The sequence below is a fragment of the Nyctereutes procyonoides genome, unplaced genomic scaffold (assembly GCF_905146905.1).
Source record: "Nyctereutes procyonoides isolate TBG_1078 unplaced genomic scaffold, NYPRO_anot_genome, whole genome shotgun sequence".
In the NCBI taxonomy this organism is placed as follows: domain Eukaryota; kingdom Metazoa; phylum Chordata; class Mammalia; order Carnivora; family Canidae; genus Nyctereutes; species Nyctereutes procyonoides.
Window position 1 is genome coordinate 35379455 of NW_026575126.1, and position 66341 is coordinate 35445795.

Genomic DNA, 66341 nt, shown 5'->3' on the forward strand with positions numbered 1-66341 from the left:
ATTGATTTTTACTCTCAAATATGTATTTTCCCTTAAACTATTTTCTTCTGAGGCATGGATGAAGATTAAGAGGTTTTTGATATTAGGCCTTTACAAGTTGTTTATAAATACCAATCCAACAGAATTAGGATTCCAGATAGTAAAAGTAATTTTACCAAAATCTCAAGAATTTTTGTTTGTTTGTTTAAGATTTTATTTATCCATCTGAAAGAGAGCAAGAGTGGCTTCATGAGGGGAAGGGGCAGAGGGAGAGGGGCAAGCAGACTTCCTGCTGAGCAGGAAGCCTGACCTGGGGCTCAATCTCAGTACCCCGAGGTCATGACCTGAGCCAAAGTCAGATACTTAACTGACTGAGCCACCCAGGTGCACCGCAAAATCCAAGAATTTTTTAGTGCTTCCTAAGATTATCTAAAACAAACAAACACACAAGCAAAAAACTATTAGAACAGGGATTCAGCAACCTGTCAATCTCCTTTTGTAGGGTGGCTCTACTCCTAACAGGCAGAATTTTCAAAATATGAAATATCTGGGGATCCCTGGGTGGCTCAGCGGTTTGGCGCCTGCCTTTGGCTCAGGCCGTGATCCTGGAGACCAGGGATCGAGTCCCACATCGGGCTCCCTGCATGGAGCCTGCTTCTCCCTCTGCCTGTGTCTCTGCCTCTGTGTGTGTGTGTGTCTCTCATGAATAAATAAATAAAATCTTAAAAAAAAAAACAAAGAAAAGTTGGACTTCATTAAAATTATAAACATCTGGGGCACCTGGGTGGCTTAGTCCGTTAAGCATCTGCCTTCGGCTCAGGTCATGGTCCCAGTGTTCCAGGATTGAGACTCAGTGGAGTGTCTGCTTCTCCCTCTCCCTCTATCCCTCTCCTTGCTCGTGCTCTCTCTCCAAAAAATAAATAAAATCTTTTTAAAAACCCACAAAAATAAAATCATAAACTTCTGCTAGGTGAAAGACACTGTCAAGAGAATAAGTTGACAAGCCAAGGCTAGGAGAAAATATTTGCAAAATACGTATCTATCTGATAAAGGACTGTTACCCAAAGTACACAAAGAATTCTTTTAAATCTCAAAAAGAAAATGAACAACCAAAAAAGAAAAAAAAGAAAGAAAGAAAAAAAAAAAGAAAGAAAATGAACAACCCAATTAAAATAGAGAAAGGATCTGAACAGACACTTCACCAAAGATTTACAGATGGCAAATAAGCATATGAAAAGATGCTCAACATCATATTTCATTAAGAAATTGCAAATTAAAACAATGAGATATCACTACCTATTAGAATGGCTAAGATCCAAAACACTGACAACAAATGCTGGCAAGGATGTGGAGCAATACAAGCTCTCATTCATTGTTGATGGAAATGCAAAATGGTGCAGCCACTTTCAGATATAGTTTGGCAGTTTCTTACAAAATTAAACATACTCTTACCATACAATACAGCAATCACGCTCCTTGGTATTTACTCAAATGAGTTGAAAACATTTGTCTATACAAAAACCCGCACAAGGATATTTATAGCAGCTTTATTCATAATTGCTAAAACTTGGAAGCAATCAAGATGTCCCACAGTAGGTGAGTAGATACATAAACTGTGGTACATCCATGCAAGGGAATATCATTCATTACTAAAAAGTAATGAGCTATTAAGCCATGAAAAGACACAAAGGAAACTTAAAGGTATATTACTAAGTGAAGAAGGCATTCTGAAGAGGCTACAAACGGAATGATTCCAACTACATGGTGTTCTGGATAACACAAGACTGTGAAAGCAGTAAGATTAGTGGTTGGGGCGTCTGGGTGGCTCAGTTGGTTAAGGGCCTGCTTCAGCTCAGGTCATGATCCCATGGTCCTGGGATAGAGCCCCACATCGTGCTCCCTGCTCAGTGGAAGCTTCTCCCTTTCCCTCTGCTACTCTCCCTGCTTGTGCTCTCTCTCTCAAATAAATAAAATATTAAAAAAAGAAGAAGATTAGTGGTTGCCAGAGGGTTGGGGGAGTGAGAGATGAATAGGTAAAACATAAGGGATCTTCAAGGCAGTGAAATTATCCTTTATGATACTATATGTGTGAATATATGTCAGTATACATTTGTCAAAACCCACAGAATATATAACATAAAGAGTAAACCCTAATATAAACTATGGTCTTTGGCTGATAATGATGTGTCAGTATTGAATCACTGACTGTGACAAATAAATGTACTATACCCAGCAATTGCACTGCTGGGGATTTACCCCAAAGATGTGAAACGGCGGGATATCTGCACCCCAATGTTCACAGCAGCAATGTCCACAATAGCCAAACTGTGGAAGGAGCCTCGGTGTCCATCGAAAGATGAATGGATAAAGAAGATGTGGTCTATGTATACAATGGAATATTACTCAACCATTAGAAACGACGAGTACCCACCATTTGCTTTGACGTAGATGGAACTGGAGGGTATTATGCTGAGTGAAGTAAGTCAATCGGCGAAGGACAATCATTATATGGTTTCACTCATCAGGGAATACAAGAAATAGTGAAAGGGATTATAGGGGAAAGGAGAGAAAATGAGTGGGAAAAATCAGAGAGGGTGACAAACCATAAGAGACTCTAACTCTGGGGAAAGAACAAAGGGTAGTGGAAGGGGAGGTGAGCAGGGGGATGGCGTGACTGGGGGGACTGGTGCTGAGGGGGGCACTTGATGAGATGAGCACTGGGTGTTATACCATATGTTGGCAAATCGAACTCCAATAAAACAAATAAATAAATAAATAAATAAATGAACCATACTGATTCAGGATGTTGATGATGGGAGAGGTTATGTGTGGAGAGGGGGAGGCGAAGTAGGAATTTTCTATACTTTCTGCCCAGTTTTGCTGTGTATTTAAAACTGCTCTAAAAAAAAAGTATAGTTATATATACATATAGACAAGCCAATGACTGGGAGAAATATGTATCTTTAAATATTATGTACTTTATATTATTATTATAGCATATTATTTTATTATAATATGAATCTTTAAATATTATAAACACATCAATTTAATCTACTATATTAATACTCTAAAGAAGAAAAAAGTGCATGATCATTATTGATACAAAAAATTTTTGACAAAATTCAACATCCACTCATGATAAAAAACTGTCAGGAAACTGGGAATAGAGGGGAATATCTTTAACCTGATAAGAGGAGTCTATGAAACACCTAGAGCTAACATCATACTAAATGGTGAAAAACTAAACAGTTTCTCTTAAGAAGAATGAGGCAAGGATGTCCACTCTCACTATGCACTTCAACATTGTGATGGAAGTCCTAGCAAGTGCACTAAGGCAAGGAAGATAAATAAAAGGCATTCGATTGTAAAGAGAGAAAGAAAACTGTCCCAATTTGCAAACAACATAATTGTCTATACAGAAAACCCAAAAGAATCTACAAAAAACTCATAGAACTAAAATATGAGCCTTGAAAGGTCATGGGATAATGGATCAATAGAAAAACATCAGTTTCTAGCAATTGTCAAATGGAAACTTGAGTGGCTCCAAAAAAATTAAATAATCCAATATAAATCTACCAAACATGTACATGAGTGCTGTATGCCTAAAACTGCAAATGCTGATACAGAAATCAAAGAAGACTTAAATAAATGGAGAGGCATTCAGTGTTCATGGATTGGAAAATGCAACATAGTAATGATGTCAATTTTGTCTAAATTGGTCTATAGATTTAATGCAATTTTAATCACTATCCCAGAAGAATTTTTTGTAGATATAGACAAGCTGATTCTAAAATTTATTTTGAAAGTCAAAGGAATTAGATAACTAAAACAATTTTGAAAAAGACCAAAGTTGGAGGACTCATTTTAGCCTATTTTAAGATTTACTAGAAAACTACAGTATCTGAGCCAATGTGGTATTGGCAAAGGTACAGATATATAGATGGAATAGAAAGTCCACAAATAGACTCGCACAAATATGGCCAATTGATTTTTTTTACAAAAGTGCAAAAGCAATTAAATGGACAAAGAATAATATTTTCAAAAACTGGTGTTAGAAAAATTGGGTATCCACATGCTAAAAATAATAATAATAACCCTAACTTAAATCCCATACCTTATATAAAAAATAACTCAAAAATAAAACTATAAAACATTTAGAATAAAACATATGAGAAAGGGGATCCCTGGGTGGCTCAGCGGTTTAGCGCCTGCCTTTGGCCCAGGGCGCGATCCTGGAGTCCCGGGATCGAGTCCTGTGTGGGGCTCCCGGCATGGAGCTTGCTTCTCCCTCCTCCTGTGTCTCTGCCTCTCTCTCTTTCTCTATGTCTATCATATACAAATAAATAAATCTTTAAAAAAAAACATATGAGAAAATATTTGTGACCTAAGGTTAGGCAAAGAGTGATTAAACATGGTGCCAAAAGCATGATCCATATACAAAACAGTGAAATAGATTTCACCAAAATGTAAAAATTTTCTCTACAAAAGACAATTAAAAGAATTAAAAGAAAAACTACAGACTGGGAGAAAATGTTTGCAAATCACATATCCCCCAATGTATAAAATAGAATATATAAAAAATTCTCAAAACTCAATTGTAAAAAACCCAATTTAAAAATGGGCAAAAGACTTGAACAGACACTTCACTGAAGATACATAGATGACAAACACTTTAAAAGATGCTCTACATCATTAGCCATTGGGGAAATGCAAATTAAAGCCACAAAAAGATACCACTACCTACCTTTCAGAATGGCTAAAACAAACAAAAACAAAAACAACTGCCCTATAAAACAACCCAAACAAAAAACAAAAGAAATACTAATACCAAGTGCTGGAGAAGATGCAAAGTTAACTGGAATACATTCTCCATGAGAAAGCAAAATGATCCAGCCACTCTTGAAAACAGTTTGGTAGGTTTGGGTTTTTTTTTTTTTTTAAGATTTTATTTATTTATTAGAGAGAGAGAGTGAAAGAGAGAGTACAAGCAGGGGGAGCAGGAGAGGAGGGAGAGGCAGGCTTCCTGCTGAGCAGGGAACCCAACTCAGGCAGAAATCCCAGGACCCTGGGACCATGACCTGAACCAAAGGCAGATGCTTAACCGACTGACCCACCCAGGCTCCCAGTTTGGTAATTTTTATAATTATAATTATATAATTATATATATTATAAAAAATTTATAATTTTTATAAAGTCAAATACATGTGGGAGGTGGGCGGGGGGTTGGGGTGAGTGGGTGACGGGCACTGAGGGGGGATGAGCACTGGGTGATATGCTATATGTTGGCAAATTGAACTCCAATTAAAAAAAAAAGTTAAACACATGTATTTACATTTAACCTAGAAATCTCACTTCTGGGTATTTACCCTAGAAATAAATACTTATATTCACTCAAAGATTTGTACAAGAATGTTTATGTCAGGTCTAGTCATAATAGCAAAAAAAGAAAAAGAAAAAAAAAGGAACAACCCAAATGTACTTTGGCAGTTGAATAGATAAACGGTGATGGATCATATTTCATAATATGTTGGAATACTACTTAGCAACAAAAAGAAGGAAACCACTGATGAGTGCAACAATATAGATGAATCTTAAAAACTAGACTAGGCGAAAAAAGGCAGACACAAAAGAGTACATACTGGATAATTCCATTTATTCACAATTCTAGAAAGAAGCAAACCTAAATTACAATGACAGCAGATCAGTAGTTGCTGGGGGGTTGAGTATAAAAGGGCAAGAGGGAGCTTCTTGGAAAGATGGAAATATTCTGTATCTCAATCGTGGTGATGGTTACATGGTTTCATATATTTATCAAAACTCAAAGTTGAAATATTCACATCTTATGACCTAGCCTGCTCACTTTTAGGTATAGAGTGATGTTTATCAAACTGCTGTTAGAGAACCATTATTAGGAACCATTAAAGCAATTTAGCGTGTCTCCTCTATGGGGCAGTTACCCTGAAACTAATTATGGTTAATCTTCGGGCTCCCTTACTTGCAAAACCTTCTTTCAAGGCCAGGTTACTAGTTCTGTATTCATAATTTTGTATTCTTTTTCTACAGGAGGGCCCCAAATTTTATAAATTTTAGACAAAACCTAGATTGGCTCTGGATGGCCAGATTTTTTTTAATGAAATTGAATAGAAAATAATGAGAATGTTTTATGAAATGTTTGTTTCAATTCATACAATGGGCAATGACTTAAAATTTTGTCTTTTACCAGGGATTGTGTCTAAGGGGAAAAAGAAGAAAGTTGGAAGTTCAGGGCTATGTGGCGACGTATAGATGTATGTATACATTCAATGCAACACTTTGTAAAAGTAAATATTTGGAAAGGACCTAAATGTCCATAGATGTGAGAATAATTCAGTGGTTTATATATATGCTGTGGAATTCTATATAATTAAAATGAAGGGACTAAAGGCACATATATCAGGCTACATGACTCTAATAAACCCACCGTTAAGTATTAAAAAAAAACCCACAAGTTAAAGCCCAATATTTAAGTTAAGTTAAAAATCATGTGAGAGGGGATCCCTGGGTGGCTCAGCGGTTTGGCACCTGCCTTTGGCCCAGGGTGAGTCCGGCATTGGGCTTCCTGTGTGGAGCCTGCTTCTCTCTCTGCCTGTGTCTCTGCCTCTCTCTCTATGTCTATCATGAATAAATAAATAAATCTTTTTTAAAAATCATGTGAGAAACAATAGAATAAGTCTGGTGAATTTTGATGTATTGTTCATAGTTACAGTCATTCTACAGTACAAGTTTTAAAATACTTTAGTACAGAGCTAATAAAAAAATTCAGGATGGGACAGTGGTTACTTCTGGGGAGGAAGAAGAGGGGAGGGACTGGTATCAGGGTACACACAGGGCTTCGTTTTTATATACAATTTTTATTTTGTTAAAGAATGGATTTGAGGCAAGCAAGGAAGTGTTAAAATTTAGTTAAGAATACTTGGTAGATGTGTGGGATTTTTGCTGTATTATTCTGAATCTTATGGTTGTGTTATATTCTGTATGCATATCGTTGTAAACATTGGTAATAAGTATTTCAGATTTGTGTAGTGTGAGCATTTACACACATCACAGCACTTAATCCTCTTGACGCCCCTTTGGGGTAAGTAGGGCAGACATTATTATTCCTATTCTATGGTTAAGGAACCTAAAACTGTAGAATAGTTTATTAAGAATTGGATTGGGGGAAGCCTGGGTGGCTCAGTGGTTGAGCCTCTGCCCCTGAGAGCGTAATCCCCGTAATCCCCGGGTCCTGGGACCGAGTCCCATATCAGACTCCCCATAGGAAGCCTGCTTCTCCCTCTGTCTATGTCGCTGCCTCTTTTTGTGTCTCTCAGGAATAAATAAAATCCTTTTAAAAATTGGGACTCTCTTGTTTCTTATTTCGTCTAGATTTGCATGGAAATATGTTGGAGAAGTTTCCTTCAAGTGCAGCCATTCCCTCCTACCCGAACCTTGGTAACGCACTTTACCCAATGCGGGTATGAATTGTATTAATAACAGCTAAAGGGCAGCCGGGTGGCTCAGCGGTTTAGCGCCGCCTTCAGCGCAGGGCGTGATCCCGGAGACTCGGGGTCGAGTCCCACGTCGGGCTCCCTGCGTGGAGCCTGCTTCTCCCTCTGCCTTTGTCCCCGCCTCTCTCTCTCTCTGTCTCAAATAAATAAAATCTTAAAAAAAAAAAAACCCAGCTAAATGTTTGTTTAAAAAGTAGTCATTCTAAAGCCCTCCAGTAATGACTTTGTGACGGGGTGGGAGGGATACATACCGCGGGCCAGTTCTTCAGAGGCACAGGCGGGTGTCACCTCCTGGCCGCAGCCCCCTGGCTCACTCGGTGACCTTGGACAAATCCCTTAACCTTCCACTACTTACACTTACAATCCAGGAGGCCGAACGTGTCACATTCATAACTGCTCCCTCGGGCCTCCTGCCAAACACTGCTTTGAAAACTCGGGACCGATGTAAGGCCGATCAGAACGCAACAATGCCAACCCCCCAGTGCAAATACTCTGCGAGCCCCCTATTCCTCAAAGACTTTCGCTCTCATTTAAATAGTGTTGCGTATTTTAAGGGAGAATGAGTTTATACTTTGCAAAGGTTAATAACTTGTCAGTCACTAACATACGAACGCCTTTTGTTGTTGAAAGATTAAGCGGATGCCCAGCTAGACGGAATAAAAACTGAGCGACTTCCCTGGTTTTGCCCTTCCCCTCTGTAGTGGCCCCCGGAGATTCTTGGGAGCAAGCAGTTTGTTAACTCAAGTGGGGTCTAGAGCCTTATTTCGACACGGATCATGCTTTATGCAAGTCCTGTGGATTCTGAGCACCGCGGCGCCGAAGGCACACGGGGCGGGATGGGCTGGGGACCGTGCGTGCGGCCCAGCGCCGGCCTCGGCCGGGCCCGGCTGCGGGTGCGCCTGGGGACCGCGGCTCCCCCGGCTCCCCGCCCCGAAGCCGAGCCCGTCGCCGCCCAGGCGCCCGCGGAGGCCACGGGTCCCTTTAAGGCGCCCCGCGAGCCGGCCCGGAGCCCGGGGGCGGGAGGAGGGTGCGCGGGCGCTCGCCACGTGACTCGGCGGCCAAGTGCGCTCGCCAGTTTGACAGAAGTTTGAATCGGCCCCGGCGGCTCCGTGCAGCCGGAGCGGCAGCGCGCGGTCCCCGCGTCGGCCGCCCCCGCCGCGCCCCCGAGCCCCGCCGCCCGCCGAGCCCCGCCGCCCGCCGAGCCCCGCCGCCCGCCGAGCCCCGCCGGTCCCCGCTCGCCCCGCCGCCCCCGCCGCCCCCGCCGCCCCCGCCGCGCCGGCATGTCTGCGACCGAGGGCTCGAGTCGCGCGGCGGACAAGTCGCCGCGCCAGCAGGTACTCCCCGCCCCGGGCTGTCGCCCCCTCCCCGGGGAGTCGGCGGGACCCTCCCTGAGCGCCGCCCGTCTCCGCAGGTGGACCGCCTGCTGGTGGGGCTGCGCTGGCAGCGGCTGGAGGAGCCGCTGGGCTTCATCAAAGTTCTCCAGTGGGTGAGTCGGCTCCGGCCGCGGGCTATTTCGGGAGCTTGGGCCGTGACGCCGGCCTGAAGCAATGTGGCCGGAGCGGGGGGCGGCGACAGGTGGGCGGGGGAGGGGCGGGCCGGGGCTGCTCCTCCAGCGCCGGGGCAGGGGGGTGCGAGCGGGGCCCGCGGAGCCCGGGATTCGGTCCTTCTATGTGCAAGGAGCCCTTGCCCAGGGCGCTCACATTTCACCCAGGCGACAGGACCCGGGTGTAACCTTTCCAGAACTCTGATCCTGCACATACCACTCCTCGGTGGCGGAGGGGGGAGGAGGACAAGAAGGACGAGGAAAGCCACGGAGGGCAGAGGAGGGAAGGAGGCGGGCGATGGAAACCATCCTGCCCCCAAACCCACTAGGACCTGGCTGATCTTGAAAATGGGCTCCGGGGGACAGGGTCCTGGCTGGGGGTTGTCCTGTCCAGGTCACCAGAATAATCTGGATTCAAGTGACTGAGTGAAAGGGGGAATGAATGAATGAATGAATGAATGGATGGATGAATGAATGAATGAAGTCTATGGGTCTAGGATTAAATAAAAAATATGAAGACAATAAAAATCACACTGTGGCCAAATGTGCTTGTAAAATAAGGTAAAACATTGAGTTGGGAAGCTGGAGCTCTGGGTTTCAGACCTGGACCTACCTGCCTTTTCCAGCTATGTGACCTTGGGCAAGTCACTTCCCTGGACCTCAGTTTCTCACATTAGTTAACTGTTGGTCACACAATCCCTAGGGTCCCCTTCTGTTCTAAACGGGTTGGTATGCTAGAATATTGCCCTCCATTAGACTCACCCTGTGACCTTGAAGAAATCACTTGCCTGTGGCCTCAGTTTCCCTCTGTAATGGTCCAGGGGAAATACCATCTCCTTGCCTGACTGGTACTTTGAGATATAGGTATGTTCTCTGTCCTTACCAGTGCCCAAGGCATCCTGAGTGTAAGTCAGGAATGTGGACAGGTCAGTCTTTCAAATCATGACAACTTGTTGGAAGCATTTAGTGCACTATAACAGAAGAGATTTAAGTTAGACAATCCACACACCATTTGTGCTTTCACTTAATTTATGTGCTTTCAGCACAGAATTCAGCTAGGCAATAAGTTACGGTTAATACGGAAGAGGATGGAGTTCTAAAGGGCTTTTAACTCACTGGAGATAGGAGCGCTGTGTCACCGATTCCTGAATCATCATTTGGATGGGAATCATCAGATCTGGAATTCAGTGGCAATAATGCATGTGGGGTTATCTCCAGATATCTGAGACCTTGACTGGGGCTACAGGCCAGGCAAGGCGCTCCCAAGTGCAAACTCTGGGACCTAGTGGGGACTTTCCATTCTCCCTACTGCCTCAAGAGCAGTTGGATGGACTGCTGACTGAGCTCTTTTGTACTCCCACCCCCACTTCCCTTCAGGACTAGAGTGGTGGCCATATAAGAATGATATTAAGGTCTCAGTACCAGTGGTGGCCATATAAGAATGATGTTAAGGCTCCATGTGACTGCCATCCAGAACAAGGGAGCAGAACCTGAAATATAAGAGTACAATTTTATCATTAAACTAGACAAATGGATCTAAGGGGAATTTGACAAAGACTGTCAAGGGGTGAGGGAAACAATGAGGATCATTATTAGACCATGGAATCCTCGTTGGTGTGGGGGGGGATTCCGAAAAGCTTCCCTCTTCAGTCCTTCTATCCTTTTCTCAATGCCCCCCACCCCAATACCCACATTTCTGTAAAGGCTGTGCAAAGCAATGCCTAGGAAAATGATCCAGTCTCCTCCCAGGGCCAGCACTGATGCCTAGGTCAAGACCCATTTGACTTTTATGATCCTCACCTTCTCAGAGAGGGGGTGATGCCTTTCTCTCAGTGCTAAATCCGGGGGCTCAGGCTAGACTCTGAACTCAGCCTTCATTCGAAGGACAGCGTCAAAGGGAGACATGATTTGCTTTTGCTGCCGTGCTAGCAGAGCTTGAGTTTCACTTGCCCTGAGTCTCTCCAGGATGAGCTAATGTGAAAGTACACAGGAACCAGCACCAGAAATGACAGTAAAATATCCTTTGGGATTTTCACTCATCTCCTGCTTGGGGGATCCAATGTTCCTGGACTGGAAAAGGAAAAAGAGAAAACACAAATCTTGCATTTATCGTAATGATGCTTGAAAACTTGTGTTTTTATTGTTCTCCAAAAGCAGTTTGCTGATACCCTGGTAAAAAGAAAGCAGTGTTAGTCTTTTATTCATTAGGAGTGTGGCTTAGAGTGTCTTTTTTTTAAGATTTTATTTATTAAAAAAAAGATTTTATTTATTTATTCATGAGAAACACAGAGAGAGGCAGAGACACAGGCAGAGGGAGAAGAAGGCTCCATGCAGGGAGCCCGACGTGGGACTCCTGGGACTCGATTCCCGGTCTCCAGGATCACACCCTGGGCTGAAGGCGGCGCTAAACCGCCAAGCCACACCTCATTTCTAATTCTGATGTCTCACTACGTCTTCACAAAGCTAGCGAAATGACATGGGTATAGACCAATTATTAAAGAATTGGTTTCTTAAAAAAAGAAAAAGGCAGATTGTGAGGTCAATGGGCTTTGGTTTACATTAAGTCTCCTCTGCTTTCTAGTCATGGAATCTAGGGTACCTGGGGTAAGTAAAATCTTTGTGGGCCGTGGTTTCTTATCTGTAAATGAGGGGAGATCTATTATAGGAGGTGACTTCTATAAAGCATCCAAGCATTCAATCCAAGAAATCCAGGAGATATTCAATGAGTGTTGGCTCCCCTTCCTTTTGTTTCTAGACCTCCCCTTTCCCCTAAATTTCCTCTTTATACAGACTGTCAGCTAGATTTGTCCTTTGATTAGATTACTCAAATGTCACCACCAGATCCTCACTTTGAGGGTAAGGCATCAAGGAATCTCCTGGATTACTCAGTCACTGTTTTCATAGTAAGTCATATTATCATTAACTGGGTGTGCCCCTAATCAATAATTCACCTTTGAGGTGCCAAAGCCACTTACTTGGCTCCAGGATCTCTATAATGAAAATAAGCTATTTCAGTTGGTGTAGGGGAATGCGAAAGAATACCACCAGAGTCCATAAAACCACTGAGATGACTGTAGGGGCAAGAGCAGGGAGAGAACTCATCTTCCTTGTGCCCTGCACTAACTGGGGTTCTCAAAGGATCATCACCATCCAGCAAGTCAGCACCAAACTGGCAAGGTGATTCTGGCCACCTGTCACCTGTATCAGAGATACAGAGACGAGCAGGAGGGCAGTGTATGACCATCACTGTCCCCAGCAATACAGTTCCAAGAGAAAGAAGGCTGGTTGGCATTAGAGACTTAGAGATTCCCTCCCCACCTCTCCCCTCTCAGGGACTCCTTGGCTACTGCTCTTTTTGAGCAGTCTGCTGAACTCAGGCCCTTGTGTTCAGTGATATGGATGGTTTCAGTTCTTTCCTGCTCCTCTCTGTGCCTCAGTCACCTGGCACATTCTGGTTCCAAAAGGTGGAGGAGGCTGGGTCAGGGTGTCTTTCTCTGCCACCTGCATCCCAGGTGCAGAGCTCCTCCCTGCCTCCTTATAATCTTCACTGAACATAGGAAAGATTCTCTCTCTCTCTGTCTCTCTCTCTCTCTCTCTCCCCCTCTCCCTCTCTCACTCTTTCTGTCTCTGTTGCTTGCTCTCGCTCTCATTTGGCCTTAATAACTTTGTGATGCAGAATTTTAGTTTGTTTATTTGAACATTACACTTTTTTTCTCCTTGACATAAATTGTCAAGAGAAGGTACTGGGTCTTATTCATTCATCTTTATGTCACCAGCACTTGGCACATAGCAGATGGTTCATAACTGTTTGTTGATGAATGAATGAAGTAGAGAGCACTGGACAGGGAATGAGGAGATGTGAATTCTAAGGCTAGCTCTCACAATCACTAAATGTGAGCTTGGGAGAGTTACTTGATCTTTTGGGACTTTAGTTTCCACCTCTGTGAAGTGAGACCACTGGGCTTAACGATCTCTGAGATCTTTTTTTGCTCTGATGTCCTGTGAACCTATGAGGTTCCCCTCAGATTTTTCCCTTGGTCCACTTACACAGCAAACTTTAGGTTATCTGGCATCACATGACTGCCTGATATTCAGATTTAATTATGTATTCTGATTGATAAAGAATTAAGTAAGGTGTTTCTGGATTCCTGACTTTCAAAGAATCAAAATAGAAGAGGAAACAGTACTCCAGCTATTTGTGGTATATTTCATTCTTTGAGGAATCATAGAGCAGGGTCAGGATTTTCAGAACTTCTAGGTTACCATCTAGACATTAGCAGAACTTTGGACAATGATGGTAAAGTTCTATAACCTGTGTTGTCCAATATGGTACCTGCTAGTCACATGTAGCTATTGAAATGTGGCTATTGTGACTCAACAGCTGAATTTTTAATTTTATTTAATTTTAATGAACTTGAGTGTAAATAGCCGCACTTGGCTAGTGGCTACCATGGTGGATAGTCCAGCTCTAAATTACGAGTTCCATGAAGACAGAGATTTTTCTCTTTTGTTCACTACTAAATGATAGTGCTTAAAACAGTGCCTGGTACACAGTAGATGCTCAGTGTCATCCTTCTGTAGATGTGCCTGTCAAGGAAGTGCTGGTGAGGAGAAAGCTCCACAATTGACCACTCATTGCCCCAAGTTAGAAATACCTATTTTCTTAGGGGACCTCTGTAGTGCTAACTGCCAACGGATAAAAATATATCCAACTGTGCTGCCCTTCCTAGAATGTGACACTCTAATTGTGTGTCCAGTTCTCAGTGCCAGAGGCTAAGAGGAATAAAGAAACTTGTAAGAAGCTGACATAAATTCCAGAATTCCTATGACAAAAGAGCTAGAGGAGCACCATTGTTATGCCAGTGAGGAGGCTAGGAGTATATAAAGGGTAATGATGCAGAAGCTTTGGGCAACTTCTCTTCAGCTCTGTCAACATGAGCAAACAGGTCTCTATCTCAGCCTCTGTAAATGAAGCCAGATGAGGTTATTCAGGCATTGGAAAGAGCTATACTCTCTCCTTTTCTGAATGTTTTTAAAAATGAAGACAATTCTCATTTGTCTGAACTAAACTTCATGGAGACAGAGAGGTGCTCATTATGACCTTTAGAGAGGGGTGAGCAGCTCCAGTGTGGACAAGAGCTGCCAGGCCAGGCGATGCAAGGCAGGGCAGTGGCACCAGACACCACCCAGGGGCAGAGCACAGCTGCTGGCAAGCCCAGCCAAGAGCACTCTGATAGCATTACTCTCTTCCAGTGAGAGAAAGGCCTCTGGATTGCCTGCTCCAAAGCCCTCATTTTACAGACAAGAAAACTGAGACTCAAAGTGGAGTGACTTACTTGAGCTCATCCAGCTAATGAGTGACTGGACCCGGACTAGAACCCACATTTCCAAACTCCTAACCCAGGTCTCTTTTCCCTCTGTAACACTGTCAAGCATTAGCAAAATCCTGTGCACACAACTCTACTCTAAACTCTGGGTGCAAGGCTGGGATGTAGATGAGCTGTCTTCTAGGTGCTTAATGTCCAAGACACCAAGACACGGAAAAACATACAGAAAACGGTCATTAACAGAATAAGCTCTGTGCTTATTAAGAATGATTACATCATGTGCAAGCCTGGACGAGGTAAGTGCACAGGAAATGGGGCCTGAGCAGATGACGTGGGAGGATCAGAGATTCCAGCTTCTCACCTCCTTTTCTAACCAGTGTGTTTCCCCAGAAAGAAATCTGAAAACCATAGGTTGGGGAAATTTCATCTCACTCAAGACAGGAGGTTTAGTCAGATGTGATGAAAGGTGGAGAGGAAAACAATTCAAGTGATCTGAAATGCCTCGGGTTCTTAACACTGAGTGATGGCAGCACCCGCAGATTACAAAGGGCAACACCACTGGAGAAAGAGTGGAGGCCGATAAGGCAAGTGGAAGGTACTTTTCTCTGGGCTTGAGCCAGGACTGTCAGCATAGATGCAGCCAGCCCTGCTGCTGCGAGAAAAGTATGTTTGGGGGAAGAGGGGTTGGGCTGCCAGACCATGGGACGGCAGCTCCCCGCCTGGCCCCTCTGAAAGCTTGGCGGCAGGTGTCCCTTCTAGCTATACCTCCAGTGAGGAAAGAAGCCACTGGAAGGTAGCAACAAGGTAATGACAAGATTCAACGACAGCTTCAAAGGAGAAATGTTAGGAATTCCAACACACGCCTGATCTCAGCTGGCACAGAGGAACTTATTTCTAGGGTGGCTCTCCCTTGGGGAGAAAGTTCAAGTCCAGCTTTATGCTAGATATTTCCAAAAGTCTAACTTACTTTGTGTTGGTCATCCTCTTAAGGAGACTACCTGTGCTCCACTGTCACATCCACCGGGGAGATGTGGAAAGTATCCATTTCCTCTCTCTACATCTCCCTTCCAAGTCAACCTCATTCATTTGGCTATTTGGTCCAGCACTTAGGTGCAGTGAACACGGCATCTGGAGCCTGGAAGGCCAATGGAAGCCACGAGTCCCTGCCCAGGAGGGACTTGATTAAAGGGAATCCTCCCCCACCCCCATAACTGCACCTGTGGAGAGTCAGAAGGTGGTTTTGATGGGATATACCTTGGCTGGTTGAGGGCTTCCGACTCTCAAAGTGGCTTCCCTCTCCCTCAGCTCTTTGCTATTTTCGCCTTCGGGTCCTGCGGCTCCTACAGCGGGGAGACAGGAGCAACAGTTCGCTGCAACAACGAAGCCAAAGATGTGAGCTCCATCATTGTTTTGTTCGGCTATCCCTTCAGGTGAGCAGGAACTGATTCCGACCCCACACAGCCTCTCTCGCTGGTTTGGCAGGACCTGCTTGGTCTCTTCCTCCTCCAGAAACCTAAAGACTTTTTTGCTGAGTGCCACTCCAGGTTCAGATAGAACTACAAGACTTGGGTCCTCCCTGCCCGTTAACAATCTCAGACACACACACACACACACACACACACACACACACACAGAATTTCAGACACACTAGCCATACTGAAACATCAAGGAAACTCAAATAGATCATTGTTATAATAATGTTCCAGTCCATAGATGACCAATAGCAGGTAACATAGTTCCTACAGGAAGAACCCTTGCAGTTTGGGATGGAGGTTTCCAGGAGTCGGGGCTAGTTGTTCAGGTCTTTCTTGACCTCCAGCAACCTTCTTCCTGCCTTGAAGGTTAGGGAGCTTGAGCCTAGGGAGGGGAATCCCAACTGTTCAGAGGAGAATCGGGGACAGGGCTCATTTTCTCAGAAAGTTTTATACCAACAGCTAAGTTAGGTTAACTATCTTTTGTTTATAACAGAGTGATTTTTTTTCTTTGTCCTGATTTTGTACCATATAGTCTCATGGGGTGGGGGTGGCGGGGCGTTCACTAAATAAGGCCTGATAATGGGCAAGTCCAACCTTAACCTGGCCATCGTGGGCCTGTGCTTTCCCAGGGGCAAAATGAAGCTGATCTCCCTGGTGGTTTAACAGTCACCATATCTGGGCAAGGTGGATGACTGTTGGGTAGTGGCTGAATGGGAGGTAGAGTTGGACCAGAATTCCAGGGATGTTCCTGTCTTTTTTTTTTTTTAAGATTTTTTTATTTATTCATAAGAGACACAGAGAGAGGCAGAGACACAGGCAGAGGGAGAAGCAGGCTCTCTGTGGGGACCCCGATGTGGTACTCGATCCCAGGACCCCGGGGTCACGCCCTGAGCTGAAGGCAGACGCTCAACCACTGAGCCACCCAGGCGTCCCTGAGAATGTTCCTGTCTTGACTACAAGGTTGCCTCCAGGAACCACCCTCCCCCCACACCCCTTCCTTGGCTCTGTAAGAGTCCCGGGGTGGGAAGAAGCACAGGACTACTCCCAGAGCAGGGACAGTCCCCTGCCTCCACTGGGAGAAGACTGCCCCGAGCTCAGGATGGCATCCCCTGCCACCTGCAGGTTGAACCGGGTCCAGTATGAGATGCCCCTCTGCGATGATGACTCCACCTCCAAGACCATGCACCTGATGGGGGATTTCTCTGCTCCTGCTGAGTTCTTTGTGACCCTGGGCATCTTTTCCTTCTTCTACACCATGGCTGCGCTGGTCCTATACCTGCGCTTTCACAACCTCTACACAGAGAACAGGCGCTTCCCACTGGTGGTGAGTGGGCACAGGCCAGAAGGGATGGGCGGGGAAACTAAGGAGATATGCGTTCTGGGACTGAGGCCACATGGAGGGGAGAGGACATCCATACGTGGAACCTCCTGAGTCTCCCACCAGCTCTTTGCCCTTCATACCCTTTGGGTTCTGTGGCTCCCAGGGCTCCGAGGACGCTGCCTCTCCCAACCTCCCATCATTTGCTGTGCTCACAGAAAGCATAACAGCATCAAGAAGTAGGCTCTGGAGTCACAATGCCCGGGTTCAAATTCCAGTACAGTCTTTACTAACTGTGTGCTCTTGGACAAGTCACTTCTCCTCTCCAGACCTCAGTTTCCTCAATATAAAATGGGGATAAGATAATACCTATCTCATAGTGTTTGGGGGAGGTGAGTGAAGCTGCATATACAATATCTGGTGTAGAGTTAGCTTCAATAAGCGTTAGCTATCATTAATGTTGTTCCCACTCTACCACCTTCCTATCCCAGGCATGCAAGGTGGAAGGGGTGCCTTAGAGAATCCCATTTGTCTCCTGCAGTCTGCTTTCACACTGCCTTCAGTTGTAGCTGAGCAATGGTGATCAGAGGAAAGGCTTGAAGGCGAGGGTGGGGAGTTTAGGCCACCTAGGTTTGTGGGGTGACAGTGACTAGCAGCTGTTTTGATAGACTGTTGTCTGACTTCGTTCTGAGGGCCTGGGCAGGGGTAGCCCTGGGTGGCAGGGTTCCTTTGGTGGCAGTGAAGAGATTCCTTAAGATGATCTGGGCTCTTTGAGGCTCCAGGTGTTGGGTAGGATAGCAAGGGGTAGCTGTCCCGGACCCCAAGATCCCAGTGCATTATGACCTTATGACCAGAGGAAAAAAAGTAGACAACGAGAGGGGGGGCCTTTCTGAGTGTGTTTCCTGTCCCTCTGCTCCTCCTAGGACTTCTGTGTGACTGTCTCCTTCACCTTCTTCTGGCTGGTAGCTGCAGCTGCCTGGGGCAAGGGCTTGACAGACATCAAGGGGGCCACGCGGCCATCCAGCCTGACTGCAGCCATGTCTGTGTGCCACGGGGAGGAAGCAGTGTGCAGTGCCGGTGCCACGCCCTCCATGGGCCTGGCCAACATCTCTGTGGTGAGACCTGTGGCCCCTGAAGGGGCCTCGGGGAGGCAGTGCTATCTCAGGTACCCGGGCCTTGCCCGGTGGCAGGTTCTGAGGGGAACAGACAGGCCATCTCTCCACTGGTATTCCCTGCAACTGGAGCTGGTGACCCCTGCACCTAAGAGTGGCTGCTGGTCCCTGGTTGACCCTGAGAAGACATTTTGGTTTGGAGGGTGGGGAACCTAAGAGCCATGTAGCCTCCTGTTCTTTCTTCCTGTACTGTCTTCCCATTTCCCTTCTCCCCATGTCCAGGCATGCTCTCTGCGACTGCCTCCCACTCCTCCTGCCTCTTTATAATACGTGTGTGTGTGTGTGTGTGTGTGTGTGTGTGTGTGTGTGTGCAAGCATGTGAAGGGGAGCAGAGTGTGGCTGGGCTCAAGACTGGGAGCAGACCCGGAGTGAGAAGGGGTTCATTGTCACTTGGGCCTCCAGACTGGAAAGAGGCTCTGGGCAGAGTTGGGTCCAGCTGGTACGCACATGTTTGGCCACCCCAGTTGTTAAGATTGTGGAAAATTTTCCATATCAGTTGGTAAATAGCTGAGTCCTCGAGCTTTTCAAACGTGCCCTCACCTTAGCCCTGCCCTGAAAATGACCTGGAACTCCCCAAGGTCCAGCAACTGAAGAGTTTCATTGCTGGCACACCAGGGAGCCTTCTAGACCTTGCTAGAACCCTGCTGATAGATTTTAGTCCCCAAGAGCTTATTGTAAAAATTTTCACACACACAGTAAAGTTGAAAGAATTTTACAATGAACACCCACACACTCGTCTCCCAAACTGTACCATTAACATTTTACTAGACTCGCTTTATCACATACCTATCTGCCTCTCTTCATCCATCAAACCATCTTATTTTAAATGCATTTTGAAGTTAATTGCAGACATCAGCACACTCCCACCCGAATACATCCTGCTGATAGGCTTTTAAGTATTTTTGAATAAATATTTGAATATGGCCCTGCCTGGGTCCCTGGCCCTAGGAAAGGAGCACCTTGGACAGCTCTGGTCCCACCCACCCTTGGAAAAGGCCCTCAAAACAGTGCTGTGGATAGCGCCACTAGAGCCCCCCTTGCTCCGTGCTCTGCTTTGCATGATGCTTCACTCCAGGGGCCAGATTCTCTTAGTGATCAAGCTACAGCTCAGGTGCATGCTGTGGACAGTTACAGACTTTTACCAGAGAACCCCTAGTGGGCACTGGCATTGAACCTGGCCTCTACATCCCGTCCCCTGAAGTCCAGTCTCCCTAGCCCTCTATGCTCTTCCCCCACCCACCACACGAACAGCTCCTCCCTGTTCCCACAATGCTCTCCTTACCATTCTCACAAACTTCCCTGATGTCTTTGCAGCTCTTCGGCTTTATCAACTTCTTCCTGTGGGCCGGGAACTGTTGGTTTGTGTTCAAGGAGACCCCATGGCATGGGCAGGGCCAGGGCCAGGACCAGGGCCAGGGCCCTAGCCAGGAGAGCGCAGCTGAGCAGGGAGCGGTGGAGAAGCAGTAAGCAGCCCCCCATCTGGCTACTCCTGAACAGGACAGCACCTCTTCAACAACCTCCAGCTTCCAAGACCTCCCTCTTCCTTCTCCAACTCCCCTTCCCCCATCATTCTGGGCTTTGAGCTTTGAGACGTCATCGTGGATGGATGGGCATCAGCTGTCAGAAACCCCGGGCAGCCCACCCAGTGGCTTCCTATCCCTCCTTTTACTGAAGCCTCTGGTGGTAGGAGCTCAGTGCTCCTTGTCCACTGCCTGAACCTCAGCATCTTACTTGGGATCTTACTTGTACCTTTACAGCCTCTGAGAATGAGCCTCTACTGCAGGAGAGTTTGGGGCAGGAGACCAGAGTCCTGAGACCGGTTCCTAGCAGCCACTTCTATCAACCTGTCGGCTTCAATAAAAGTCAGGCGGGGAGGGGATTGGCCGGCAGCCTTCTTCCTGGTCTCTTGCATGAAGAGCCCACCAGTGGTTTGGTGACCCCTCTTCAATGGCTGTCATCTAAGCCTTGTTTCTGCCCTGATCTCCTGTCAGTTGGAGCTCTCCTACTTTTTCCTCTGGCCCCTGCTCACCCACAGAGCCTATCATGTGGGAACCCAGGAGGCCAACTAGCCTAGAAAACAGCTCTGTAGAGGGTCCTGATGAGGCCTGGACTCACTGGGGAGCAGATATATTGCAACTGGCTTGCAACTTCAAGAAACTGAAGCCAGGAAACTGTCTGGGGAAGCAGTTTCTTCTATTCCCTCAATCCTCCCACCCCTCCAGGCTCTGGCACTTTCTACCAACACTAGAAGCTCCTGACCTTCCTTCCTGTCCTCCTTCTTGGGCTTAGTCTCCCATATCGGACACAAGATGAGGGGTCTAGGAGCATCTCCATCTCAGCCCTCCCTTCCTCCAGCCGCTCCGTCCATCTCCCTTCCCCAGCCTCTTGGGTCTGAGGCATTCAAGATCCTTTTCCATGTCTGTCCAGGCCTTCCTTTCATTCCTGTGGGTCCAGAGAGGGCTTTGGAAGGGCCCAAAGGACCATCACTAGGCTAAGTTGCCCCAGAGCCCCAGGACATGGATGGATGGGCCCATTTCTTCCTCATTTCCCCCAACCCACAACTCCTTCTTTGGCCTCTCTTTCATACTTCTTTGTCTCACCTTCACGAAAGAATATGGCCTCTCGGTTTGCCCTCTGTCCCTCCCAGGCTCTAACCCTCTCCACCCCAACCCCAGTCCAGGGCAGGCCAATGCTATTGGTGCTTCTTCACTTTGGGACCCAGTTCCATATTTGTCTTTGATGTGTCTCCTCTTTCTGACACCTCCTTCAGTCCCTTTCTGGACCCCAGGGCCTAAGAGTCAATGCTGACTGGGAAAAGGCCATCCAGCTCCTCCCCAACTTGAAGCACTTCAGTCTGCCCTGGCCATCGGGCTGCTCAGGGAAGGATGAAGAAGGATGAAGAATCCAGCCATTTCCCAATCCAGTGCCAATTAACTGATTTATCATCCCAAAGGTGAATGTGCCCTGTGCCAATTTCTCCTCAGGACGGAGACAACCCCTCCAACCTTCTCACCTCCCTAAACACCATTCACAGTGCACATTACCAGGGTCCCCAGAGGACAGGGTCTTTGACTTTGGGCCAATCATTTCTTCTTTGGGTCAGAGTTTCCCCACTGGACAGGGGGAGTGTGAGATTTACGTCCTCAAATGCTCCAGAACCCTTCAGTGAAAGAATTAGTTTTTTGTTTTGTTTTTAGATTTTGGGGGAAGGGATTTGAGGAGGGAAGAGAGGGGATGGGGTTGAGAGTGTTTCTAAGTCTGAACCTCTTTCTGTCCTGAGCTGTCCCCATGGTTACTCAAGAAAGAGGGGGGAACAGTATTGCCTACAGCTCCAGAGACACAGAGAACAAAGAGGTGACCATTTTTCTAAGCTGGCCCCTGTGAGGGTCTGTGAGCAGCTTCTACTGGAACTTCGTTTGGATTCTGTATATGTATTTATAATTTATTTGAAATGTGATGGATAAAGTGTTCTGATTTGGGGGCTGAAGTTAGCAACTGGCCCTTGAGCTAAGGGAAGGGGGGTGGGGTGGGTATGCACTCCTGCCAAGGACTCCTAGCCCAGAACTCTTTCTAGAGCAGAGAAGGTTCTTTCTCCTCCTCAAGAGGCCGGCTTGTTCTCATCCAGAAGGGCCTTGATTTAGGCTATGGCCTCATTTTCCGTGACCACCCAAAGAGGAAAGGCTACTTCACCTCATTACCTCCAGACGTCTGGGTTATGCCAACTGCTGAGGGCAGAGCTGTTCTCATAGGACTCATGTCCCCTCCAGTCAGGGCTGGCACCAATGCATTGCCTGGTGGGGCCTGGAGTAGGGGACTGAGTCTGGTTTCTCCAGATTACAGGAGGCCAACAGGCAGGGCACATGCCCTCTGCCCTACTAAATGCTGACCCTGCCAGGGTGCCCGCCAAGGACCCTTTCTGAATTTGCGTTCCCTCCACTATTATGATCATAGGTCTCCTACTTCTGGGATTGAGGATCGGGGTGGGAGGGAGAATGTTGCATGTTGTTTTCTGGTGCTTGTTATTACACATTTGAATAAACAGTGCTTCAAAGCATTTGCCATAAAGGAGCCAAGACTAGAGCCCTTCCAGGGATTTTTTTTTTTCTCTTCCTACCATTGCTTTAGGTTCTTGGACAAATGTCAGCATTTCTACCAAAACATCATTCTACTCCTCTCCACTCTGCATCCCAAGCAGTAGAGTCTGAGTTTTTCCTCTTTTGGTGGCACCAGTTAGTCCAAGGCAAGTAGACTCATTAGCAAATTTGAGCAAACTCAAAAGGCAAGAGACAGTGGCTTCCACAGTGCTATTTCCATTTGCTCTCCTAAATTTCCTGTCAGGAGGTGAGGGCCATATGCCTTGCCCTTTTAACTATAAAGGTTCTCACCTCTATCGCCCTTGCCCTTCTTACAGGCTACCCTTACATTCCCTAGAAAAAACACACTTGGACACAATGTTACATTCAATTTCAACAAGTTTCTGGACACCCCCCCCCCCATCTGTGGCTCTCAGGTTAAGAATCTCTGCCCTCAGAGATTATCTTCCTAGTACTTAAACATTCCCTGGGTGAAAGTGAAAAGAAAGTCTGAGTTCTTGAAGTCACAGACCTTGACTTACTTGCCTCCAATTTGGTTTCCTTTAGCTGAAGGAATGAATCTGGGGTGAGCTGTGAGGGTTGAAGAGGGAAAAGAGGGCTAGTGTCTCTTTTCTGATGTGATGGGGGGACAGGCTTTGTCTCTTGGTTGTGGGAGGGTGGGAAGAAATGTTATCAGCTGAAAAGAAGAAAGAGGATGATTAAGGTATTTTCCAGGCCTTAGTAAGGAAAATGACAGATCTGATGAGAAATCTCCCTATGCCTAGGCTCTGGTAGTAGCCCTTCCAGCAGAGAAAATATTCATTAAAAAAAGAAGCCAAAGTGATGGATGGAGTCAGGGTCCAGCCAGGGTTTGGGAAGAGGCGGTACAGGGTATCGATCGCAGTTCTCAGGAGGAGAGAAGGATCAGCAGAGATGCTGCAAAGACCAGCAGCCTCGGGGCCGGCTCTGGCTCGGAGACAGCCTTCTGTCATCCTGACAGGTGATCCTGATCAGCTCATCTAAGTCCTCCCAAACCCAGACAACGCCACCCCAGCCCTCTAGCCTGCATCAGGGCACCGTGGGTGGCCCACAGAGGAGGCACAACACGGGAGCCGAGGACCCTCCCCCACTCCAACCCTTGTGTCCTTCAGCACATCCAACAGACTCCCTCCCCTTGCCCTTCTGATTCACAGCGCCCACCTCCCTGCACCTACCCTATTCGATCTACGGGGGAGCGAAGTCGCTTCTTGACCGCCAGCCCAGGAAGGGGCGCCAGCCAGCTGGCGGAGGCACGGCTCAGAGGGGCTCTCGGGCAGAGAGAGGGCTGGGGCTGGGGGTGCAGGGAGCTTGCGGGAGCGGGCTGGTAGCACAGAGAGTGGGTGCACAAGGGTTAAGAGAGGGGGTCCCGGGCCTTCGGTCTCTTCGCTCCCCGCAGTTGTTCATTTTGGAGGGGCTCTGGCTGCAAGCTCGGTAGGCAACAGCGCCCCCCAAGACTACACTTCCCAGAAGGCTGTACGAGAGGGAGCGCGAGGGGCCGACGAGCCGTGGCGCGCTTGCGCAGAGCGTGAGCTGGCGGGGGGAGGGGGAGGGGAGGCGTGCCCGCGGCGGGGCGGGGGGGCGGGGGCCGCGCGGCGGAGGCGCCGGGGCGGGCGCGCGTCCGCGGCGGTGATGGCGGTGCGTGAACGCGCGGCGGCAGCAATGGCCGCTCTGGAGCGGCGGGTGCCGAGTCTCGATGACTTCGCGGGACAGAGCTGGAGCTCGTGGGTGGAACGGGCCGACCTGCCCGCAGCCGACGGTGAGTGAAGCCCCCCTCGAGTCCGGGGACCCCATCACCGTCTCCCCTCCCCCCCCTCCGGGCCCCCGCCGGCAGAGGGGAGCCGCCGACGGGAGCCGCCGTCCGGCTCCGCGGCCCCCCAAACAAAGGACCCGCCGGGTCCTAGTGCCCGCCCGCTCATCACCTTCGCGCCTCCGGGTCCTAGCGCCGGCCCACCGCCCGCAGCCCACCCTGCCCACCTCTGCTTCTGCCGGTGCCCGGTACCTGCCCCCACGTCTGCTTGCGTTTATCTCTCTCTTCGCCTGCTGTCTTCTAGCTTCCGCCCCTCCTGCACCTGCCCAGGGCTTTCCCCGTCCGCAACAGTCCTCTCCACGTGTTTCCCACGCACCCCACTTCTGTGCCCCCCTCCCACCCCCCTTGTTCCTTCGCCTTCTGCCCCGCACCTCCTGCTCCGTTACGGCGTTTGGGCCTGCGGGTTGCAGTGCTACTGGACCCCCGCCCCCTCCGCTTTAGTTCGTCGGTCCATCCATCTATCCATCCTCCCTTCCTCCCTCCTTTCGTCCATCCATCCCTCTGTACCTCCAACCCTCGGTCCTCTCCCGGGCCTCTTGCCCTGCCTCTTGGCTCTCTCCCCTGACCCCCACCTTCTCTAGGCCCCCGAGTGCCTTTGGTAAGCGGGCTGACAGCCCCTTCTGCTGATCTTTGTCTCCTGGGCCCCAGGGGGCACCTGGCCTCGTGGCCTTTGGGGTGACAGCAGGCATCACAGCCCTGAAGAAGTTTGCAAGTGAGAAGAGGTGGAGGAGGAGACCGCATGGAGCGGTCTCTGATGACACTTGTTCTCCTCTGAGACATCCGACTCCCAGCTCAGCTCTGCCCATCACTGCATTTTAAGGGACTTCAGAGTGGGAGCTGCCCCTTGTCTCTTGCATGCCTAACCCACTACCCCTCGTATATAGAGATTATGTAAGACTGTCAGCGATCTTCTCATCCTAGAAAGGGGCAAATCTGTTGGTAGGTGTTAGAAGCACATCTCGGTGGAAGCCCAGGCCACCCCAGGACTGCCCCATGCTGGGTGGGCAAGGATGGGGCCATTGTCAGGGTCTGGGTGCTTTGAGAACCGGAAATGGAATCAGACGGGTTTGGTGACTCAGAATTGATTTTTTTTCCAAGGGACAGGGAGGGGGCATAGAGGAGGGAGGGGAGAGGAGTAAGGTAGGGGGATGGGGGAAAGAGCTGCTTTGCACAGCTAAGATGTTTTTGTCATCAACCCAGAAACTGAGGTAGAAGGGCAACCCTTGCCCAGAGCCCTCCTAAGGAGGGGAGGGGCTTGCATAGGTGACCAAAGGGACTTTGAGGATGCCAGAGGACACCCCCCCCCCCGCCCCGAGACAGCAGTTTCTCTTCTCAGGATGCTCTGTGACCACCCTGTCAGCACAGGACCTCAGAAGCTGGGTGTAACTTTGTCAGTACCAGGGTAACCCAGGTGGAACAGAATCGCATTCATGGGGATGGAGACCTGGGAGGGTACCTATTTGGCACGGCACAGAGTAGCAGAAAGGATGCATCAGAGAAATCTCCAAAGAAGGGACTTAGAGATTTGTAGTAAAATATGTTAAGGATCGTTTCCCATTTAAATGGGGAAGCGGGCCCAGAAAAGAGATCATATTTATTCACGATCGCCCAGTAGTCTGCAGTGGAGCTGGGAATCGCACCTTGGAGTGAAGGGTCCATAAGAAAGGTGACAGGATCCTTCCTAATGGGGTCAGGCCATTCCAGAGGTAGCAGGTGAAGGAAGAATGGGCACTTGAGAATGACCTGCTGAAAGGCACTGTAAGCAGTCCTGAGCACCAGATCCTGAGCACCAGAAGTGTGTTAGGGAGTGTGGGCTCCTGCTGCTCTGCTGCCAGCGCCGCTGCTTGGGTAGGAGATGGGGCTTCTGGGGTGGAGGTGTTCCTTCTGAGCTGTGTTTCTCCTCTAGGGGCTGAGTTGGAGGAGAGTAACAAAAACACGAAGAAGTTGGATGCCATGACCCTCATTAAAGAAGGTGGGAGTTGACACACATTAAGCTGGGGCCTAGGGCAGACAGGACCACCTTCCTCTCTTCCAGCATATCCCAGGAGGTGGCTGCTTGAAGCAGCAGGCCTGGGGAGCCTCACTTTGCTAGATCTGAGTCAGCCCATTCACCTACCGCCTGTGACCTGTTGTGGGAGATCCTAATCATAGGTGATTGGGCTCACTCACCCAACAGCCCCTTCTTAGATGAATCTCTAGAAGCTGAGAGCGTGCAGCATAAAGCCTGTCATGTCAGCTGGGAGGGGGAGGTGTCTTCTACGCGGGGTGGGTGGGAGTGCTGTCTGACCTTACAGGGAAACCCCTGGAATCCCCAGCCCCAGTGATGAGGGCTTCTTCATTGCAGACATGTCCATCTTCGGGCACTGCCCTGCCCATGACGACTTCTATTTGGTTGTGTGTAACCACTGCAGCCAAGTGGTGAAGCCTCAAGCTTTCCAGAAGCACTGCGGTGAGGCGAGCCCTAGGGAGGAGACAGAGGGGACAGGGGAAGGTGGAACATGGGCCTCTGAGGAAAGGGTCAGTTGGGAGGTCACATGGGTAGCGCGGGGAGGCCTTGGGGGTGGTCAGAAGGTCCTGGGGGTGGCTTCAGAGGATCCTGGCGGGTCAGGGTGCTTGTTTGAGCAAAGTTGTAGCATCTAGGGGAATTAGTGGAAGAACTAAGAGGTTCAGGAAGGTGAGTCCTAGAATTTTGAGTCTTGAAGGCTCATTCAAGGGGAAAGAGGGCAAATTTAAAATCTTAGGCTTGGGAAATTCCAGACTTTGTACCGTGAGTCTGTGGCCAGGGTTAGGAGGTTGAGGGAGGAGCCAGTTGATACCACTCACCTTTTTTTTTTTTTTTTTTTTTTATACCACTCACCTTGATTACTTTCTCCACCTCCTGGTGACAGAAAGAAGACATGGGCCCCTCAGCAAGCTTTATGCCCGGGCCCCACCCCCACCTCCAGCCCCTGCCAGCTCTCAGAAATGCCATGTAGTGAATGGGCAGGGCCCAGCTTGTAGGGCCCCAGGTTCCACCAAAACCTCCTCCAGGGAGAAGGGCCAGGGGTCCCGGAGCCGTGGCCACCAGCCTCCTGAGAAGACACAGAAGGACAACCTCTGGTAAGGAGAGGCTGGAGACTCCCTGAGACCAACCTTGACCCTGACCCTAGCCCAGGGAGGGGTTAATACAAATGGAGGCAGCCATGGGGCAGTGGGGGCTGCTCACAGCAGGAGGCAGCCATTCTCTCTGCAGCTCCCTTCCCCATGGTGCTCCAAGGAATATGGGGTCCCCTTTCCCCATGTTCTGCACCCCCCTGCTATAGCCCACCCAAGTTCAAGGGCTGGGAAGGAGATGGCTCTGGGCTAGAGTCCAGGGCCCAGGCCCAGCCCCCCCTGCCCCCCAGCCCACACCCTCTCTCCGTGTGTAGCCTTTTCGTGCCTGTGGTGAATCTGGAGAAGATGTCCAGTCTCCCGAAGCCTGATGGACATGGAATCAGGGTGGCCCCGCCCTCTGCTTTCCTCAGCCAGCCTGGTGGCCTCACCAAGGACTCCCCTGGAAAAACCCCCATGGCACCCCCTTCTAAAGAACCTCCTGGGAGAGAAAGCATCGAGATGACCCCCAGCGAGGGCCCCAGTCACCGGGTTGAAGGCAGCCCCCTTGAAAAGGAGCCTGGTGGGGCCAGGCTGCCCCACAAAACCCACCGGAAGATGGCCCGTGAGTAGTCCTGGTCTTGGGAGTCAGGAAGGTAGAGTGGGGACCCCTTTGGACTGCTTAGTCCTTGGGCTTGATGGAGGGGGGTCAGGAAGGAGTGGTCCTGGCCATCACTGGTTGCCAGGGTACAGGAGCCCCTGGTCACCGCTTGACGTGGACATACACTTGAACTCCTTGCTTTCTAGGAAGCTTCTCTCCAGCCCAGGTGTCCTGCTCAAGGCTAAGGGACCTTAAGCCCGAGCAGGTGAAGGTATTCTTTCTCACCCTGGGCTGTTGACCTTTATCTCTGTCCTCAGCTAGATCCAGGGCATCAGACCCCTCCCACAGCTGGTTTCCATGGTTTCCCTGGCATCTCAGATGCCTATGGCTGCTTTTGTTTCTTGATACGCGTTGCCCTGTTGTGGACTTGGAGTGTCTTCGCCAGAAAGAGTGCCTAGGCTGGGAGCGGGGACGGGGATGGTTCTTGTGCCTAGCAGAGAGTTTCTGTCTGACACCCAGAGGAGTTTCTCTAGAAGGCTGCAGCCCTGGACTTGAAGGCCAGAGGTTCTTCTGCCTTAGGCCCGGTTCTTCTCCCTTGGGCCTCCTGGAAATGGCCTCGGGGGTCACGGGAACTGTTTTCCCCACAGGGAAGGAGTGCGACCTCAACAGGCAGTGTGGGGTAATAAACCCAGAGACCAAAAAGATCTGTACCCGGCTGCTGACCTGCAAGGTAATCTGAGTCCCACTGCACAGTGAGGGGGACAGCAGAGACCCGGGCCCTGGGCAAGGAGAGAAACTGCAGTGTTATCCAAGATTTGGCTCAGGGCCTAGGGGTAAATTCCAGGTGAGGCAAGAGGAGAGGAAGTGCCCCCCAGGGGGCCCAGTGTGGGAGCTTTAGGCAGATTGCTCCACTCCAAAGGAAGGTTCTGGGCCTGTGTGGGTGTGAAACAAAGACACGCAAATATACCCAGGAACACATGCACACGCCCCTCTGCTTGCCCAGGGGATCGCACTGCCGCCCTGCGACCCTGCGACACTGCTCGGCTCACACACCCTCCCTACCCTTCACCCTGCTCTATTCTAGATCCACTCGGTGCACCAGCGCCGGGAGGTCCAGGGCCGAGCCAAGGACTTTGACGTGCTAGTGGCAGAGCTGAAGGCCAATTCCCGCAAAGGGGAGTCTCCCAAAGAGAAGAGCCCAGGGCGCAAGGAGCCGGCTCTTGAGCGCCCCTCCCAGGAGCCCCCCTCCTCAGGCCAGGTTGTGGCAGCGGCCGCCCCCAGCAGCACCTTCTCTGCTCGTGCCAAGCAGACCTACCCGTACTGTGCACTGCCCAGGTACGTCCAGGGTCCAGTCCCCCACCTGGGGACACTTGGCCCCAAGCCACCCGGGACCCCGGGAGAGAGGTCCAGGGAGTCTCACTCCGCCCCAGGCTGGCGGGGGGTGGGGGGGTGACACCTGGGGCCCCTGGCCATGGTGCAGAGGTGGGCGACTGCTGCTCCTCACCAAGCATACCACCGTACCTCAGGCTCTCCATAGGGTGCCGGTGCCCATACCCGGGATAAAACCATGTGCCCAGCTGCTTCACACAGGCCAACACTCATACCTGGGGAACTGAAAGGGTCAGGGTCCTGGGTGAGGCAGTCCTACCGCGTATTCATTCACTGGCCCCTTCGTGTGCAGAGGCTGCGCCGGAGCCCGGGGAGAGCCTGCCTGGCCGAAGGAGACACACACGCATCTCTGCCTGTAACACAAGGGGCAGACCCGAAACAGGCTCAGCTCACAGACAGGCTCACAGGAATATGTGATGCAAGAAGGGGGTTGAGAGAATTGACTGGGCTGACCAGAGCTGGGTGCAGTTAAACTCAGAAGATGCTCTGGAGGAGGCGAATCTGGAGATTTCCCACCCCCTCCCCGCCCCCCAGGAGGCAGGGCCTGGGAAGTGAAGGGGCTGGGGAGAGGATCCCTTGGGAGCCATGGCCCCTGACCTTTCTGGCTCCTACTCTGTGAGCTCTGTGGTTCCCTTCCTTCCTATCCTCCTTCCTCTCTGGCTCACTGCCCAGCAGGGTGTCTGCCCTGGCTTTTTGAGCTTGGCGGGTTCAGGGACACCCCCACCCTGACCCACTCCCGTCTCATCGCCCTCACATCCCCTTTGGCCCTTCCAGGTCCCGGGCCTCCTCTGAGAGTGAGTTGGATGATGAAGGCCCCTGTGGTGGTGATGGGGACCCAGGCCTGTTCCCCTTTCCCCTGCCCCGGGGTGGGGCCCAGGCCTCCAGCGAGGAGAGTGAGGAGGAGGGGACATCTGAGGACCTCCACCTCCCCCCTGACTGCCATTATGCAACCCGGCCCCCACGGCCACAGGCGGTAAGGACCTGGGGCAGGGACCTGGGGTGGGGGGGTGGCCCAGCCCTCCTGGCCCACAGTGTGGGGAGGAGGTCAGATCCTCTGCACAGGAGACCTCCCTGCGTCCCAGGCCCCACTAACCGTGCACCTTCCTTCTGCCTTTAGTTCTGCACCTTTGGGAGCCGGCTGGTGAGTCCAGGATGCTACGTGTTTAGCCGCCGGCTGGACCGGTTCTGCTCAGCACTGAGCTCCATGCTGGAGCGGCACCTCAGCTCTCACATGTGGAAGTGAGTCTCTCCGGCCCAGAACCGCCCTCCCTAGTCCCCCGGGGCCCGGATATACGTGGGCTTCAGAAGCCCTTCTTCTCACACACCTAGAGATGCGGTTTGGCTGTTTGGGCAAGACCCCAGATAGAATGAAGGAGAGGTGGGAAGCTGACAGGCCAAGGCTGGGCTGAGGCAGGGCATGAGTGGGTGGTGGGGGAGGGAATCCCGACCCTTACCCATCGTTTCCAGTACCTTCTGGGTGACTAGGCATAGGGGACGGCCAAACTGAAATTTGAAATGAGGTTCTTAATGGGTCTCTGTAGCGCTCCATTCCTGCCTACCCGCTGTGCTTTCTTCCTGACCCTCAGTTCCACGGTCTCCCAGCAGATGGCAGCAAGTCCGGGGCTCTGTGGGCCATTTCTAGGTGGGGCAGAGAGGCGGAGGTTGGTGGGGAGGACCTCTTGTTTGCGGGGTGGCGTCACAGCGGAGCTCTTTTTGCTGCAGGAAGATCCCACCGGCGGCCGAACCTCCATCCCACCTTGTCAGCTCCCCACTCTCTGCTCCCCTGAGCCCATCCTCTACGGGCAGCTGCCCCCGCCTCCCAGGCCCACCCCCCAGACCTGCCTGCCCAGCCTCCACGTCCCCCGCCAAGGACAGCCTGGTCCCCAGCTACCCTGCGGGCTCCCCCAGTGTGGCAGCCGCCTGCAGCCAGGCAGAGTGCACGGGCGGGAGCCAGGCCATCACCTCACCACTGCCTGCCAACACACCGTCCCCATCCTTCAGCAAACTCCCACCATCGAAGGCTAGCAAGTCATCCAAAGGCAAGGACGGGCCCGAGGCGGAGGCCACTTCTCGAAAGCGAAAGTTATCCCCAGGCCCCACCACTTTCAAACGGACCTGCATCCTGGAGCCCTCTGGCAAAGGCAAACCCTCCGGCTGCCGAGGCCTCTCGGCCAAGACTAAAACAGCCCTGGGCGTGGGGCTTAATGGGACGGTGGGGCCAAGAGTGAAGCGGGCAGGGCCGCTGGACTGTCGGGCTTCCCCTCATCAGGCCCCTGCACCCGTCAAGGCTTCTCAGCTGGACAACCGGGGAGCGGCTGGACACCCAGCCAAGGCCCTGCCAACCAATTGCCTCTCTGAGGAGGAGGTAGCCAAGAAGCGGAAAAACCTGGCCACTTACTGCAGGCCGGTGAAGGCGAAGCACTGCCAGGCCGGCACCCCTGCCGATGCGGCCTGCCCCGTGCGCCGCAAGAAGCCGGGTCCTGCCGTGGCCTTTGAGGAGAAGTGTTCCACACTGAAGGTACCAGCCCAGCTCCCTGGAGAGCATGGGCAGGGAGAGATGAGGATGGACGAGGGTAGAGCGCACAGTGGGAGCCTGGCACAGAGAAGGTGCTAAGGCAATGTTTGTGCGGGGAAGGGATGAAAGGGGAAGCGGAGAGAGTCCTGGGCCGCCTTCTCTAGGCAGAGGTAGGTCAGCTCTTTGAAAGGTGACCCAGCTTTTGCTTGATGGGCCCTCCCCTCTCTCTCCCTTGAGCTACGGAGAGGCTGCCTCTCCTCTGCCCCCACATCTGCTTCTGTTGTAATGAAAGGGCCACTTTTTGAATCGGCTGTTCCTCACACCAGGAACTGGAGCTCCCTCTGTCCCCGAAGGAAAGGAAGTTGGACTTCATGAACTCTGATGGGAAAGGTTTGGGCAGGGGCGTTGAACTTGGGTCCCCGAGCCATGGCCTGATAGGCTGGGCGGCAGGGTGGGTGGGCCACTCTTGTTCCTTGGTTCTGCTTCTGGGCATCAGGGCCTGGAAAGGCAGGGACACCACCCAAGTCCACGTATGCCTATGTGCCCACTTTGCACATGTGCCCACTTCCAGGATTTCAGGTGCCAGGCTAGTCCTCCAGGGTTTCTGGTAAAGCCAGGAGCCAGGTTTATGTGCCTCTTCTGGTGGGAGCCCCAGAGCAGCATGCTATGGGCTGTCTGTATGATCTCATCCTGGAGGGACTTCCTGATGGTGAGAAGGGGATGGATACTCTTCTGGTGTAGGCACGGGCCAGATGCATACCCGCTCCTCAGGCACCTGCATGAGTAGCAAGTCGGACGGTGCCCCACATGTGTGCGCATGTGCATGCGGATGTTCTCAGGCTGTCCCTGCTCGGCTGGCCTTCATCTGTCCCCTCGTCCAGATGTCATCATCAGCTCCGCCAGGAGAAAAGCAAGCTTTAGCTCTAATGGCCCACACAGTCCACTGGGTAGGAGGACTGGTAGGCCCCCAGCCTGATGGTGTCTCTTGCCTCTTGTCTTCCTGCAGTCTAAAGCCCATTAACAAGAAAGTGCCTGCCCACTGCGATGGAGCCGCCAGCACCTCCTCCCCTCCAGATCCGGGCCCCAGGCTGCTGCCGCTTTTTATAACTTTATATTATTTTTTTTAAGAAAAAAAAACTCTTTAAAATACCTCAAGACTGTCTCCCTGTTCTGTTGCTGCTAAAGAAAATGTAAAAACAGAAACATAGAAAAGGAAGGAAAAGATGTAATAAAATGAGTATCCTTGCTGTCCCCATCCGCACCCCAGGAGGCGAAGATGATAAGCAGCCAGACTCCAGCTCCCAGCGCCTGCCTGCAGAAGTCTCTTATGCTCATATATTTTTGTCCTTTTAAATGGTGTGGGGATGGCTGGGATTTGTGTCCTGCGGGAGTCTTCCCTCCAGAGAGGATGATGAGGCATATGGCTCTGTGTGAGCAAGGCTCGCGAGAATCTTTATCCTAGAAATGACCCTGGTCCCACTGGGAAGGGAAACTTGACGGGTGGGGAGGTGGGGGCACACCTCTGGCTCTACTCTCAGGTCTCTGCCCTGAGGGTCTGTGGGCATCAGTCTGGGCCTTCTTACTGGCCCTCTGGCAACGCTGGGCCTCCGTGCCATCTCTGAACCCATTGCCTCAGTCTCTTCCACTGTTGTTGCCCTAACCACCTCTCACTAGCAGCTTTGTTTTCTCAACCACTAGGGGAGCTCGAATGGAGTTGGTAACCGCTCTAAGGATGTCCATGATTTCCGTGGACAGCCTGTTTTGGTCTCTGTCCCAGGCCTGTGGGTTTGCTCTTCAGGAAGGGGTAGAGAGTCCCTCCCAGGTAGGCCTTAAGCTGCACCACACCTTTCTGGAGGCAGGAAGGAGAAAGGTATGATCGCTTACAAAACTTGTGGCGTGGGAGGCAGCAGGAATGTGGGAGGTCCTGGTCCCTCCGGATCACCTGGCTCCCCAGGGCTGAGCAGATGGTGTGGAGGTGGGAAGGCCTGGGGGTGCCCTAGTTCTTCCGTTTCTCTCACTGGCGACTGGCGTGCTGATAGGGGATGAGACTGTTGTCTCCCTCCTTGGGTCCTCCAAACCTGAGCTCACCAGCACCAGCTGGTTTCTTCTCCAAACCTGAGCTCACCAGGCACAAGCACGATTTTCTGACCTGGTCCTTACCTTTCAGTCTCCTTGCTTTTCGGCAGGGAGGACACTTACCCCCTTTACAAGACAGAAGGGACGGCGGGGGGAGGGTGTGGGCCGAGAAATTCAGGGTTTCTAGAAGACTGTTCCAAGCACTGGTTTCACACTCTCGGTTCAGTGCACGAAGTCGGTCATTGGGGTTTGGGTGGGATCAGTTGCCCTAAGTGTCATTTCCATAGGCTACTTGAGACGTAAGCCCTCGCGAGCAGGAAGGTACAGTGGGGTAGGGGCCGCCTGCCGCCGCCCGGCGCCCTGGAGCCCCCGGCGCCCTGGGGCCGGCGCGCTTTCCCCCCAGCCTCCAGGGGGCGCTGTGGGCGAGGCCGCCGTGCTGCCGCCGCGCCCGTGGGAGGGGCCTCTCCCGCCGCCGCCACCGCCTCCGCGATCGCAAACCCGGAAGACGCGCCCCGGCAGCTGGGAGCGGGAGCCCGCCCGGCCATGCAGCCCCTGGAGGTGGGTCTGGTTCCCGCTCCGGCGAGGGAGCCGAGACTGAGCCTCTGGCTGCGGAGAGGCAGTGGGATCTTGGCGCACCTGGTGGCTTTGGGCTTCACCATCTTCCTGACCGCGCTGTCCCGGCCAGGCACCAGTGAGTGCGCGGGGCGGGGCGGCCGGGGGCGGGGCCGGGGCGGGGCCGGGCGCCTCGATCCCTGGAGGGGCCCGGCGGGGCTCAGGGCGTGGTGGGGCGGGGCCCCGCGAGCTGGAGGGGCGCTGTGGGTGCTGGGCTGCAGAGGCAGAGCCCCCTGAACTCACCGGTTCAGCAGAAGCGGAGCCCCTCGTGGAGGATACAAGGAGGCCAAGGGCCAGTGTAGGGCCGAGCTGAGCTGGAGCTGCGGGAGGGGGAGCCCAGGCCAGACTTGGTGAATGGTTCCCCCTTGGTTGCTCACCGTAAGCCCCACTGGCAGCTCCACTTCGCACGGAGTTGCTGACTGGGGCGGCAGCAGGGCGCCGATCTTCCCCGTAGCCGGAGTCTCGGGCTCCCGCCAGCCGCAGGGCAGAAACCTGGCGCCCGGCTGTCAGCCTGTTCTCTTTGATTCCTAGGTCTTTTCTCCTGGCACCCTGTATTCATGGCCTTGGCGGTGAGTTTGGGCTTCTTTTCTGCCCCTGATTTGCTTGGTATGCCCCTAGGGAAGCATCCAGCCTTCCTAAGGCCCAGAGACCAGGGGGAGAGGATGAGGGCCCCATCTTCCCCTGCAGCTTATGGTTGGGAGACATGGAAGGCTGGGCTGTAGTTAGTGCCCGGTGGCTGAGGGGAGTTGGGAGGCCGTGGAAGACGTTTCTTCTCCTCTAAGACCTGAAAGGAGGAAGTAGAAGTGGTGTCCAGTCACCTGCCCTCACCCCCAACTCCAGCCCCAGAAGTTCAGGAGGAAGTTTAACACTTGCTAAAGATTTGCTTAACATGGGTCAGGAAATGGGAGCCCCGCCTGTGGAGGAGGTGGGCATGGCTGTGGCCTGAAGGAGGACCTCACTCAGCTGTCCATTCCTGCCTGTGCTCAGACGCTGACCCTGACCTGAGGCAGGAGGTCCTGGGAGAGTTCTTTAGGCTCCCTGCTGAGGAGTGTGGAGGAGTGCAAGCACGACCTCCTCCTAGGCCTCCAGGCCGGGCCTGTGCTCACTGGCCCTCTCCTGTGTTCACAGTTCTGCCTCTGCATGGCCGAGGCCATCCTGCTCTTCTCGCCTGAACACTCCCTGTTCTTCTTCTGCTCCCGAAAGGCCCGGATCCGACTCCACTGGGCGGGACAAACCCTAGCCATCCTCTGTGCGGCCCTGGGCCTGGGCTTCATCATCCTCAGCAGGGCCCGCAGTGAGCTGCCCCACCTGGCGTCCTGGCACAGCTGGGCGGGGGTGGTGACGCTGCTGGCCACGGGCGGGCAGGCGCTGTGCGGGTCCTGCCTTCTCTGTCCCCGAGCAGCTGGGGTGTCCAGGGTGGCTCGCCTCAAGCTCTACCATCTGACTTGTGGACTGGTGGTCTACCTGATGGCTACGGTCACGGTGCTCCTGGGCATGTACTCAGTGTGGTTCCAGGCCCAGATCAAAGGTACAGCCTGGTACCTGTGCCTGGCACTGCCCCTCTATCCTGCCCTGGTGATCATGCACCAGATCTCCAGCTCCTACTTGCCAAAGAAGAAAATGGAAATGTGAGTTTCTCCAAACTCTGAATGTAGGTGGGACACTTGCCTTGGACTTAAAGTTTCCCATTGGTGCGCTTCAGGGGATCCACTTCAGAAGTGGTAGGGTTTTTGTACCTCTTAGCTGGGCCAGGGGCTGCAGAAACCCAAACTGCTGTTGCTGATGGTGACTGCGATGGGGAAATCTGCTGGGTGCCCATGGAAGGTGATGGGGGGGCTTGCTCCTGAAGCCTCTACTCTTGTTGGGAGACAGAAGTGTCGGGTGGTGGTAGTGTTGGTGTTCGCAGTCATTTCTTGCCTGTGTGGCTGATGGGCAATTGGGTTCCAGTAATTCATGAACAATAGCAGTAGTACTTTGGGTAGAGTATGGAGAGAGACCACGGGTTATGGTTCTTGTAGGCTCTACTGGGCAGCCTTAGGCAAGTCACATGTCTTGGGACCGGTTTCCGCATCCGTGTCGCTGGTGAGTGTTTCTAAACAATCTCCAACATTCAGTGTCTGTCGGATGGATGCCACAGAACACTCTTCCCGCTCTGGACCATGGGCTGGACCACTAAGCAGACTCAGGATGTTATTGTCACATTCATTATCCCCCTGTCCCTCTGGAGGGACAGGTCTGCCCTCATGGCCCTCCGGGAATAATCTGCTGATTGGGCTCCTGGACCTAGGGCACAGGGGGTCAGGCACTGTGGAGAGAAGGGTCCCAGATGAGGCTCTCTTGAACTCCAAGACTTTAATAAAGGCACTAAAGTCACTTTAAAGCTTTTGAAGGAGCAGAAGGGCGTTAGTCTCAGCAAGCCTGTGGCTCCGGGCAGGGCTTCTCAGCTCAGTTGAGAACTTCCTTCGGCCCACCTCAGATTCTGGACTTGAGGACTGCAGCACATGGGGCAGTGCCTTTCCCTGCCGTGTGTTCTGGGTTGCATAGTAGTCCTGAGCATCTCGTAGCCATCCTTAGGCTCGGGCTCTTGTCTCAGCACGTAGCTCTTTGGAGGTATTCCAAAGTTTTTAGAACAAAATAAAAGCTAAAGAAGTGGGGTAGGGCTTTTCTGATCGAGGAAAAACAAAGTCTCCCTGGTTCCCCTTCTCAGCCAAGCTTTTCTCAGTTGCTGTCTCTTTTCAGCTCTTTGGCCCAGGAGGGGGCTGAGTGTGGTGCCAGCTGGCAAAAAATAAAAGCGCTGGGCCCTCTTGCCTGCAGAGACCCTTCCTTGTTCCAAACTGAAGGTAGTTCCCCAGCTGCCCTCAGTGGTGAGCTGGATGCCAGACTGGTTTGGTTGGGGAGATGCACCGCCATAGATTGTGGCAAGGATTGAAGACTGCCACGCCAGGAAAGCTGGTGTCGAGGCAGGTAGACAGCTCAGTGGAAGCTCTGGGAGGCCTGGGAGTTGGGGCTGGAACTCCTGGTCCCAGGAGCAGGGCAGGTGTTCCTAGGTGGCAGTAATTTCAATGTCTTAGGTCCTCCTAAGATTTAAGACCTCCGTCTCTGAGTGGCTCAGAAACCAGGATGTTGGTATAGTTTAACAATCTGGGACTGGGAACTGCAAGGACATAAGTATCCTCCTGAGTGGATCTCACTGAGTCAGATGGCATCTTCCAGGGGCATGTAAAGGGGGTCTCTGCTCTTCAGCAGGTGATTACACCTGTCTCACTGTCACCTCTCCGCTCTCAGGCTACCCAGTGTGGTCTAAACTTGGGAGAGGTAGTTTCTGGGGCTGCCTGAAGGGCATTCTTATCCAGGGTCACTTTGCTCAGGGACTCCCGTCTCCCCCCCCCCCGCCCCCCATCGCAGCCAGTGCTGGGAGTGTCACTGTCTCCAGCAGGGTGACAGGTCCGGGTGAGGTTCACCAGCTTCTGCGAGCCGGGCAGCCAGCGCCACAGAGCCCAGCCTGCCGGAGGTGTTGGCTGCTGCCAGGTGGTGCGGGGGCCGCGGCGGGCGGCGGGCTGACAGCCGGCAGTTTGCGTGGGCTGTGCCAGCTGATGTCTATTCCCAGCCCTGGGAGGAAGGGGAACGTCATTTATGTTCTGCAGGAGGAAGGGGGCCCCAGCTGTCACCTCTCTGACCGGGAGGCCTGGGGGGCAGGGGCACAGGGCCACAAGCGGGGCACAGGTGGTCTTCTGCCAAGCCTGTCTGACTGCAGTAGACAGAGCAGGTCACCAGGAGGAGCCCTTCTTCCCGGTCGGCCAGCCTGGGGGGGGGGGGACTTCCCGCCCCCCCTCCTCTGCGTCTCTCCCTGCATCACCACCTGCCCTCCCATCCTGAGGCAGCAGCTGGACAACCATTAGACCTCGGCGCCAGGGCACTCTTCCTCCAGCTGGGATCTGGGTGGCTGCCTGCTGCACACGCCCCTGGCTTGTGTGGTTTCCTCCTCCCTACGCCCTATTCCCCCCACCTCCCTGTCTCTCCCCATCTGGGATGTTAGCTGGGCTCATCAGCAGTGAGGCAGAGGCTCTGGGATGAAGGAGCAAATGGCTGCCCCTTTGCCCTTGTTCCCTGACTAGGGAAAGCTGCTAGTAGTTAGCCTGTTTTGCCTTTAAAAAAAAAAAAAAGGCCAGGGTTCTCACATTAAAAAAAAAAAAAATGCATGTCATTTGCACAAATTTGCATATCAGGCTCACTAAGACTTGATTCCAAATATGATTATGTTTCAAACTCAACCTTGAGGACATTAGAAATGTAGATGTTTTTTGTAACCAAATCCAAATGGTAACAGGATTATCATCCTGGGTTCAGACCCTCCCCCCATCTTCCCGGAACCACTCCTTGCCTTGAGCCCCACCGGAGCTGGGGTTGGTGTTGAATGGCAGGAGCTCTGTGTCTGGGGAAGTCTTCCAGCCTCACCTTCTTGGCTGCTACGCTGCAGCAAAGGTCGGTTACCAGGTCCCTTGCTGGCCCGTTCCTCCTCTCCGTGCCACCCCATGGGGCCGACTGCCTGGCCCATCCCGACACTGGCCTGTACCTTCTTCCTCATTGTCCTCACCCTTCCACCCCCGTGCATGGCTGCTCTGGGTCTTGTTTTTCAAACCTCACTGTGGGAGATCTAGGCATCCTCCCCGAGCCAGCTGGCTGCTGTGCCAAGGCCTGTTCAGAGTTAATAATAATCATTAGCTGCACAGTGCTGGGGCCTTTCAGCTCCAGAGCTCTAGGCACTTGCAGGCTGAGTCAGCCACTCCTCACCCCCCCTCACCCCCCCCCCCCGCCCCACTGGAGTGTAACGGAATGGGGAGGGGCAGGGGGGTCGGAGGCTCACTTCCTAGCCATGGCTTGAGGCTGCTGTCCTCTGGGAGTGGGGCCCGAGCACCCTCTGAGTAATCACTAAGGTCTTTTCACCTGACAAAAGTGAAGACGTGGGGAACAAAGCGTAGGCTCCACTGAGAATAGCAGTGGCAGCTGTTGACTCTGAACCGCTAGCATGCTGTCCTTCTCTTACCTGTCTTGACTTCTAGAGGACACCCCTGCTCCTGATGCCCCAATCTCAGCATTTCTGGGGGCCCTTTGCAGGCTTAGGGAGCAGGGAGGCTTCTGGGTTAGTGCTCTGTTACCCTTGTATCTGGTTGACCTAAGAGCCTGTGAATCAGGCAGCACAAAGTGCATTGTCCTGGGAGCCAGGAAAGCTGAAGCCTGGGTTTGTTCAGCTCCTTACAAGGGTGTGGCCAAAGGCAAACCACTTACTGCTCCACCTACCTCACAGGGATGTTGTGAGGGTCAGAGGAGAGAATGCTTGTTAACAAGGCATTGCAGAGTCCAAAGCATTAAACAAATGTAAACAGCTGTGTTGACAAGTATGTTCTTGTCCTTGACTCTCTTTTACTCAGCGTGGCTCTGGGTTTGATGCTTCTTTTAGGGAAGCAATCGACAGTTACGGAAAATGATGCTGAGGGGACCCAACTCTGAGAGGCTGTGTTGTCGGCCGTCGTAAGAGAACACACATTTCCTCCTCCTAGATGCAAGGTCAGCTGTCACGCACTGTTAGGAATGCCATCAAGGTTATGACCCTAGCGAAGCCAGCCCTGAGTGCTGCCCACCCAGTGGTTTCCAGGCATGGGGCTGATTATAAATCTGGAGATCAGCACAGTTGTCCTTTCATCCAGCCCGAAGTTCATGGAGCAGGTCACAAGTCTGCCTAAATCTCTCCTACCTAATTCTGCGCTTCAGAAGGAAAAGTGGAGCAGACAGGCCAGGAAGGCAGGAGCAACAGTAATGGACACAACACTGCCACCCTGACCCTCTGGTTTCCCCTGTAGCCTCAGGCTGAGCAAGGCCTGCATCGGGCCCTCATGCCAGGCACTGGAGGTGCAGAGCTATGACACATGGCCCCCAGCTCCTTCACAGGCTTCTCTCCTTGGAGTAGGATCTGTCCCTTCCTCCTTAAAGGACTTCATTGGAATTAAAACACACACACACCCCCAAGAAAACAGTTCTATTTAAATGTTAAATTAGGGGAAGGATACTTTCCATTCCATTTGAGAACTGCCAGCAGCCCGCCCGGAGTGCACACCGGAGTGCACACCGAGAGGTAGGTACCACAGCAGTGCAGAGGCTTCGGTATTCAGTTTTTTATCGTTTCTTTTCTAACCTGGGATCCAGCAACGAGACATTAGTCAGCTGTTGTGGGCATAGCCTGGCATTTCTCCCCTACATGGGCACAGAGAAGACATAGGTGACAGACGGAACGACAGGGCCCCAGAACTGCCCTAAGGGGTGGCTTGAAGGAGACAGTTCCCAGCGCTGGGCTAAGCTTAAAGCAAACCCAGAATACCTCCAATAAGGCAGCCTTCCCTCTGCCCATCCACCCAGAAAGCTTAGTCACCAATGTGCGGGGACTAAGAGCCCCAGTTTTTAATCTTCCTGCTATTGTCAGAATTTCCCAGAGGATTTTTTTTAACCTCCGCTATAGATCAAAGAGCTACTTCAGGCCATTCTGTGGTACCAGAGGATTCAATTCTTGGGTCTCACTGAGTATACATGAGGGGCCCCCAGGACCCCTCTCTTTAAAGCAGCTAGTGAGTTCTCTTGGCACGCTTTCTAAGGATGCCCAGGACTGAGCTGGGCCTTTCCAGCTGGACCCCACCAAAAATAAACTGGCCAAGGGAGGGAGCAGCGGGAGGTGAGAGGAAAGCAGCACCGAGTTCTGCCCAGGTATGGCACCCCTCACCCCATGTGCATGTTTGCACACCTACACACGCATGTGCATACACACACCCCTAACTTTGGGGCCAAGGACTCTCACCTTCTGTATGCCAGTGCCAGGAAGTCTCCCTGCAGGGTTCCATGTCCTGGCTCACAGAAGGGTGGTTCTCAGGCCACAGTTCCACACCCTCTAAGTTTCTGGGACAGTAACTGGACATAGACTGGAAGGCCTCAGGGCTGGTCTGTGCATCTTTACCACTTGGTATTTCCTGCCCAACAGCATGGAAGCCTGATGAAGGGGCTTGATGTGGCAGCTGCTTTTTAGCCTTCCTCTCTCGAGCCCCGGGAGGGGGAGCATAGGCTCACTGCTGCCAGACCAGAAAAGCCAACCTTCCTAAGGCAAAGGTCTGAACTGTCCCTATGATGTGGATGGGGAAAGGAGCTTGGTTTCCTGGGAGACCAAGATAAGTGGTATAAGAAGTACAACTGCAGAGGGGAAGGAGGTGAGAGGTCAAGAGGAAGGGAGACTAGGCTGGCTGGTGCAACTGAACGCTCAACTTCGGTTCTACAAGGCAACAAACAGTTCGATCAGCCTCCTCCAGTCCTCCAAAATGCCACATAAGAGGAGCTAAGGAGAGAGCTGCGAGACATGACCGACAACATCGCATGTCTTGACCAGAATCTTAGAGAACTTCTTGTGGTTTGGGGGCCGAGATGCAGCCATGCACTTCTCCGGCATAATGGGAGAAAGGAACACAAGGACTTTGCAGGCTCAGAGACAGGGCTTGGCACAGGCCATGATGGCAAAAACACCAGCAGTCTTCCCAGACCCATTCTCTTTGCCAGCATCCTCTTCTTGGCCAACGTCAGCCACAGCAAAAGCTGCTTTGAAAAGATGAAAAACTGCTACAAGACTATGGGGGCACTCTGGCATCAACATCTGTGATTTCACGGACTGCTAAGGTTGATCTGTCTGATGTGTCTGGAGTAAGGTATCTCCATCCCCTCACCACTTTGGTGGTTCCTCACGGAGAGAACAAAACAACTTTTCCAGACAGAGGAGGGCTGCCCTTTGGTCAAGATTTTACCAATTTAGCAAATCAGGTAATGATTCAAATTCTGGGTTTTCTTTTTTTCCTTATACCATTTCCTCTCCCCTCTTGGAATCTACCATGACAGTCCCCTTCCAGAAGTACCAAGACAGTAGCCAAAGAATGTGCATGTTCAGAGTTTAGTAGAATCCAGTCCAATTTCTGGTAGGCTGTGTCTGTACCAAGAAGGTGGGGGGTTGCATTTCTCTCTTTGCAATGCCTAGGACACATTAAAGTGTCAATGAATAGTAACCTGCCCATTCAATGAATATGCTTTTAGCCAAACTAAGATAGTTACCATTTACAGTATGAAAAAAATACAGGTAATAATCAAAATACTGAAACTGAGCTAGCTACTTTCCACCAATTCTTTTAATCCAGTGCAAGCGTTTTTCCATAGCACAGTTAGTAGGCTTCATCCAGACTTTTAAGAGAACTCTGTGGGGAGGCAGATCTTTCTCCCCAGGGATCCAGAAAGACTTCATTATCTACAGGTAGTAGCCACAGGTTAAGGAATTTCTAAACTCTCTCCTGCTACAGCATCAGTGACATTTCTTTTGAGAATCTATCAGGTTGGTAAACTATCCTCTGCTGGTCAAAACCAGCCCACAGCTGGGTTTTGTATGGTCTGTGAGCTAATAAGGGTTCTTACATTTTTAAATTGTTGAAAACACTCAAAAGCCATGTTAAAATGATATGAAATTCGAACTTCAATGTCTGTAAATAAAGTTTTACTGGAACAGGGTCACAATCATCAGTTTATATACTGTCTGGGGCAGCCTTCCTGCTCCCATGGCACGGCTAAGCAGCTGTAACGGAGTGTTCATGGCCTGCAGAGCCTACCGTATTTACTCTCTGGCTCTTTACAGAAAAATTTCCTTGACCCTATCTATTTTCATGCCTGGATGTGGATTCTACTCTTGCCTTTATAACAGCATTTAAGTATCCTCTCCTTAGGCCACACACTTCTGAGGTACAGCGAGCCCCACCCACAGGCTGAAAAGAAAGATAAACCAGTCACAGACTGCCAGAACAGAGACTCAAGCCAGGTTTAATGATCATAGTCTAGTTTTCAGAGCCCAGAGGCTCCAAGATTTGCCAGCCTGGGTGTACATAAGTGCAAGGGGTAGGGTCCTGGACACAGGAAGGCCTGCTTGCTTTGCCAGCAGGGCCACAAGGAAGTACAGAGGTAAGAACACACAGAAAATTGGAATCAGTTGGCTTTACTGTCCCCAGGTGGGGTGTACCCTCTCCAGGCCCCTTCCTAGGAGCCCCATAAATACAGGCAAAGAAAAAAAAGATCACAAATAATCACACAGACAGATTGTAGAGCCCTGTCATATTCTGTCTCCAGGGACACCTGCTTCCTGGGAGACATGTCTGGTTTATGGGTGCAGGGTGGAAGAAGGGAGGGAGTGATTTCTCAGCCTTTTCTTATAACCAGAACTGGCAGTTTCCTACACAACGTTCTCATGAGCTTATATAGGCTGAGTACCTAATCCCCCAAGTGGAAAGCTTACCTTTGGGTTCTACCAACTGAAACCATGGGAAGAGGCCAATCAGTTCAGTCTCTTGGTGAGGCAGCCAGACATATCTACCAGTCTTTCAAACAAGGAGGCTACTTCATGGATATAGTAGGGAGACTTAGGGCCTCAGGGTCTTTTCTTATTCCCTGAACTGGGTAGTACTTCTGAAGAAAAAGGCCTTCCTAGTCCTCAGGAGCTCCAAATGTTCCAGAAGGCCAATTTCATTTGACATTTATTTTAAAGATCGTCAAAGCCCTAGCTGGTGCCTAGTGCGGAACTACAGAGAGATGAAATTTTCCCAGGTTCCCTAGTAAGTCTGAGGAGGGTGGCCTGGTTACTATAGCTCCAGTGACAAATCCTCAGAAGTCTCTGGAATATACAAGACAACTTTTCCTTCATGCCCCTGTCTTTCCAGGGCAGCTAACACAGGAAGAATAACTTGTAGCTGCTTGTTCCCCTGCCAGTTTCCTTCTGGGTCCATCATTGACCTAGTTCTCCATTTATTTCTCATATATATTATCTTCTATCCAAAGGAGGTTTCTGAGGGGTCTGAAGACCTGGCCAGTCCCCCATCATCCCTTCTCAGGTCTTCAACCTGTGGTTCTCCTAACTCCAGCCTTTGCAGAGAAGTTATTCAGTGCCAGAGAGATGCTGGGTAAAGCTTCAGGGAGTTTGGAAACGAAAAGTACAAGAGTTTGTATCTGGGGAGCCTGGCGTAGTCACTGTCTCTCCTATACGGCAAGAAAGTTGTCTGCACAAAGCTGTGCTCATAGATGGAACCCATTGTGACAGGGGACATTAGTGGGGACTAAAGAGTCACTGTCCTGATGGAAGTCAAGGTGCTAGTGTGCATGCACACCTAGAAGCATGCATACCTAGGAGCATGCAAGTACTTGAGGGAAATGCTGCACCTCTTGACAAATGAGGTTACTAATAAAGGATGGACAGCAGTCTTGACATCCCAGGAAAAGACAAGGGAAGATGGTGAGTTCCAGTCCCCTTTCCCAATCTTAATAGGCAGCAGGAGTCAGGCCCTCCTAGCAAGCATCCCTCACCTGTAGGGAGAGGACACCTCTTGGAACCTTAAAGAGCAGGTCAGAAAGCTAGAAGATCTGGAGAACTTCCAATGGACAGGGAGCTTGGTTGGGAGAAGGGGAGACACTGAAAAAGACCAACGTCAGAGAACATTTTCACCTTTGCTCCTCTCATCCCCTTGCCAGAGCTCGGAGCACCCAGGTATCTCCCTGGGCCTGCAGTATAGTCAAAGGGTGCAGTCATCTCTGTGCCCAGAGTATTCCGCAACCCTGGATGGAATGGAATGTTGGGCCTGTTCTTAAGTTCCTCTGGCCTGACCACCCCAACAGCACAAACCTCTGGCTGAGAGGGCTGCCGGCGGCAGAACTTCCGTTCTGAAAGTTTAGTGCCACTGTCTCTGCTACAAGACTGCCTGGAACCTTGTGGAGAGGGGCCGAGCTCTAAGCTGCACTCCAACTTGCCATGCTGGGGCAGAGACCACCACCCAATTCCAACCCCTTGGATGATGAAATCCCATGCTTCGGCTTTGCAGCAGGGTGAGACCTAAGAGGGGACCAAGGCTGCTTTGCCAACATAGAGAAGACACATAACCGGTCCCCTCCGTCCCCAAGCCCAGTCTAACGCAGCTGGGGCCAGACCTTCCAGGGTTCCTCCATTTGCAGAGCAGCATATCAGGGAAAACTCAATCCCACCTGAGCTTGCTAAGAAGCTGAGAGAAGAGATGGCATCAGGGAATCTGGTAGGCCGAGCTGGACGCTACATAACAGAGGCTGATTTGCCCTCCTCCTCCTCCCACTGCTGACGTGGCCCCACATCCCGGGTCTGAGGCAAGCATCCATAAAAGCTCTGCCTTCAGCAGCCCCCACCCTGGTCTGACACATAGGCGCTGGGAACCAAATGCTAACTAACCAAGGATTTCACCAACCGGAGAATTAGCAAATCTGGAGTTTATCCCCTATCTACAAGTTTTGTGCTGGCACCTATGCCGTGACATAGACCCCTCAGTTCATGCTGTCTCCCTCTGGGTCACTGGTTCCAGGGCTTGGCACAGATACCACACCTCACATTGTTGCCATATCTGACAGGCAACAGGCCAGGCTCCCGCAAAGATCCATCCATCCAGGACTCGTTGGGAAAGAAGCATTGGTGGGAAATCACGACAGCTTTGGGGAGCGTTATTGATTGAGGTCTCAGCCTTTTCCCGATTCATTTTGCCAAAGGTTTCCAATTTCCCCGGCTGTGAAGTGTGACTTCCTGCCCAAAGAAGATACTACAGCTCTTCCCCCGGGTGGCCCCTGTGGAAGATCCACCCCCCCAGCACACACAACATCACAGGTGTGGGTGGGCAGAGATAGCAAAAAAAATTTTTCCCCCAAAATGATTTTCTCTTAAGGAGCTAAGGATGACCTTGAAAAAGTTTAGGGAATCTGCTCTTCCCCCCACCCCTTCCTCATTCCCACCCAACTCAGACATGCTCCTCTTCCTCTACCACGTTGCGAATTCCCAGGGCTTTGGGTAAGGGGGTAGCACTTGCCTGAGGATTAGTATATCCATATGGAAAGTTGTGGCGGCCACACCGTGGTTGAGGTCTTGCTAGCTATGGTACCCGTGACCAATTCCCTCGAGGTCGGGGGAACCCACTCCCTTGGGCAACCAGCTCTCTCTCTTCCATCCCCTCATATCCTTCAGGGGTGCATTACCTCTCCTGGGGCGGAATATCCCCACCAACCCATCCTGCTCACACCACAATGGGTGTATCAGAGAAGACCGAGCTGACCGACTCCGGATCCGACATCCTCCGAGGGCCCTTGCCTGTTGCCTCGGGCACGGGCAGGGTGTTGCCTGGCTTGAGCTTGCCGTTTTGACCCTGTCCGGGACCAGCAGGTTCCAGGAAGGCCACCCGCCGGTCAAAACCATCATCCTTGTCCCCACCAGCCATGGGATCGTGGTTGGGTGTGGTACTAAGCATGGACGAACTGAGGCTGTCTCCTTGATGGCTGGACGGTTTCTCGACACCCCGGCACCAGCATCGGCAAGGGGTAAGGTACAGGTATATGAGGACCAGGACCACACTGAGGATACAGCCCACTAGGGTGGTATAGGCTGTGTTGAGGGTGTCATGGTGGCCGTGCAGGGTGAAATTATACACTTTCAACTCCACAGACAGTGTCTCATTGAAAGCCTCCCCCATGGCGTAGCAGGTATACACACCCCCGTCCTCAACCTGCACCTGCTGGAAATGAAGACTGCCATCTTTGGACACTGTCACTGTGCTGTTGGCCACCTCATCTAACACCCGTTCATTGCTTGGTGTCACCCACACCTTGGTCATCCCCTGCTGCTTGGTGTCACACTTGATGGTCAAGGTGTCACCCAGGTGCGCTTCCCAGGCCCGCTCCTTGTACTCGCTGCAGTTGAGAAAACTCAGGTTGAAGACATTGTGCAGCTTCTTGGAGCTCATGCAGTACAGGTCCTCCTGGAAGTCCATCACGGAGCTCAGCTGCCGGTACTGCCAGTGTGAAAACAGCTGGTAGAGCTCACAGTCGCAGTGCAGGGGGTTGTTATGGAGGTACAGCCCATTCTTGATCCAGGCGGGCAGCTTCTGCAGGTCGGGCAACGGTAAGTTCTTCAGCTTGTTGGAGGACAGGTCCAGGAGAGTTAGTTTGGGTAGCTTGGCTCCTTCCTTGACCAGTTCCAGAGGAAAGCGGGAAATCTGGTTCTGGCTCAAGTAGAGTTTCTGTAGCTGGGCCATGTCGTCGAAGGCGCAGCGGTCCACTGCCATGATGTGGTTATTGTAGAGCAGCAGCACCTCCAGCGCCTGCAGTTCACTGAACAGGAACTCGTCCAGTGTCCGCAGCTGGTTGGAGGAGAGGTCCAGGTAGCGCAGGTTGGGTACTGGGGAAAAGGCCTCGGAGGAGATGAAGTTCAGGTGGTTGTGGCTCAGGAGCAGGGACTGCAGGTGGATCAGGCGTGTGGGGGTCCACTCGGCCCGCAGGCGGCTCAGGTTGTTGTGGCTGAGGTCTAACAGCGCGGTGTAGCTGGGTAAGGAGTGGGGAACGTTGGGCAGCTGCTGCTTGGAGCAGCTGAGGATGTTGCTGGCGCACAGGCAGGCAGCAGGACAGCTAACCACAGGACGGCCAGCCCTGGCCACCTCGAAGAGGAGCGGGAACAAGGACAGCAGCAGGAGCCAGAGGCCTCGAGGGTCACGCTGGGGTTGCATAGTGTCACTGGGAAGGGCGAGGAAGGCCACTAGGAAGATCTGGGAGAGTCACCCGGGCATGTTCTGGTGGGATAAGGAAGGGTCACTTTCACTGCAAGCTTAAGAGAGACAGTGGCGGGTGTGGGGCCACGAGGGCTCGCGAAGGTAGCACTGACACCCCCCCCGCCCCCCGTCACATTCCCCCTCCCCCTCTACGTGGGGCTCGAAGGGAAAGGAGCCACGGGGCTCCCAAGCGCTGCGCAGGCGGTGGGCTCCCAACGGAGCCAGAGGTGGGCGCCGGGCCTCCGGGCTGGGGTCCCAGGGCTGCGGGGCGGGGGGGGGGGGCGCCTTGACCGCGGGGTCAGCGGGGTCAGGGGGCCGCGGGGCGCCGGCTGGGCGGGGAGGGCCGCTCCAGGGGCTGGGGTCCCCGGGGCCTGCGCGGCGGGCACCCCGGGGCTGCTGGTCACCGCACCTGCTCGCAAGGACGCGTCTCAGCCCATGGCGGGTCCGGGAGCTCCGTCGCGGCCTCCGCCCGCGGCGCCTCACCCGCCGGCCTGTCGCGGCGCCCGCCTCCCGCAGCGGCCGGCGCTCGGCCCCATCGCCTCCGGGCGCCGGCCGGCTCCGCGCCGCCTCGCCCGCTGCACCCGCAGGGCCCGCCGCCCCCCACCCCCCCGCCTCCGGGGCCGCGGGGCCGGCGTGGAGCCGAGCGGGCAGCCGGCCGGGAGCGGGAGGCGCCGCGAGCCGAGCCGAGCCGAGGAGCGGCGTGGGGGCAGCGAGCACCGCGCGCGCGCCCGTCGCCGCCGCCGGAGCCTCGGGGCGCGTGCGCGGCGGGGGCGGGGCGCACGTGCGTGTGTTTGTGTCGGAGCCGAGCGGCCGCGCGCCGGTGCCCCTCCCCCGGGCGCGGGGGGCGCGGGGGGCGCGGGGGCCGCGGGGCGGGGGGGCCGGCCGCCTGCTCCGCTCGCCCCCCGCCCCCACTGCCCCGACCGGAGCCGCTCCCGGCCAAGCTGGGTCGAGCCGGAGTGACTTCGCTGCCGGGGACTCCGGGGCAGGGAGCGTCACACGTCTTGGAATCCTACAAATTAAAGAAATCTGGCTCGGCTCCCGCCTGTCAGTGTTGGCGGGAGATTCATTAGTCACGTTCTGAGGTTCCCCCACTTCTCTCTCTAGGGCTGTGAAGTCTCAAAGATTTGGGGAAAGGTTTGGGAAGAGCCTTGTTTCCGTGTGTGTCTCAGTCTCGCTATTATGCCCCCACCACCGGGGTACCCCGACGGGTACGCTCGCACAGCGGGCGGGGCAGGTGGGCCGGGGTGGAGGTAAAGGGGTAGGTGCGGTCTTTGGTGTGCAGCCAGGCCCCCGGATCCCACGTGCCCAGTTTTCCCATGAAGCGATCCGTACTGCATCCCTGACACACACACACACACACACACACACACACACACACACACACACACACACTTCCTACAAGCCAGGGACAACCTTCTACGTCTGGAAATTCCAGAACCTTTCCCGGCCGGCCGGGGAAAGCCATTCATCCCTTTGGCCTGGCTGCTTGCCCTCTTCCTGAACCAGGATCAGTTCTTTCCCCTCCCCTTATGGAGCAATTCTAACATAGTTTCTTTATTACCTAATCCCCAAGAAAAGCTGGGATGGCGGGGGGGGGGGGGGGGGGGGGGGGGGGGGAGGTGGTCAGGGTGGTGGTCTTCTTTAACACCAAGAAGCTGTTTTCTTTTTAAGATTTTTTATTTATTAGAGAAACAGAATGAGTGGAGTGGAGGGGCAGAGGGAGAGGAAGAAGTGGGCTCCCTGCTGACCAGAGACCCTGATGGGGCTGGATCCCAGGACCCTCTGATCAAGAAGCTGTTAATCAGTGTAGGGTGGCGGTGCGGTGGGGGGGTGGACATGGACTGAGGGAGATGTAAGAAGACCTTAGACCTTATAACTCAAGACTATAACTATTCTTGTGATGATAGACCCTGAGAAATTACCTTTTTATTCTTTCCAGCCTCTTACAACAGCAGGAGCAAGACTGAAATTAATGTCTCAATACATTAGCCTGCTAAGTTTTAAAAAGAAAGAATTTATATTTGTCACATATGTTTTACATTAAATTTAAGTGAATGTACTATCTCTTCAAGGGGTATTAGCACGTTAACATATGCACAGTGTGAAAGGTCTTTTCCTGTTCATTGGAGGCATTGATGATAAGGTGAGGAGAGTTTTCAGGGAGTAGGAAATACTGAGATGACGTCGAAACAGTACTCTATTGCTGCATAACAAATTACCCCAAAATTCAGTGGCTTAATACAACTATATACTTTCAGTGCCTTTCAGAGATTGGTCAGAGATTCAGGTGTAACCTGGCAGGCAGTTCTGGCCTGGAGGCCTCTCATGAAATTGCAGTCATATGTCAGATGGAACTACAGTCATGGGAAGGTTTGACTGGGGCTAGAAAATCAACTCCATGGAGGCTTGCTACATGGCTCGTTCTTGCAGCTGGCTGTTGGCAGGAGGCCTTGGCTCCTCTCCATAAAGGCCTCACTACAAGACTGCTTGAGTGTCCTCACAGCATGGTAGCTGACAGCCTTTAGAGCAAGAGATCCAAGAGAGGGACACCGGGGTGGCTCAGCAGTAGGGGGTCTGCCTTCTGCTCAGGGTGTGGCCCCCGGTCTGGGGAGCAGGTCCCACATTGGGCTCCCAGCTGGGAGCCTGCTTCTCCCTCTGCCTATGTCTCTGGCTCTCTCTCTGTGTCTCTCATGAATAAATAAATTAATAGATCTTAAAAGAGAGAGAGAGAGAGAGCCAACAGAGAGCAAGGCAGAAGTCCCAATGACCTAGCTCTCCAAAGTCAGGCCTGCTATCTCCATCTTGGTCATATGGACCAGCCCTGATTCAATATGAAAGAAGACTATGCAAAGGCATGGATACCAGAAGGAGAGGATCATTGGGGGCCATCTTGGAGGTTATCATTCACATCATCTTTGAAATCATATCTATTTTTTAATTTTGAAAAATTTCAAATATACACAGAGTAGAGAAAATAGTACAATGAACTCTCATATACCCATCATCCGTAGTCAGTCATTATCAAGGGATCATTTATTCTGTATATCATTTATTATGTATAGGTATCCCCATGAAACACATGCTCTTCCCATTCCATCCCCCCCTCCCCGCATATTCTATACTAACTTTCCCTAGACCCCATGTTCTAGGGATGGGGAAACATGGGGTCATGTTTCCCCAGGGAGAGACAGATACAAAGAAAGAAGGCCCTTCATGCTGGACACCAGTCTCAAGTGTGGATGTCTGCATTTCAGAGAGGTCACCACAGATAGGGTCCTCAGTCAATCCTTTTTCATCCAGTTCATCCAGAAGTAACCATGCCATTTTCAAATTTTATTGTGCATACAGATCTTGCTAACATACAGTTTTTTTTTAATTTTTATTTATTTATGATAGTCACACACAGAGAGAGAGAGAGAGAGATGGGGAGAGAGAGGCAGAGAAGCAGGCTCCAAGCACCGGGAGCCTGGCGTGGGATTCAATCCCGGGTCTCCAGGATCGCGCCCTGGGTCAAAGGCAGGTGCCAAACCGCTGCGCCACCCAGGGATCCCTAACATACAGTTTTGAATCAAGAGGCCTAGGGTAGGACCTGGGAGTCTGTATTTCTTTTCTTTCTTTCTTTTTTTTTTTTTTTAGATTTTATTTATTTACACGTGAGAGACACAGAGAGAGAGAGGCAGAGACACAGGCAGAGGGAGAAGCAGGCTCCACGCAGGGAGCCCGATGTGGGACCCGATCCCGGAACTCCAGGATCACGCCCTGAGCCAAAGGCAGACGCTTAACCACTGAGCCACCCAGGTGTCCGGAGAGTCTGTATTTCTAACAAACTAATAAGGTGATGTAGACCTTGCTAGTTCACAGACCACAGTTTGAGTAGCAAGGATCTAGAGCCCTGCTGTCCAAATCGGTAGGCACTAGCTACATGTGGTCGTTTAAATTAATTAAAATTAAATAACATTGTAAATCGCCTCTTCAGTTTCCCTAGACGCATTTCAAATGTTCAATAGCCACATGTGGCTGGCTACCCTATTGAATAGAATCGTGGAAAGTTCCGTTGGATACCACTGGCTCAGAGAATTGACTGAAGTTAACTCTCCCACAGCTGCTTTCTAGGCCAGAATAACTATCTATTAATTCACAATAAAAAGAAGACCTTGATAGGATAAACAGGTTATTTATAGTGAGTATTTATTTCCTCTTGCTGGAAGGGATCAACCCAATTCCTAAATACAATTTGGGAGATTGTTTGGGCAGCTCAGCATTTGAGCAAAAGAGGTTGGATATGTCTACCAGGTTATGGGACTAGATGAATTAATTTTCTCTACACTAGAAGTAGTTTTTCTTTTTCTTTTCTTAATAGCTAGTACATACTGGCTATCAGAATCAAAACTAGAGAATACTGGAGGAATTAAAGCACCCTAGCTACCTTTGACTCCGTTTTAAAGACTCCATGAGGCTGGCCACTCTTCTTTAGGACAATGTAGTCTAATTTGTTGGGTGCACTTAGATGTCCCTTTCTTTGATCCATTTCACATTGTGTATATGTCCTTATAGCACTTCTCACCTACTATATTGCCTGTTTACATGACTGCTTAGTTGTAAGCTCCTTGAGAGGAGGGATTTGCCCTGGGTCTGGCTAGTAGTAGGCGCTCAAAATATGTTTGTTGAATTAACATTAATAAGTAATTCCATTACATTAGTACATTTATTATATGTTCATCTCAGTGCCTGCTGTAGAAGTAAGGATAAGCATAGGATTTGGGCTTGGACAAATCATAGCTGTATTTAGGCTGTGTGACTTTGGGTATTTCACTTTGTTCTACTAAATCTCATTCCATTATTTGTAAAATGGGAACAATAACAGCACCTGAGCTTACTTCATAGGGTTATTTTGTGAAAGTGCTTTATCATTTATAAGTATTACTTTTGTAAAAAAAAATCCCGGTTTTCTCCGTAAGAGTTAGGAGATCCCTTGGTCTTGCTGTCACCATGTGTATAAATTACCTTGCCCAATTATCTGCCTTGTTCTTACATTCAAGGTATTGCGTATTTGGAGCATACATTCAGATTTATAAGATTTATTCAGATAATTATTTATCTTATTTATCTTATTTATTTATAAGGTTTATTCAGATTTATAAGATCTCCTTCACTGGCTTAACTTTTATAATTTAGATATGTTTACAAATTTTAACAAAAATTTAAACTTAAAAAATTTTAAAAAAATTTTAATCATTCTTGAGGCACCTGGATGGCTCAGACAGTTAAGTCTCTGCCTTCGGTTCAGATCCAAGAGCAGGATCCCAGAGTTGTGTGGATTGAACCCTATGTCAGGCACCCTACTCAGCGGGGAGTCTGCTTCTCCCTCTCCCTCTGATCCTCTCTCCTGCCCAAGTGTGCGTGGGCTCTCGCTCTCTCTCTTTCTCAAATAAATAAATAATCTTAAAAAATTGTTTGAGACATTCTTATATTTTGTACAGAATCCCAGTGGTGTTACTAATATCAGCACCATTTTTGTAGTTCTTGGAGTATCTCTGAAAAGAGGGGGGTTCTAAGATGAAGCTATTTCTGGGAGGGGTAGCAATAACGATTAGTCCTTTGTGAAGTATTGCTTAAAAGACTAAAATGTGAGCCCTTAGCATTGGGCTGAGCCCTTTCAGTATCTAGCAAACTATTTGTGGTTTCTCCCTAAAGGTGCTCAGTTTGGAGGATTCCTGTTTCCATCCCCCCACCCACTTTCATAAACTATCACTCATTTCACTGATTCTTTTAACCTTTTCAATTGCCCATTAGTATGCCCACCCACTATTGACTGCCTTTCTATTCTTTACCCACTTCCACCTCAACCATGGCTCCACTTGATCGGGAGAGGCCATAAGAATAGGGATATTAACTATGGACAGAAGAGGAATGGTTGGTGCAGGTGGAGGGGTGCCATAGACACCTTTGAGTGTCCTGGGCTTTTCAGGTCTGTCAAATAAATCTGAGGGCACCTTATTCAATTTACAGCTTGTGCTCTTGGTCAGGGTTTTATTCTCCTTCCGTAGGCGAGGGATCGTTCCTGATGGCTAAATCATGAACACTTTCTTGACTCTTGACACTCACATATGGATGTCTCAAAATAGCCCAGCACTGAGTCATCAGATAAATGCATCTTTGAAATATTGCTGACAAATAAATTCATGGCACAAAATGTTATCTCCGCCTTTACGGGTGGGGTTCCACCACCACATTCACCCTGCCGCTGACCAGACAGACATCCCAGAGATGGAAGATTTTGTTCCAAGGCATTGTTATTAGACTCCTCCGAGCTCCTGCCATGTGAACCTGGATAACTAGGGGGTCCTCTAAAGGGAGTTTAGGATTTTTTTCATTAAGAAGTTTTGCCATCAGTCTAGAAATATTTTATTTTCCTGTACATACAACCTGCTCTCTGGATTTCTAAAGGTTTTACTTTTTTAAAAGATTTTTTTATTTTTTTTTAATTTTTATTTATTATTATTTATGATAGTCACAGAGAGAGAAAGAGAGAGAGGCAGAGACACAGGCAGAGGGAGAAGCAGGCTCCATGCACCGGGAGCCCGACGTGGGATTCGATCCCGGGTCTCCAGGATCGCGCCCTGGGCCAAAGGCAGGCGCCAAACCGCTGCTCCACCCAGGGATCCCAAAAGATTTTTTTAAAAAAAGATTTTATTTATTTATTTCATGAATGACACAGAGAGAGGCAGAAACACAGGCAGAGGGAGACAGAGGCTCCCTGCGGGGAGCCTGACGGGAACTCCATCCCAGAACCCCAGGATCACAACCTAAGCCAAAGGCAGATGCTCAACTGCTGAGCCACCTAGGTGCCCCCCTTTTTAAAGATATTTGTTTGTTTGTTTGTTTGTTTATTTATTTATTTATTTATTTATTTAAGAGAGAGAGAACACAAGCAGGGGTGGGGGGGGCGTTGAGGGGGGAGAGGAACAGAGGGAAAAGCAGACTCCCCGCTGAGCAGGGAGCCTGATGCAGAGCTTGATGCCAGGATCACAACCTGAGCCAAAGGCAGATGCTTAACCACTGAACCACCTAGGCATTTCTAAAGGCTTTATATCTAAAATTAAATTCTAACTAATGTGAGATTTATCACTGAATTCTTATCATATGAATCCTTGATTAGTTTGCATTATATTTGGGAAGTTAATATTCTAGTTTAGGAAGTCAGTGCTGTTGTAATTTGGGGAAGGATTATAGTTAAACTAAAAGTTAAGTTTACTGCTGAGGGTTTTTCTCCCTTATCTAAGACCATTTGACTAACTCTCCGAGTTAATCTTTTTCCTCTAATCGTGCTTTTTGTATCCTTAGCTATTCATTTATGCTTGAAGTTTCTACTCTTCAACCACTTAAACTGTTTTTAGCTGATTCTAAGGCTAATAATCATAATGTTAGCCTGTCTGGCCCATACCCATAATGACAGGCATTTAGATTACCAGGCCTAGAAGATACCTTAGCAGTCAAGTTCACAAGCTGGTTCACAGCAGGCCTGAGTTAACCTGCAGAGGGAGTCTTGCTTTGTGGTTAAGAGATAGTCTCTGGAGCCAGGCTTCTTGGGATCATATTCGAGCTCTGCTACTCGCTGTGTGACTTGAGCTATTACTTAACCTGTAAAATGGGTACAGTAAGATGCCCTACCTAATGGATTTGTTGTGGGGATTCACTGAGTTCATGTACCTAACATAGTCTCTAACATGTAGTAGGTGCGCTATAAGTGTGAGGAGGTAAGAGTGGGCTGCATCCTTCATCCTTGTTTGGGATTCTGATGATACCACTTCCTGGGACAATGCAAAGCAAATAGAAACAGGAGAAATCTGAATCTGTGGCCCAGGTTCTCCAGGGGTTCCGGGCCCAGACTTTGAGCCTAGCAGAATTTTATGTGTTAATGAGTGGGAGGCTAGGATTAGGATTCACAGTAGAAGCTGAAGATGTTGAGGAGGGCCCAGGGTTAGCAAAATGGAGTCAGTTCCTATTAGTTCTGTGAGGACACACAGAACTAGACCCGCAAGAAGGGTAAGGCCCACCTTCCCAGAACAGGCAGTAGTAGTTCCTTTAAAACCATGGGCAAAGAAGCTCCTGCTATGCTCAGTTAGGGCCAGACCAGAGCAGGAATATCAGGTTCAGTTCTGGACAGCTCATTTACAGTCTGGAGCACAGCCAGAGGTAGCTGATGGAATAATACACAGTCCAGTAATCATATCATAATGCATTCTCTCACAAACATCTGTGGAACCCCTCGGGCAGACCACTGTGTTGTATGCCTTGGGGTGAGGCTGGGTGGAGTGGGATGCAAATATGCCTTAGAAATCATCTCTTACCCCTAGGACCTAGAAAGTATATATGTGGATTCTATTCAATTTAACAAACATCTATCAATTGGCTGTTACATTCAGGACTCTATATAGGTGGTGGCTTCTGTGGCCTAGTAGAAAGAGCATTGGACTGAGTGTCAAGAGAGCTGGGTTCTAATTTCACCCTTGTTATCAGCTAGTTATAAGACTATGGATAAATTACTCTGAGCCTCGGCTTTCTCATCTATAGAATGGAAGTTGTAATACCTATTCAATTAAAAGTACAAATTCCAGAGCCCCTGAGCCACGGAACTAGAAATCTTTGAGGGGGAGTCTAGAAAGCATTTTGATCATCAGGGCAATTAGGAAACATTACCCTTTAGGGTCATGTTCTCCCTGGGTGGGCCTCAGGCTGTTTGCACCAGGAATCTCCAAGGAACTGGATTAAAAAGAGGATTTTGGGATCCCTGGGTGGTGCAGCGGTTTGGTGCCTGCCTTTGGCCCGGGGCACGATCCTGGGGACCCAGGATCGAATCCCACGTCGGGCTCCCTGCATGGAGCCTGCTTCTCCCTCTGCCTGTGTCTCTGCCTCTCTCTCTTCTCTCTGTGACTATCATGAATAAATAAATAAAATATTTTTTTTAAAAAAAGAGGATTTTGAGGCCACTTCAGACCTGCTTAGAACTTCTGGGGATGGGGGCTTGGGAATCTGTTTGTAAGAAGCCCGGTGATTCTTGGTACCCCTAAATTTGAAAACCACTGTTAAAGGAGTTTCGTGGGGCACCTGAGTGGTTCAGTCAGTTAAGCATCTGCCTTTGGCTCAGGTCATGACCCCCGGGTCCTGGGTTCAAGCTCCACATTGGGCTCCCCGCTCAATGGAAGGCCTGCTTCTACCTCTGCCTCTGCCCACCCCCCTTTCTCTGTATCTTAATAAATAAATAAAATCTTTTTTAAAAAAATAGAAAATAAAGGAGTTTCATGAGGATTAAATGAGAATGCATGTGAATCCTTTGGTAGTTCATGTATGAAGGGTGCCTTAACAATGAGACCTTCTATTTTGGGAGGACGTCATAATAACCACTTCGGGAAGTTGAAAGGTTGTGGATTAGTCAGAATCTTTGGAACCACAAAGAAGAGTTACCCCTCACAGTGCTCCGAAGACAGGTGGCTTGCAGGGTCCCACCGAGAGGTTTACTGTAGCTAGGGAGGTGCTTTATTAGCTATAGGGGTTGTGAATCCAATGTTTCCAAGACTTGGAGAGCTGAAATAGTGGTCTGAAATGGCAGAAAGAGGTTTGTAGGCCCAGATGTACCTACCTTCTGCGGGTACCACTAGGATGTGTGCTTCCCCAGTAAAAGGCTTTGAATGAGCCAGATTGCTGCCATCCAGTATGGAGAACCCTTTGGAGCAGAAATCCTATCAAACCCTTTCCTTCAGCCTCCTGTGTGTGCCTCCCATACCTGGTCCACTTGAATATGTGAATTGATCCCCATCCAATCATCTGTGGTTAGAGTAGCAGAGTTAATTTTGCTCATGACACATAGCCCAGATCTGCTTTCTTTGGAAGAGTAAGGAGGGAAAAATTTACAAAAGCAAGCATTTTGAAGCTGCTTGGTTTGTCTAATACACATTTTCATGGGGAAGAGGGAGTAAACAAATGTAGTGTGGCTGTAAAATTCGGTAACACAGACTCGTTGGTGAAACCAGTGGATTCCCTCCCCCTAAGCACATGGGCACACACAATTTTACACACATTTCTTGGGGGCAGAGATCTCATAAGGCTCATCCGTGGAATCCTAGGTGGAGGACTTCTCTGTTCTTCTGGGCCTCTAAAGGGAAGAACTGTGCTACTGGGTAGAAGTGTCAGAGAAGCAGATTTCTATCCCATGGACAGAAACGTCTTCTGACATTTCAACTGTCCAGTAATGGATCTTTTCCATCTTGAGGTAATGATCTCCCCATTGCAGGAAGCATTCAAGCAGAGGCTGGATGACTACTTTGCATAGATGTCCTTTCACGTGTTTGTTCATTCATTCTATTACACACACCTCATTCATATATAGCAAGAAGTCCTGAGGGTGTTTAGGAGTAGAAAAATGGCAATATGAAGGTAGACACATAAGAAACTGTCTCTGTTCTCAAGTGTCATGGTTTGGTGAAGGAAACTGAGACACAGGTGGTCATGATACATGGTGACAGGTAATATATGAGCCCATGTATAAAGAGGGCTTAGAAAGCCAGAGAAGAGTATTAAGCAAACTTGTAGGGATTCCTGTGTAAGGGTGGAGGTTGACCAGATGTCCCCCAAAGTCCTCTGGGTGGCAATGGGGCCAAGAAGTGGCATCAAAGGGCTTTATCTACACCATTCCAGAAAGATGTACAATATATGGAAACAACCCCGATGGGCTTGCTATGCAAACATAGCTTCAGGGCAAGCCTTTCACCTCCCCTTACTTCCACCTTCCAACCAAATGGCAGCCTCCTAGCTTGTGCTGTAGAGACATTTTGGAATTACTACTGACCTAAGCTTCAGTATCTCGTGAAGTTATCAATCAAGTCACAGATCTGAGCCCTTACCCGAGATTGTTATTTGAATGGAGCACCTTTGGTCTCCTATTTGGGCTGGAATCACAGGACTGCCAGTGAGAACGTGCTGGTGAGGATGAGGAAGGAGGCAGGACAGAGTGCTGGTGAGCACGGAGTGGCTGTCCTCAAACCTCCAGCCATCTCTCCGTGATTGTTCCAAAAACTTTGAGGTTTGAAAGCATTTCCTTCCCTCCAGGTTTTTCTTATTTTCTTTGCCTGCTTCCACAGAAAGTACACCCGCCCTCTCTCCCTCCCACCAAGGTCACCACTCAGCAGGCTTTGATAAATGTCATCTTTTTTTTTTTTTTTTTGAAAGTCGCCTTGGAAAAAGGCAATTTGACTGCCGTGAGGCAGAACAAGGAGCTGAAGGCCAGCAGCCCTTTATCGACCAGAGCCCAACCCCAAGACCAAAATGAAGAGGGGTGTTGCACTGCCTGGGGCTCCTGGTGATCCCAGGGCTGCCTCTCCCCAGGGAGCTCTGTGCTGTGTGGAAGCCTGCGGTGCCCAGGTCCTGTGGTTGGTGCTCAGGTCCTGTGGTGGGGGCTCCTCCTCCCTCTCCCCCTCTCCCCAGACCTTTGTCTGCTACTTGTTTCCTGGCTGGTAACTAAAGGTCCCTGAGAACCCCCACAGCTCAGGGTGGGGGGGGTGGGGGAGCCCTCTCTGCTGTGCAAGCAGTGGGCTGCTGATTAGTGTAGGGAATAAATAACAGCAAGCTAATTATCTCCTGATTGTGGCTTGCCTCACTAACAAGGCCAGGCTGGAGTGGTGATGCGGCAGTTGATGCTATTCCAAGCATGCTTCTGGGTTCAAGGAAATTTCCATGCCTTTCCAGTCTGGAGACTTTCCCTTCCCAGATACTCTGGAGCTCTGGGTGGAGATGTTCTCACTCGAGCTTCACCTTGGAATTGAGAGACTCACCCCAGACGGGCTGTTTGTGTCAGACCCTGGTGGGTGATGGGAGCTGGCTCCTGGTAGAAGCAGGGAAAGGCTTTTAGGGAGGCTTGGGGGTTGGCCAAGGTCATGGAGAGATAGGTCCTCAGGGAGCACACTCTCCAGCACTTAGTATCCTAATTACATCTGCTGCTCCAACTGTTAGAACTGAGTGGTTCCCATCAGACCTGTAAGCAGAGAAGAAAAGTGCAAAGAACGCTGGTCTGGGACTTGAGAGGTCTGGGTTCTAGTCCTCCCCCTGACTCCCTCTGTGACCGTGGACCTGCTCCTTCATCACTCTGGTCCTTGATTCTCTCTCTATGAAACGAAGATGAGGCGACTCTCAGGGCTTTGGCTAACTCTAGAAATAGGACCGTGTGACTCTAACTCTGTAATTTGGACTGTGATATTAGGAAAGCTCTCAATACCTCATACGTCCACATTTCTAGGCTGTTTTCCTTTCCTGTAATTGCACTGTTCCCCACCTTCCCCTCCCACTTTACTTGACTTCTCTTGTGCTCTCAAAACTTGAAAACTTGTCTTGCCTAGAAGGAAAAGGGTGAAGAACAACCTTTCTGGAAAGATGTAAGTTTCTAGCAGCCTGGGCTATGCTAACTTGCTGAACCAATTATCAGCCCATGAAAAGCCAGGATGTGGAGATGACCCATAACTGCTATTGACCTACCGTGTTCAGAGGAAGAAATCAACTTGGTTCGTCCTGAGACTACAGGTGTTGTCACTACCTCCACACCAACCACAGAATCTGCTTATAGGAAATGAAAGGGCTGGGATGCCGGGGTGGCTCAGCGGTGGAGCAACTGCCTTTGGCTCAGGGTGTGATCTTGGGGTCCTGAGATCCAGTCCCACATTGGGCTCCCTACATGGAGCCTGCTTCTCCCTCTGCCTGTGTCTCTCTCTGCTTCTCTCTCTCTCTCTCTCTCTCTCTCTCATGGATGAATAAATAAAATCTTAAAAAAAAGAAAAGGAAACGAAAGGGCTATCCCCTTTCACTGGGGATACTCACCTCTACAGGGTAGGTAAGACTCTCTATGCCTGAGATCAGGTGTTAGACAAACCAGATGTTTCCATCTGATAAAAATAAACCCATGAAAGAGCAAACTCCAGGTCACAGTCCTCTTGGGAAAAGGAAAGGGAGAAGCAGGGGCAGGAAGGGGGAGGCACTAGTTTAGAGTTGGGCAAAGGAGGGAAAGGTCACTTTCAGAATACTGAGAGATTTTGAAAGATAGAGTTACAGTGTCCTGAGGTATCAAGTGCATGCCACATGGTCTTACCTGATGGGAGGAACCCTCAGGTAGGGATAAAAAGGTTTCATTCAACATTATGCTTCATTGTCTTTTATTTTTTAAGATTTTATTTTTATTTATTTTTAAGTAATCTCCACACTCAATGTGGGGCTCAAACTTACAACCCTGAGATCAAACATTGCACACTCTATGACTGAGCCAGCCAGGTATCCCAATGCTTAATTGCATCCCAAGGGTAAATTTGGACAATTCATTTACTTGTTGTATTGGTTAGGGTGACCTAACTGATATAACCCCCAAGTTTCAGTGGCTTATCACAATAGAAGTTGACATTCTCACCTACATGACCATTTTTAAAAAAATTTTTTTTGAAGATTTTATTTATTTATTCATGAGAGACATACAGAGAGAGGCAGACACACAGGCAGAGGGGGAAGCAGGCTCCATGCAGGGAGCCAGACACGGGACTCGATCCTGGGTCTCCAGGATCACACCCTGGGCTGAAGGTGGCGCTAAACCACTGAGCCACCCGGGCTGCCCTCACATGACTATTTAATACTGATATTCAGTTGATGGCCTTCAATTGATGTGATGGTTCAGGTACCCAGCACTGTCCATCTTGCGGCCCTGCTAACTGCTACAGGCTTTGGAATCTTCTACTAGGATCCTCTGTATTCAATCAGCAGATGGGGGAAGAGACAGGGAGCGTGCAGAATTGTGTGGAAAGTTTTCCCAGCCAGGTCTGGAAGTGGTGTTCATCAATTTTGCCCACATTTCCCTGGGCACAACTCAGTCACGTGACCACATCTGGCTGCAAGGGAGGCTGGGAAATGTAGTCAAGCTATGCACGCAGTAGGTAAAAGAAAATGGTTTTGGTAAACATACTTTCTTTGAACTTTTGTTTCCAAACTTATCAGTACAGGCAAAGGGCTTCTGCATTGCCATTTCTACAAGTCAGCATGAATATAAATTAGATTATGAGAAGTTTTAGAGATGCAGAATGAGCATATACACACACATTGTAATCTGTTTTTTCAGATTAATCCAGAAATAACTTCATAAATAATTGGCCCTTAACTCTATTAGACATATTAAAAGTGCTCTATTATTGGAACAGGTATATTTAGGGTATATGACAAGTATTTGAATGATTGTGAAATTGATTTCAATGTGTGATGAAGACAAACTCTTCAATAAATCCAATCCTTTAAAAAAAAATATGGCAAATTCGCCTTCCTGTCTTCTTTCCCTTTGATCTGGATGGAGGATTTAGCCAGCACAGCTAGTGTGGTCAGAAGAGTTGGGGGCAAGATTTGGCTGGGCCAACCGGCATGTTTGGTGAATCTAGGGCAGAGAAGATGGCCTATGTGGCCAGGAAATTTATTACATTAGTTAGTGAAAGGAGTTACATTATGGAAAGGGAATACACTCCATGGTATTAGATCAGAATTGGGGTACCTACTTTGAACTCATGTTTTTATTTTATTTTATTTTTTTAAATTTTTATTTATTTACGGTAGTCACACAGAGAGAGAGAGGCAGAGACATAGGCAGAGGGAGAAGCAGGCTCCATGCACTGGGAGCCCGACGTGGGACTCGATCCCGGGTCTCCAGGATCGCGCTGGGCCAAAGGCAGGCGCCAAACCGCTGCGCCACCCAGGGATCCCTGAACTCATGTTTTTAATATAGAGTTGTGTGTGTGTGTGTGCGCACATATGTATTTCTAGCTCTGTCTGTTTTGAGGTCCTAGAAGCAGTGATAACCCAATAGCAGCGAGCACACCCAACACCCAGATCTTGGCTTCTAAATATCATTTTCCACTAAAAAGAACCAGGACTGATCAGCCTGGAAAGTATTAGATGAGCCTGGAGCATCTGGTTGTGCTATAAAGTGAGGATGTGCTCAAAGAATGACAGGACCATGTCAAAAATACACAGAATCCAGATTGAAGGGTTATCTACAGGCCAAGACTGGGACAACTGAGGCATCAAAATAAATAATTTTATTATTAGGTTGTGACTCACTGGATAAGAATGGTTGAGTTGATATATAAATGGGGAGAAGGAAAGTCATTAGAATGTCAAATGATAAATTTGAATGGGGTCTCTGGAATAGATGGTAGTTTGTATCATGTTAGTTTCTTGATTCTAATTGTTGTACTACGGTTATGTGGGAGAATGTCTTTGTTTTTAGGAAATATACACTGGGGATCCCTGGGTGGCGCAGCGGTTTAGCGCCTGCCTTTGGCCCAGGGCGCGATCCTGGAGACCCGGGATCGAATCCCACGTCAGGCTCCCGGTGCATGGAGCCTGCTTCTCCCTCTGCCTATGTCTCTGCCTCTCTCTCTCTGTGTGTGTGTGTGTGACTATCATAAATAAATAAAAAAAAATTAAAAAAAAGGAAATATACACTGAAGTGTTAAGAGCTAATGGGGCACCATACTTGTAACTCACTCTTGAGTGGATCAGAAATTTTACATATATATGGGGGGGAGCAGAGGGAGAGGAGAGAGGGGAAGTGAAAGGGACATACCTGCAATGAAGCAAATGTGGTAAAATTGAAACATAAAACAAATCGAGGAACTCAGTATGAGTTCCAGTATCAGCCTTGAGCTGAGCTCAAAGGTATAGAAGAGTCCTTTGTACCCTTCTTGCAACTTTTCACTAAGTTTGCAATTATTTCAAATCCTAAAGTTAAAAACATCACAGACTCTAGTAGTAGGTGTTCAGTAGCAGTAGCATAGGACTCTGCTATTGGTCTTGGGAAGAAGAGACACTGGTGAGGGTTGAGGGTTCACGGGAGGTGAGAAGTAGTAAAGTGTCACAGGAAGCAAACAGGATTAGGGATAAATGACCTAGATTGTCACCTAGCAGTTGGGTGATCTGGATAAAGGTACTTCACATCTACAAGCCACATGATGGTATGTGTCTCCCAAGAATGCCATGTGGCTTAAATAATAATATATATGACAGTCCTTTGAAAGTCAGGAAACATGATACCAAATATAATTATTAGAGAGGTAGCTTCTTTCCCTGGGCCAACGACAACGAACAAATGCAAAACTACCCCTTCGGTCCTGGTATCTCTTTCAGTTCTTCATCTGATTACCATCAGGACATTGTTATTCTCAAAAAGATTACTCTTTTAATGGACTGAGAACGGAGGAGGCCTGGCACCTAGGAAGGGGGACAGTTGATGACAAAGCCACCGGGGATTGACATGATTCATGGGTCTGTATCCTTTGCGTGTGTGTGCATACACATCCTGGAAGCCTCAATTTTAGGCACCTTCTCTGCGAGCAGAGAGACCCTGTGGGGACTGATGAATGCTGTTATAGATTCATAAACATCTGCTAGTGGGGCCTGGAAAGTCCCTTCTAGAAGGAAAACCCCTTTGCTTCTGTCACTCCTGACAAAAATGCTTGTGCACACAATGTTACGATACAAACCATTCTCTGGCAGCTTGGGAATCAGTATCCTTATGCCACGCACTGCGATGAGCTGACAGCAGCGTGGGGTAATAAAAATCACCATTCCTGTTTGTACCCTTCCCAAAGCCTCTCGCTGACCTTCCCTCACGTGGGCCTTGGAGCCACAGCAACCTGCACAGCTAATTGCTCCCTGTATCTTTTCACAGATCAGGAAAAGCTGACAGTCCGGGAGTCCAGGACTGGCTCCAGTCCACAAAGCTAATGAATGACACTGATGGGACATCAATCCAGGACTTTAACTATAGTCCTCCTTTCCATGACACTTGGATTGGAGATGGTCTGTCGCTGGCACCTCTCTCACTCCCTTTCCATGACCCCTGGCCTGCCTCCGGGCGCTGCTCCCTTCTTGCTCTGCCTCCCAGAGCTCGCTACCATGGTGGGCCACTGCAAAGCATCCTATGCCAGAATTCCTCTCCAGGCCGTCTGGCCATCTCCTTTCCCACATGGCCTTGCTAGAAACACAAGGGTTCAGGGTTTTGCACCTGCTGCTTAAGGATGTCACTCCCTATCTGGAGCCAAGGGAGAAGAGAGTGAGGATGAGGCTCTCCTGCCAGTGGCTTCGGGAAGCCGTCCCCGGGAGCTCATCTCGCGCCCTCTCTGATTCCCAGGACAGTTGCTGCATCATCTTCTAGTCCATGTAGACATTTCTTTTCTCACGGTGCCAGCAGAAGGAGCAATACTTGATTTCTTCTAATGTACTCCATCCCAGTGACTCAGGCTGGAGGAAGTTCCAGCAATGCCACGTTATCTCTAGGCTCCCGCTGTCCTCTGACCCAGAGAGACAGACAGACAAACATCAGACAGCAGAGCCCAGCTGGTCTTTGCTTGATCCCTTGAGTAGCAGCTGCTCCTGACCTGATGGAGGCTCACAGGAGAAAGGGCTACTTCTGTTGGTGGCGGTGTGACCAAGGAGCATTCTGATGGGCCTGAGGTGCCCTCTGTGTTCTGAGAGCCCTGAGAAAGAGGGTGCACTTTGGGTTTGTTAGACAGACTTGTTGGGCTTTTGGGACATGCTGGATGGGTCATGGGTGATCCACTAGACCTTGATCAGTGACTTTTGGACCTTAGAGACCAGGCCCTGTGGTGGAATGGAACCAATACCAACCACCTGGCAGTTGGCAAACCTGTCTCAGATCTGGCTTAACCAGTGAGGCGTCCTTGAGCAAATCACTTTTCCACACTGGGACAGTTTCCTCATCTATAACATGAGGAATACATTTTAAGGGCCCTTTTGGCCTTTCAGTATTTCTGGTTGTATCATCCTGCAGGATCTTCAGGGCTGGAGCCTGGCTGGAAGGAACTCAGGTCTGGAAATCAGAACTTCTGACTCTCACGCTCTGTTCACTGCTGATTCTGGAAAGCAAGGCTACTGTGCTATGTTTAGGAAGCAGAAGGCACTGCCTGGCCTCTGTTGAGTGGAGCAGGGAAACTGCCCAGGAACTCAGCATCTGGACCCAACAGGACTTCCAGCGATGGGTGTGGTGGTGCGGTGAGGCTGGGGGCAAGGGTGGAGGCAGGGTGGAGGGGAGTCTAGAGTCCAGCAGTCTTCACAACTCTCCTGGTAAGT

At 50.4% G+C, this 66341-nt stretch overlaps 4 protein-coding genes across 9 annotated transcripts; 3 read left to right on the forward strand and 1 right to left on the reverse strand.

The window, feature by feature from the left end:
* The first annotated feature begins 8738 nt into the window (after nucleotides 1-8738).
* On the forward strand, nucleotides 8739-22420 carry SYPL2 (synaptophysin like 2). Its single transcript, XM_055341062.1, has 6 exons — nucleotides 8739-8839; nucleotides 8917-8991; nucleotides 15681-15805; nucleotides 16973-17174; nucleotides 18092-18283; nucleotides 19655-22420. Exons 1-6 carry the CDS (start codon nucleotides 8786-8788, stop codon nucleotides 19805-19807), a joined length of 801 nt encoding a protein of 266 aa, XP_055197037.1. The 5' UTR covers nucleotides 8739-8785; the 3' UTR covers nucleotides 19808-22420.
* Nucleotides 22421-24069: 1649 nt separating this feature from the next.
* ATXN7L2 (ataxin 7 like 2) lies at nucleotides 24070-32988 on the forward strand. Of its 5 annotated transcripts, XM_055340225.1 has the most exons (12): nucleotides 24070-24208; nucleotides 26166-26231; nucleotides 26604-26708; nucleotides 27148-27358; nucleotides 27667-27953; nucleotides 28577-28659; nucleotides 29014-29264; nucleotides 30093-30291; nucleotides 30436-30557; nucleotides 31041-31836; nucleotides 32160-32223; nucleotides 32840-32988. In XM_055340225.1, the coding sequence occupies exons 1-12, from the start codon at nucleotides 24082-24084 to the stop codon at nucleotides 32842-32844; spliced, it is 2316 nt and encodes a 771-aa protein (XP_055196200.1). In that variant the 5' UTR covers nucleotides 24070-24081; the 3' UTR covers nucleotides 32845-32988. The 5 variants fall into 5 exon arrangements, 4 of the variants coding, with proteins under 4 accessions (XP_055196200.1, XP_055196198.1, XP_055196201.1 ...); XR_008666419.1 differs by having other exon boundaries at nucleotides 31041-32223; XM_055340223.1 differs by having other exon boundaries at nucleotides 32160-32988.
* Nucleotides 32989-33126: 138 nt separating this feature from the next.
* On the forward strand, nucleotides 33127-39920 carry LOC129519580 (probable transmembrane reductase CYB561D1). Of its 2 annotated transcripts, none has more exons than XM_055340227.1 (3): nucleotides 33127-34600; nucleotides 35053-35090; nucleotides 35650-39920. In XM_055340227.1, the coding sequence occupies exons 1-3, from the start codon at nucleotides 34453-34455 to the stop codon at nucleotides 36151-36153; spliced, it is 690 nt and encodes a 229-aa protein (XP_055196202.1). In that variant the 5' UTR covers nucleotides 33127-34452; the 3' UTR covers nucleotides 36154-39920. The 2 variants fall into 2 exon arrangements, with proteins under 2 accessions (XP_055196202.1, XP_055196203.1); XM_055340228.1 differs by having other exon boundaries at nucleotides 33127-34728; nucleotides 35650-35761.
* A 3461-nt stretch (nucleotides 39921-43381) lies between these two features.
* AMIGO1 (adhesion molecule with Ig like domain 1) lies at nucleotides 43382-48718 on the reverse strand. Its single transcript, XM_055341149.1, has 2 exons — nucleotides 48589-48718; nucleotides 43382-48200 (listed from the first exon to the last, which is right to left on the reverse strand). Exon 2 carries the CDS (start codon nucleotides 48135-48137, stop codon nucleotides 46656-46658), a length of 1482 nt encoding a protein of 493 aa, XP_055197124.1. The 5' UTR covers nucleotides 48138-48200; nucleotides 48589-48718; the 3' UTR covers nucleotides 43382-46655.
* Between the last annotated feature and the right edge of the window lie 17623 nt (nucleotides 48719-66341).

Bases quoted from the DNA above. Each gene is read 5' to 3' on its own strand.
- SYPL2 (XM_055341062.1), top strand. From the start codon at position 8,786: ATGTCTGCGACCGAGGGCTCGAGTCGCGCGGCGGACAAGTCGCCGCGC. The intron at 8,992-15,680 runs GTGAGTCGGCTC...CCTCTCCCTCAG, and splicing joins TCATCAAAGTTCTCCAGTGG to CTCTTTGCTATTTTCGCCTT. The intron at 18,284-19,654 runs GTGAGACCTGTG...ATGTCTTTGCAG, and splicing joins GCCTGGCCAACATCTCTGTG to CTCTTCGGCTTTATCAACTT.
- AMIGO1 (XM_055341149.1), bottom strand. From the start codon at position 48,137: ATGCAACCCCAGCGTGACCCTCGAGGCCTCTGGCTCCTGCTGCTGTCC.
- LOC129519580 (XM_055340227.1), top strand. From the start codon at position 34,453: ATGCAGCCCCTGGAGGTGGGTCTGGTTCCCGCTCCGGCGAGGGAGCCG. The intron at 34,601-35,052 runs GTGAGTGCGCGG...TTTGATTCCTAG, and splicing joins GCTGTCCCGGCCAGGCACCA to GTCTTTTCTCCTGGCACCCT. The intron at 35,091-35,649 runs GTGAGTTTGGGC...CTGTGTTCACAG, and splicing joins CTGTATTCATGGCCTTGGCG to TTCTGCCTCTGCATGGCCGA.
- ATXN7L2 (XM_055340223.1), top strand. From the start codon at position 24,082: ATGGCGGTGCGTGAACGCGCGGCGGCAGCAATGGCCGCTCTGGAGCGG. The intron at 27,359-27,666 runs GTAAGGAGAGGC...CTCCGTGTGTAG, and splicing joins ACACAGAAGGACAACCTCTG to CCTTTTCGTGCCTGTGGTGA. The intron at 30,292-30,435 runs GTAAGGACCTGG...TTCTGCCTTTAG, and splicing joins GGCCCCCACGGCCACAGGCG to TTCTGCACCTTTGGGAGCCG.